Source organism: Triturus cristatus, chromosome 7 (assembly GCF_964204655.1).
Source record: "Triturus cristatus chromosome 7, aTriCri1.1, whole genome shotgun sequence".
Lineage (NCBI taxonomy): Eukaryota > Metazoa > Chordata > Amphibia > Caudata > Salamandridae > Triturus > Triturus cristatus.
Genome location: NC_140590.1, coordinates 1501386160 through 1501458248, shown reverse-complemented (window position 1 = coordinate 1501458248; position 72089 = coordinate 1501386160).

Sequence of the window (72089 nt, the reverse complement as noted above, 5' to 3'; positions counted from 1 at the left end):
GTGGGTACCGGATCTTGATTGTGAAGGCACAGTGGTGGATGAAAAACCATTTGATATCCATGATCGTTTGGCTGTTTTACAGGATCTAAATGAATCCAGGACAAAACAAAGCAATGTCCATCTAAAGCAGACCGCCACTGAAGGTAGTCATGGCAAGACCTGTCTGGATCCCAAAAGTCGGGGATCTGGTCAGAGAGAAAATAGTGAACAAAAAGGAATTTGGACCCTCTTACAGAAAACCTGTACCAGTCCTTGCAGTACACGGAACAAGAACTGTGCTGCTCCCGCCTTTTGCCGGAAAAAAGGAAAAAAGATTTTTCTCAATCGACTTAATTAAAGTCTGTGGCCTATACTAAACAGTAGGCCTAGTGGACTCCGATGTAGCAGATGTCCTCCTCTAGCTACAATCCAAGAAGTTCAAACAGAATGACTCATCACGTTTGAAGAGCCACCTGTAAGGAATGAAGGACTAAGCAACAATGCTATGGAACTTGGTCCACTTGAACCAAACATTCAAATTCAACATGAAAATCAAAATAATTCTCAAGTTCCAATTAGACCTAATACAGATGTCTATATCAACATGCCTCATCGAGAAGAGAATAACAATCAAACAATCCCGATGCAATTCCAACAATTGATCAAACTGCTTCTGGCTATTTCATTAACTTTGATACGTTTTCTCTGGATTAAAGCGAGCTGGAAACGACGCCAGCCAAAACACCATTCAGGCAAGATTTAAAGAACTTTCTTCTCTTTCTTCAAAAGACATACCTGGTATCACCTTGGATTGAACTCTGGGTAATATCTGCGATAATGTTTTTTCTTTTCTGGCTAGGTTTAGTATTTACTTTTAGTATGCTTGTAAGTGGACATTATCTTCAACAAGATTCCACAGCCCAAAAGGTCAACATCCTCCTGAAGCCACACACATCATCACATTGTTATTACCTCCAGTACATTTTCTTATGATTGGGACACTGAAACAGTTAATAACATGTTATCTGATATAGAGAAAGCTGCTGCATTTCCTAATAATTAAATGTTAGAAGGTTCATCAGAATATGACAAAATGTTCTGTTACCAACATTTTGGTCATCATTTCCTGTACAAATCCATTTCACCTAGGAATATATTTGAATACAATCAGTGGAAACATTGCCCACCACCGCCAAAAAGTAGTTCACAAACGTTTGCTCAAAAATGTACATACTTTTCAGCGTTTAACATCACAGATCCAGCCTCATTCTATTATAAGGTTGCACCAACATCAGCACTGAAAATTATGTTGACAAACACTAAACAGATTTACTCTGCTTCCTTTTTAGCCCAATTGTCTGAACAGGTTTTCGACCTATGGCAAGACGAAATTGACACAAAATCGATTTGGGGTTCAAAGGACTGGCAAGTCCAGGGTACAGAGGCACTATTTAGAGCATGCCTCATTCCACAGCAGATGATCTTTTTGAATGATACTGTGCAACAGACATCCTGTCTTGGAATAGCCAAGATGAAGGACCTGAACTCTCCAAAGTTTCCTACACCAACACATAGGTGGCAGAATTCTTCTACAAAGGAAGGGGCAAACAATTAAGGACATACTAAGGTACAGCAGAACAGACCCCAATTGGAAGGAGTGGGCAGTTTGTCCCTTAGACACAAACACGTCATAAAAGGTTCCTGCACATCACAGAGGGAATCAATATGCATAGGCTAGACCCACGTTATGTACAGAGAGAACATCCAGGGGTAGTGACATTGTATAGTGTTGGGAAGTTGTGCCTACAATGGCTAGAGACCTCAACACTACTAGAAGTGAAACAACACATCTTTACTCTCACAGGACATGGATCTTAAGGACTTTCTACTAGCACCTAGGAAACAACCGCAAAAACGTTTCATATATGCAGGCATTTATGCTGCCTATAATGAAATCTGGAAGATTTCCCAACAAGAAGCCACAGAGAGAATACGGGAAATACACCGTATAAACTTAGAGAAAGCTTTTGCTGTGGTGGATACTGGGTTAACAACTTTGACCTCCAGAGTATATTCATTGGGCAACATTGTATTTCCGCTATTGACATACTGGAACAGGATTTAGCCATATTACAGCACGGCCAATCACTGTTACATTCTATTATGGTATTGAGCTGGACGCTACAATCTTTGCGTGCGGGCCTTGTGCCTTGGCGTTTTATAAACAGTATGTCTCTGTTTTTAGAATACAATCTAACTGATACACAGATTGAAATGGCACAAAGGGGAGCTAAATATACAATGCTGCAAATTAAAAAACTGGACAGACTACCATTTACAGTAGCTGAATTACCATCAACTGAGTGGCTAATCCATGGCCAAATCACTCTCCCGGTCACTACATTTCAGTTTCATCATTACCTTGAGCAAAGGCAGGCAGGCTGATATGAAAAATTGGTAAAGAATACATTAAGAAATCCTGGATTTACCATATAAATTACGATGCCAGAGTGGGGATCGTGAAGTGTTTCTTAGTGGTACCAACTGCAAGAATGCTTTAAGCGGTTCTCTCATATGCCAAGATATCGTTTTGCGCAGAGCCTGTAATGGTTCAGTTTCAAATCTGTCTTGCCACATGAAAGGAACACCATCTGCCGTAATATCACCAGTGTTCGAGTTACTTTCGAATGGGAGTTACTTGATGCTGAACGATCAAGTTTGTTGTGGCATGCCTCCAGGCATTGCATATCTGGTCACCGTGAACACCAGGGTTCCTTGCTGTATGCAAGTATTGTATCCACCTACAAATTCAGGGAGGCGCTAGTATGTCCTTCACTGAATGTTTCGTTGATACAGTTTGATGTTTTGAGCAGTATGAAAGCCATGCTTTTATAGAAAACCGTGCCACTGACCTCCGCTCGAAAAACCTTTCAACTTTAAGTTGCAAGGACCTTGACAGAGTTACAGGCACTAATCCGCACCAACTGCCCCCTACAATTCGTAGAAATGGTGGAACGTATCTTTAATATTCAGGAATTAGTACACAAAGGATTGACCTCGGATTTTGGATCTGACGAAAATACGACATATATTTATATTACTTGATTTGAAGAATCACAATTTGCGATTTATTTGAACTGTACTTTGACCACAAACCCTATTTCAGAAAGCCTTGAGAAAGCCCAGGTCATAGTGACTGGAGGGTGAAACACGTGTCGGCTGTTTGGTTGCTATATTGTTAGAGCACCATATGTTACATCAATAATAAAGACGTTATTCACGACACATTTTGGATAATCTTTCTCTATGGATAATATTGATTTAAATAAAGATCTACCATCGCTGATAACAACTATATAATGCAAAGAGGAGCTAATGCCCAACACTCAAAAACACGTTTATGAATTTGAGGTTGGAGTGGTCCAGGGCCTTGAGCAGTAGCACCTCACAATAAAACTACAACAAATAAAGGCAATAATATCCAGTTCTAGGATCCTTGGACCTCGTCTTAAATCCTTCCAACGTATCTTTAATATGTCTGATACGAGTGGCATTATACACCTATTTAAGACCATAGGGTCCGGATTCCTTAGCACTTTCCAGACTATCCTCGGAGTTATTCCTAACTTTATACACTCCGTGTTTGGAAGCATTTTCGGGGTCTACCTCTGATACTGCTCGCTGTAGCTGGAGTCCTGATTATCGTCTACCTGCTGCGCAATGGACGGACCATCCGCCAGCGAGATTGCAAAGGTTCTCCTGGAAAGACATTACCAGGAGTGCATGGTACAGAATCTCGGTGCACCTCGCCTACGAGAGCTAAGTGCTTCTTGGTTCTTATCCTCCAGACCAGTCTTTGAGGACTGCATCGTACCTGACTTCCAATGCCTGTTCTGTGGACGCGAATGCAAGTTGGACATCTGTCTGACACCTCTGACGGAGACGCCAGCGGACTTAAATTCCAGGCTGGAACCTTTGTGGTCTCTGCCCCCAGCGTATCCCTATCTTGACGCATGCCTTCCTTGAGGAGCCGTAGGTGCCTTTCACAACTGAATTAAATTTTAGCTCCAGCATTGACACCGAGGTTTTGATTCCGGTACCGGAAGCCTACATACCAGCTACTGGCATCAAGGAGTTACATCAATGCACACTTGACGTGCTATGCAAGGTATTGCAATGTTTGTCCCCTGCTGTAGCAGGCAGTGATAATGTTATGTCTCCCAGCCAGGACTTCTAATCTGAATCTGGCTCATCGTGTGCTGGGAACGAATATGGAACTTTTCCTTCCCTTTCATTTTTTTCTTAAAAGACTCATTTTCAAATTGCCACACTCTATCTGAAAGCATGGCCTTCTAAGTACGCTTACAGGAGTTCAACTTGTGTGATCGAACTCGTTTAGAACTGTGATTTGCGGAACTTAACAACAATGTCAAACATTACCAAAGAACATTTTTCCTAGTTTTTTAAACTGTTTTTAAATAATTTTTTCACATTTTTTAGAAACATTTTAAAATGACTACTTGATAATTTTATGCTCTGACACTGTTATAAATATGTATTTTAAAAATGTGTAGAATTATTGTTCAGTATATGGTGGAGTGGGTGTTATATTTCATATCGGTACCCTAATATAGGTCCAGGGAACATCGTACACTTTCCCTACATCAGCTCCCGTTATTTCATATGAATGATCCTTATAAGGACATAACTCTAAATAAGGACAAAATGCCTTATAAGGACTGCAGCCTTTTATGGACTAAACCTTTCACCTAGTTCTATGCAGAGGGGGGGTTTTTCCCAATCGATATTTGCTAAGACGTAATCCTTAGTGCATATGAATAATTGATGAGTACACTCTCCAGGAGGTATACTTCACCTCTCCCATCGACGCACAAGGTTTAATCCCCAACGTCATCCTCATACTGAACAATGGGTAACACATGTACATAGACTGTATAAATAGAGCATCTCTTGCTATCAGAAAGCAGGAGGGAACCAAGACTTCAAGACCGACACACTGACAGAGATGCTGCAGCTCCGGCATGCCATTGCTCCAGCTGACAGTGGTCTCATGATCTCTTGCGGGGTGTCCAGCTCAAGTTCAGGACGAAATCCCACACTATTCAGGTATGGGGTTCCGACTAAAGCCTAGTGGGATTCTTGGCTCTTAGATTCTTGGCTCTAAGGCTTAGGCTCTGTAGCACCTACTCACATGCTAGGTACACTTAGGTACATCTAGTCAGGCATCTTAGGAGTACGAACTTTATTTTATAAATGCATTTCATATTTCATGTATGTGTTCATGACTATTGAAAAATGGTCGAACAATACTATTCCTTTTTTTCACTGTACTGCTGGTTCTATATCTCTCCTACTGTGTTACAGTTGTAAATGCGCATTTCTTTTACATGAGAAGAACTACGGTACAATAAATTCTTATTGTAAAAACGCTTGACTGTTTCTTCTCTGTGTCTCTCTGAGAACAAAAACAAGCATGTACAAGGGACGGGGTGAAAAGTAGTATATTGTATCCACAAGTCAGAGGTTATTGTGTTCTAAGGTTGCCAAAAACGAATCTCTCTGATAACAGGAGATTCTAGTGGCACTGCAAGCTAGCTAATACAAAGCATAGGCTAACATATGTGGCGGGGTTGTACGGAGTCAGTCTGCCACCAGACCCACAGTATATGTTATCCGTAAACAGCGTTGGTCCTGCATAACAGGCTATTAGGACTGCACCACAGCAGGTGTTAGCTCATCTCTCTGTACCTCTAGGGTGAAGGCCTGACTGGGCTCCTCTGCACAGTGTATACTGAATAAAGTAAGTTTGGATTCTCTATTGTCTGACCGACTCTTCATTTTGAGGAAGGCATAGCAGGTGGTTGTATATAACCCGCATGGCCCTTGAAGGCCCGGTCCTTCAGGGTACAGGAAGGGGGGTGCAGAAAGAGGCAAGATGGGTACAGAAAGAAGCATGTGAGGTGCAGAAAGATTCATTTTCCCAGCACTCTGCAAAATGCACTCCCTGGAGCGCTCTTGGAAGGGGATTGAAGTCCCCTTCGCTGCTGAGGATCCTTAGGGGCCAACTAGCCTACCTGTTACCTCCAGTAAGCCCCACACAGTGGGATTGCTGAGAGGTGGTTACAAGCCACGCCCCTTTGTCCACCACTCTGCAAACGCACCTCCTGGCACGTTCTTGGTTGCAGGTTCCGGGATGAAGTCCCCTTGCCTCCTGAGGGTCCCTGGCTGCCAACTAGCCCACTTGTGACATCTAGTAAGACCCATACAGCTTGATTGCCTGAGAGTGGTCAGAGGCCATGCCCCCTTTTTATACCACTCTGCAAACGCCCCTCCTGGTGCACTGCTGCTTGGGGATGAAGTTCACTTTAGTCCAGAGGTCCTCAGTCCACAAGGGGACCTCATTGCCCCACCAGCAGTGCACCAAGAGGTGCGTTTGCAGAACGGCGTAAAAAGGGGTGTGGCCTCTTACCACATCTCAGCAATCCCACTGTGTGGGGCTTACTGGAGGTACCAGGTGGGCTAGCTGGCCCCTAAGGACCCTCACCAGTGCAGGGGACTTCATCCATCCACCCAGAATGCACCAAGAAGCACGTTTGCAGAGTGGTGCAGGGAGGGGGCAAGGCCTCCAGCAAGGTGCCGGTTTCTTTTTTTTTATTTTAGGAAGGGAGGCTGTGTTGCCCTTAAACCTTTTGGTCCCCGGGGATCCAATCTCCAGGGCCTGAGCAATTTTTTTTCTTAATGAAAAGGGAGGGGGGCGCGAGGTACCCCTCCCGAGGCTGATTATGGTCCCAGGGATACCATCCCCCAGGGCTAGGCCTTTCTTTTTTTAATGTTTTTAACCCCTTCAGTGCCACGCCCTTTCCCCCTCCTGTGCCGGGCGTTACATTAGCGGGCGGGGTTCATGACGAGATAGTCTCGTCATGGGCACAGCGCAACCGTGCTCCATGACGAGACTATCTCGTCATGGGCACAGAAGAGGTTAAAGGGGAGGGGAGCTGTGCGGCCCCCCCTTCCCAGGCTGATTTTGGCCCCGGGGACCCCATCCCACAGGGATCGGCAGAAAAGTTTTTTTATGGAAGGGGAGCCGTGTGGCCCCCTTTCCTGGGCCAAATTTGGCCCCGGGGACCCCATCCCCCAGGGCTTGCCCAGCCTTCCTATTTTCAAATTTTGGAGGGGGCTGCATGGCCCCCATTTCACCTTTTTCTTGTGACTCCGTTGAACCGAGTCACAAGATGGCTGCCATAACTTCCTGGTTTGAAGTGTTGGAAACCAATCAGGGTCAAGCTCGTGATCAGGGGTGTTCGTGGATCCACCGCGGTCTCCAGATACTAATATTTTTTTGTATGTGAATTTCTCGGGAACTACTGAACTGATTTACACCATTTAAAGCAAAGAGTGCACTCTGGACCAAGAGCTTCCTTTCTGCCACATTGGGTATAATTTCGTTCAGCAGTTCGGGCTGTAGATGCAACAATGGATATTAACATGGAGAAAACACGTTTTGGGACCTCCCTTTTTTCTCAGCCCCTGCTTTTTGAATCACCACAAAACTTTCAAGACAGGAGCTGACCAGAGCGTCCCATTAGTTTTGAAAATTTCGCAAAGATTTGTCAAACTGCGCCAAAGATATTGGCAAATCCAAAAACGCCTTTTGAATAGAAACAAGGTCCGAACCATAACTACCTTCAGGCGACTGCCAGTAGGCAACATATATATTTTTTTGTTGTGTCTTTGCCATGATCGTGTGGGAGTCCCACAGGATCCCGGCAAAAATGCAGATTTTTTAAAATCTGGATCTCAACCACAGGTCCTAGGTGTATACCTACTCTGCTCCCTTATATATTACTTTTTGTTAACTTTATGACAGGGGACTAAGTCCCCATGTCCTGTAATGGCTGCCATCAACATTTTTCATTTTGCAATTGTAATTGTATATGTTACTGGCAGCCAATTGTACCGGACGCTCGGAGGGAATTGGCCCAAGGGATAAAAAGCACCTAGGGCCAATCAAAACGCTCTATTGTTTAACTGGTGCTAACGCAAGACTCTTGTGGAGTCTTTCGAGCCCAACCATCCAGATATACATATAATTTTGTACCTTAATTTTTCAAAACCTACTGAATGGATTTACACCAAATTACAGAAAGCACAATCAGCTTACCAGAATCTAGCTTTTCCGTTATCGCTGCTTAAAGAATTCTATGGAAAATGCATAGTGAAATTTGTTTTTGGGGCACCTCCTTTTTTCTCAGCCCCTACTGTCACTAGACGGATGACACCAAAACTTTCTAGGAAGGAGGTAAAAGGAAGGTTTTTTTGTGAAAGTTTTGTAAAAATTCATCAAACAGCACCAAAGTTATTAGCAAACCATAAACACCTTGGGCCATATTATCAAGACCGGCGATAACATTATCGCCGCTTTAGCGGCAGGAAACTGCCGCTAAAGCGGCGATAAGGGGCTTGACAATATGTCCTTGTGAATTCCCATAGAAGCCCAGGTTCACACCAGAACCTGGACTTCTATGGGAACTCACAAGGGCATATTATCAAGTTTCCTGCCGCTAAAGAGGCGATAATGTTATCGCAGGTCTTGATAATATGGCCCCTTGTCTAGGGAACAGCAGACCTAGCTCTAACTACCCAGTGGCGGTCCACTTGGTAATAAATGTATACATATATATTTTATTCACACCATCAGTGTAAGCAGGCAGCACAGTGGGAAAATATTTGAAAAAAACATAAATTAGTTCGAACATTTGTAGGACATTCTGTACAGCAGCTCTGTGGAGGTTGCAGTAATTGATGTAGCATGCAGATAAAAGAAGCATGTTGCATTTCGATCACGGTATATCTGGCTGTTTGTAGTCCCTGCTTGTCTTTATGCATCTCATTAGCAGCAGGCTGATGGATCTATTTCTTTCAAATGTTCAGAAGTCATTTAGTTAATCGTTCTCATCATCATTATTCCCAATAAACCTGTTTAAGATCATTGTCATTTCAAGTTTCTCCAATATCATCAATTCAAAATGCCGTGAGCTACATAAGCTGAGCAATATGATCCATACAGAAAATTAAATCATTAATCATTAATCAATATGTTTTCAACAAAATAGCAGACACTGAACAACTGGACACATAAGCCAAGGAAAGACATAAAGTTAGACCATAAATGGATTGAGCCAAATAAGATTTGCACAATATGTGCTAGAAAGAGTTATCAAAAGCAGTATTTATTTTTACGTTATGAGCACGAGTCAGTGTCTTGTGATTTTATGGGTTGACAATTTATGTTTTTGACAGCAGCTGAGAATGAACCAACACTAGTGCAATATTTTTCAAGTTCCTGAAAAATGATTCAGTCTGTGTGCAATACATCCAAGGGCAATGCCTTGAATGTGAACGCATTCCACACCAATGCGTCGCATGTGTGCCTCCATGAGCAAAGCTTGTGCCTGTGTGCAGAACATTCAAGAGCACTGCCGAGGGGGGGGGGGGAAGGGGGTGTTGTGTGGCGTAACCGCCAGAGCTGCCCACTTTGGAACCAGATTCTAGTACTGGCGTGAGCAATATCGCATGTTTCTTCCCATTCGCAACATGCATAATTTTAACCAAAATTATGCAGTGAGAAAATATGGTTGCCAGTCATCAGCACGAAACGAGGGGCATAGTATCAAGAAACGGTGTTAAAATTATGGGCTTGATAATTTGCCCTTGAGAATTCCCATAGAAGCCCATGTTCTGGTGTCAACATGGGCTTCTATTGGAATTCTCTGCGGCATATTATCAAGCCCATTATCGCCGCTTTATTGGCAGTTTTCTGCCGCTAAAGCGGCGATAATTTTAACGCCGTGCTTGATAATATGCCCCTAAGTTTTTGATTAACAAGGTCATGCACAATACCTGCTCAAAGTTTCTAAAGTCACATGGTGCATGTTCCTAGCACAGCACAGGAGAGCCCCGCTCCATCTTGGGCAAATTTACAAATCTTTCACACATCACAGGGCAGAAAGATGCTGTGCTGTATTGCGTGAAACAAAGAGAGTAGAAATGCTCCATATTTACAAACATATGGAGCATTTCTGGTCCCTCCCTGTGCTGACGCACTGTGTTTTGCTTAGCGCGAAGGCAGGCACACTTGAACATTAGGATTGTTTTGCACAATTTTGTTTTTAGGGGTATTTTCCTCTTTCTGTGTGTTGAAAAATGCATCACGCTTAGAAATAGTAAGAAATGAGGAGAAATAAAGATATTTCTCCACGATATTCCTCATTGGGGAACATAGCATTTTCACACATTTACAGGTTTTCTAGCAGTAGTAAATATGGGAACAGAAGAAAATCCATGGATGGCTACTTGGGAACGCCTATGCTCCACCCATGGAGCGCTTTCCAGTTTGAAATGTGAAGTAACACATGCAAATCACTGCATTGCAGTACATTTTTTCACAAAGCCACAGAAGTAGATGCAAATCACCCCTTGCATGTCTTTGTAAATTTTACTGCAGCCTTTGCGTTGTCCTTGCATCGCCTTGCTTGATGCAAGAACAATACAAAGGCTTGATAAATCTGGACCCCAGTATCTCAGACATTTTCTACCCAAACCAGTCCCCCATAGTCAAAAATTACATGAAAAAGTACAAGCAGAATTAAAATGAACATTACCCAAATAATGTAAAACTCATTCAGGGGTTATGCAAGATTTCACTATATAAAATAAATATCACTTGTGCCTACTTGGTGTGTGTGTATCCATGACTAATGCCACAGCATGTGTCAAATACATCCAATTGCAGTGCCTTTCCACGTGTGGATCCAAAATCAATTTCTTGGCATGTGTGCAAAGCATCCAGGCGGAATGCATGAGCATTAGTGGAAATGTGCAAAAGCAATACCTTGAGATATGTGCAAATCTTCCACAAGAAATGCCTCAGTATGTCTGCAAGCATGCAAGGCAATGGCCTGCCATTAGTGCAAATCTACCAACATCAGTGTCAGTGCAAGTGTGCATCCAACAGCGCTTTTACCCGCACAGGAGCAATTTCCCAGCATGTTTGCAATTAGTCGAGGAGCATAGATAACACACTGCACACAGCATCTAATATCATTGCTTAAAGAAGAGTGATAACTCTCCAAAGTAGTAAAATGCATGTGTGCAGCAAGGGCCAAACTAAGGCCCAGCATACTTTCATTATTTCTGAAATAACAATATTCCCATGTCTACTATAACGTGTGTGCCACGTGCAATTAATTATGCAACTGTGCAAGAATCTACATGCAGACAGAACATGCACTTCACAATATACACTGCATAAGGAAATCCCTAGTCTTCACCTGTAAGTTAGCTATAATGCCAAGAACATTGCCCTTAAAATGTCAAGAAGTCTGAAAACAGTCCTAAAATGTCCCTTGTTTAGCTTTCAGCATTCTTATCGGTTCCACCAAAGGTCTTGGAATATCCTCACAGACATAGCTTGAGGTGGTCAGAATTTCTACTTGGGCTAGAATATTGCTCTGCAGTTGTCGTTATTGGCCTTAAAGCTTAAATGACTCCCTTATTTTTTTTCATAGTGTAGGAATGCCTTGTGAGCCTGTTGCATGAATGTAGCTGATGTTGTAAAATAGGAACCAGGAAACTAAAAAAAATCAAGTTTATTCTACCTAAAAGGCATCATCTATGTACATGCAGTCAATTAAACTTTTTGGTACCAACAAGCTTACCTCCAAGTATAGAGTCATATGGCTCATCATACTGTAGCTTTGCTTGTCTTCAAACACTTACTGTTGCCATGGATAGTGTAGCCTCACTTAGTAATAGAAAAAGGGAAATGTAAAACTAATCAAGCAAGCTGAAAAATGCACAGACAGCACATATTGATTTGTATGGGGTGTGGTCTAAACACAAAGGGCCGGATTCACAGAACTAACTTAAGACAAATCCTAAACTTACTACCATGTTGGTATTCACAGAAGGCACTTACTCATTTTGGTATTCACAGAAGGAACTTACTCATTTCGGTCCTCACAGAAGTTAATAGTCCTAACTTTAGGACTCCTAAATGCCTTCTGTGAATACTGAAAGTCTTAAAGTTAGGATTTTTCTCAGTTTAGGAGTTGTAAAGTTAGGACTCCTAACTTTAGGACTCCTAAATGTCTTCTTTGAATATCTTATGTCTTAAAGTTAGGATTTTTCTCAGTTTAGGAGTAGTAAAGTTAGGACTCCTAACTTTAGGACTCCTAAATGCCTTCTGTGAATACCGAAAGTCTTAAAGTTAGGATTTTTCTCAATTTAGAGTAGTAAAGTTAGGACTCCTAACTTTACTACTCCTAAACTGAGAAAAATCCTAACTTTAAGACTTTCGGTATTCACAGAAGGAATTTAGGAGTCCTAAAGTTAGGACTACTAACTTCTGTGAATACCGAAATGAGTAAGTGCATTCTGTGAATACCAAAATGAGTAGGTGCCATCTGTGAATACCAAAATGGTAGTAAGTTTAGGATTTTGTCTTAAGTTAGTTCTGTGAATTGGGCCCAAAGTCCTTAAACTTGGACTGAGGGGAGGCATCATGCACCGTTCTGTTATTCTCTCCTCTCTGGATTTTCATTCGCCTCTTCCAGATTCCACACCTACAACCATTCTCTGAGTCAGTGTCCTTTCTGTGTTCCACTTAATTCCTTCATGCAGCATGATATGGGTTTTACAACTCTCTGTTTACAACTCTCTGGACCATCATGTGTCACATAAATACTAAGGTCTCATATGCAATTTTCAAGCCTTCCTACTTTAAGCCTTCCTTACAATCTACAAGCCTTCCTGCTGCTTTGCCCTACATCAAAAGAAAAGTGCAGGAATGTGCCGTATCTATCAGACTTGGCATGTTCCTGTCCTTTCCCCCGGGCATGTGAAACAATGACTGCCATGCACCAACGCAGGCTCCCTTACACTATGGTGCAAGGGAGCCTGCATTTCAGAGGTGATTGTTTTTGTGCAGGAAGGGACATCTCACTCTACAAAATCAATAAATGGAGGTGATTTCTTCTTTCTTTGTGTACCGCAGAATACAGCACACATAGAAAGAGGAGAACATGAGGAGAAATAATATTATTTCCCCTTTTTGCACCACTCCTGCGCCACCCCTGGGGAGGCGCAGGATTTTGACGCATTCCAAGGTTTACGAAATCTCGTAATTCTGGGAATGTGTCAAATGCCATCGGTGTTATGTAGAACACCCGCTGTAATGCCCATGGCACGCCTCTCTGTCACAGGGTGAGACAACGCAGTGACGTGCGCTGCATTGCGTCAGTCCATATCTACAAGGCCATGAAAAGTCACGCAGGGTGGCTTTACGTGGACTTGAAGATATGGCACTACAGTGTGCGCTGCCGGACCGTCACTAAAAGTGACATTCCGGCGGCACAGGGACCTTGTAAATGAGGCCCTGAGTTTAAATTCCCATCTTGGATTCCAGAAACATTCCACATCACCTCTGTCTCCATCATTACTTTATCATAATATTTTTTTTACTTTTACTTCCTATCAAGAACCCAACTTTCATTTATACTTTCTTCATCTTCAGAACTTAATTCTCCAACCAGGTCACAATATATTTTTCTCCTGACTCTTTCAACAGAACAAATCAGCTCACATTTGTATTGGAGTAGTTCATAGTTCAGTATACTCACTCATCTACCACTATTACCCATCATCAATTAACATTCACCTTTTACAGGCTCTATTTTATCTCCATTTCCAGTTTCTCCCTCAGATTGTTGGATTTTAGACTATAGGGTGTGTGCAAAGATGTAAATAAATCACTCCCTCAGGTACATATTAATCACCGTCAAACATTATCTTACACTATTGTCAGTCACAATCTCCAATTGAAATTCCTCTGTATGAAACACCTGATCAAAAAATGCAAACACCTCGCAAGTGGTCACCAGCTACCAAACACTTTACATCTGGTCACAGAGAAAGCCTCTTGGTCAATACGAAAACATACCATATTCTCTCCCCGAATATTTGAAAACACTCTGTGATATACAGAGCCAGTTTATCTCTTTGTTGCTATGGTAGGTGTTGAACTTCATCCTTTTTGCAGGGTTATCTCCAAATATTTAGCTTCTTCCTCCTATTTTTTCCTGACCTGTCTTTGTTTGCTATAGGACTCTGGGCACTTTACCACTGCTGATCAGTGCTAAAGTGCATATGCTCTCTGAGTAAATTGTGCTTACCGATTAGTGTTTGCCTGATTGGCATATTTGATTTACTGGTAAGTCTCTAGTAAAGTGCACTAAGTGTGCCAGGGCCTGTAAATCAAATGCTACTATTGGGGCTGCAGCACTTATTATGCCACCCACATGAGTAGCCCTGAAAAAGTATCCCAGACCTGCCACTGCAGCACTTGTACACAGTTTTTAACTGCAATGTCGACCTGACAAGTGCACCCACTTGCCTGGCCTAAACCCCCATTTTCTTACATATAAGGCATCCCTATGGTAGGTCCAAGGTACCCCCATGGTCAGGGTGCAGTGTAAGTGAAAGGTAGGACATTTGTGTGTGACATGTCATGATAGCGAAATACTGTCAATTTTGTTTTTCACTATTGAGAGGCTATCTGTCCCATAGGAGAGAATGGGAAATACTTTGTAACATCTTACAAGTAACATCCCATTGGGACAAGATAGAGAAATACATTTTAGGCTCTCTGAACTCAGAATTTAATAACACATCTTGTAGTAAAGATGGTTCTTAAATTGTGTGTAGGAAAATGCCACTTTTAAGAAACTAGGCATTTACTTGTTTAACCATTCTGTGTGCCTCTGCCTGTTTGTGGATTGGCTGTCTGGTTTTGGAGTGACAGGGTCCGGGGATGTGCATTCACTGTAGACAGCCACTTTGGGGGTGAGGTATACCTGGCCCATCCTGGATGACTTAGAGCTTAGCTGAATGGGGCTTGGCTGCATTTAGAGTAGTGAGAGGAGATTGCCTTACACCTGAATAGGGCATGTCTCCCTTGCACATTACTGTCTCCACCCCCTGTAGTCATACAGCACAAGTGAAGGCAGAACTGGTTTGGACTGGGCTCGGAGACCCTTGCACAAAGAGAACAAGGACAAAATGGGGTATAAGTAGTAGACCCTAAACCCCAGAACTTTAAATCGCTTCTGGACTCAAGAGGAAACTTTGCCAAGGAGAAGAGCTATGAAGAGGAGTACTGCCCCTTTGCTGTGTGCTGTGTGGGGTTGGCCTGCAGTTGCTATTTCTGCAAAGGAAAAGACAAAGAGGGAGAGGAGAGGAGTTGGCCTAACGGCTAGGGCGCTCGACCTCAGACCGGGGGAACTGGGTTCGAGTCTCGGTAATGACGCTGAACATCCTGTGATTCTGGGCAAATCACTTAATCTCCCCGTGCCTAACAATAAAAAAATGAATGTGTGTCCTCATGCAACGTAACTGGTGCTATGTAAAGCACTCTGATACCTGATTGGATTCGGGTCAAGTTTGCGCTATATAAAACTCTGCAAAAAAAAAAAAGAAAAAACACTGGAACTTTACTGTGAACCTGCTTGAAGAAGAATCTCCAAGGACATGTGTGTGCTGGCCTCCTGTTCTGAAGGCTCAGGGGCACAAAGACTTTGGCCCCAGTTCTCCTGAACTCTTCTGCTGAGAGTGCTGATCGCCCAGGGAGTGCTTGTTCCAGTCCTGGTCCTCTGGAGGTTGTTTCTGCTGTTGGGAGCTGGAAGAAGCCTGAAGAACTGAGAATATCAATGCATCACTTTTGTTACAGCTGTTTTTCCAGATGCAGCACCGCAGTGTGTCAACAATCTCCACTCATTAACGCACTGCTGCCGAGATGACGCAGCGCCTGTCACGGCTGCAAGAACTGACACATCGAGGGATCGTTGCTGGAGAAACCGACGCAGTGCCGCCTGTCGCCACCGCATCAATCGCCAACGCATCCCAGATTTCCACGCATCGCACCTGTGCGTCAAGTTTTCCTGATGCATCACCGGCAGACCAGAAACCCTACAGTCCAGATTCGATGCATCACTTCTCTTGCAGTGAGCAGAACTGTCGTATCACCTACTCAAGGAATCAGGAAGTGACACATCTCTTTGTTTCTCGACGCTTTCCATCTCTGCGGCTGTTGGACCTTGTGAATTTTGATGCATCTACAGGTACTTTGTGTGGAATCATACATCCAGATTTTCTATTCAACCACTTATTTTAAACCTTTGAAAGGTCTTATTCTTATTACATGTATGTTAGAATTTGTTGTTTTGGTCTTGTTTAGTTTGGATAAAGATACTTAATTTTTCTAAACAGGTGCGGTGTCAATTTGTGTTGTTTTCACTGTATTACTGTGTGTTTGGAGTACAAATACCTTACACATCGCCTTTGGAATAAGCCTGTCTGCTTGTGCCAAGCTACCCAGAACGTGAGCATGGGTTAACTAAAATATGTATCCTCCTTACCCTGACTAGAAGCAAGGGTCCCTATTTGGACAAAGGTACCTACCTCTGCCAACAAGAGACCACCATTTCCAAAAGTAAGCAACTGGTGCTATCAGTGAGGTGTATGCCCAGTGAGTTGTGTTACCATATCCATATGGTTATGTGACTTACCTACTGTCTCTACACCTGAGACAGTCTTCAGGGATCAATAAATATTGGTCTCTTATTGTAAAACCCATTAAGGGCATTATCGATTAACCTTGCTCAAAACAGTGATACTAACTTGTTAGCCATATTCCTCCCCCAGGGTGCCCACTCTAGTCCTCCTTCTCCAACTAAAGTTATGCCAAAGTTACTATTTTCCTGATCATTCCACTAGCTGACATTTTATGATCATTAACTCCTAATACTTTTCCCTACATCAGTTCCTAGTTTTATATCATTAAAACATATCATCTTCATTGCTGTGTCCACTGACTTCTCCTTATTGCCCATCAGCCTTCACCACCACTCCTAATAACCAACTCACTTTATAGGTCAAAATCATACAGAGAAGTTTTATTTTGTCAAATTTGACAGCTGTCTAGGAGTGGAGAACCCATATTCAATTGCAATTAACAATATATTAAATATCTGTGGCCTGTCCTCACAGTATATGTCCAGCCCTAAATATATATTAAATAATGCCTCGTTTAAAGCCCTAGAGGAAAATTCTATCACTGATCTTCTATTGGTGCTTCCGATACTGGAGTCTTACAGTGGTAAGAAGTTAAAAAAGAGTTCCATACACAATCATTATATAAGGCAGAATTTATAAATGGCATAAGGATTTGTGAGGTTCATATTTACTATTTGTTGTAGCTGCGGGACACGACCAAGGGAGGGGACCATCAAAGCAATGTTAATAAGCCAGTCCATTGAGCCTTAAGTATTTGGTCATATATGTTAATTTTCAGTTACGTCCCATTTCATCAGTGAAGTTATGGTCTATTCCCTCAGTACAAATTTGTGCTACAGTATTATCTGTTCGCTAGTCCTCCAAGTGGATGGAAGTTTCATTCTATTTGTGACTGGTCAATTTGTTGGCCTCCAAATGTCTTGTTTCAACAGGTTTTCAAAAAATAGATAACCCTTGTGATGTTGAAGTTTTAGTCAGATAGCAAAAAGAGCATTTTATTCCCCCTCACAATGCTGACATTTTTCATGCTATGGAGCATTTTAGGTTTCCAGATTCATTGTGAAACCACCATTCCAGAAATGATGTGTACAATTGATTCACTGAGCACCAAGTGACAGGTACCTTTGTCATTTATAACGATGGCACAGTGCTTTTGTTGACAGAAATCTGTAGGAAGTTAGTTTGTGACCGCTCGCGCTGAGAAACTGCCCGCTCGCGTTGAGAAAGCTGTCGCTCGAGTAAAAATCTCCTCAAGCGGCAGAAAGGAAAGCAGCGCCCGCTTGCGCTGTGCATGGTGCCAATCGCGATGATTGTCCAGTGCGGACAAGCCTCTGGCACTGAAAATCACAGCAAACGGGCATTTTTCTATCGCACCACGCCGCTTGCGGAGCTCCGTGTAGCGCAGCAGAAGTTTTTCCACTTCACGGAGCTTCGCATATCGCAACTCTGCGAACTCCTCCCAGGGTTAATTTTTTGCTGGCGCATCCATCAACGTAAAAGAAAATCTCTCTTCAGTAAACACCTTTAGGGTTTTACATTGCTTCTTGTTTGGACACAAGTTGATAATACTGCCCAGCTGGGTGCCACATGGTTTTGTGGTTGGAAGATTTCTACAATCTGAAAATTTCAGCTGCCTGATGAGGACTAAACCACCAATTTCTCATTCCAACATTGGATATCGAGGTTTATATTCAGACTTGGCACTCTACTGGTGGCCCAAAATAAAGACGCTATGCATACCCTGTGTTCAATATATGTTTAAGCATGTCAACCAATAAGGTGGCTGATAATGGGATCTGGCAGGCTCAAATGATTTGATTTCAGATCTGACGTTGCTTTTCTATATTCAGTCTCTCAACATCCCAGAAGACTCTACACATATGATTATTCTTCCCACTATATGCTCATGTCCGAGTCTATATTGGTTGCTAAGTTGTAGCAAAGGTGGTTGGAAAACCTCTGAATGCCTCTTTTAGCATTCTCAACTCATATGATTGCATCATCTAGATGTCCAATCTATGAGCATTTGCTAGTTACCTGCAGGCAAGACTAAGCATAGGGTTTGTGAAAGTGAAAATTTTGGGGTTTTTTATTGTCCAGACAAAAATCACCATTACTTCTTTATCCTTCTGGACTAGGTCAGCATAACACAACTTCCAATATATAAAAAGTAGGAAGCTATGGTATGCCTTAATGTTGTTGTAATAATTTTTTTAATGTCTTTATTTATACCAATATGAATTCGTTCTGCAGCAGCCTTATTATGTACATCATTTTATCATCAAAATTGGAGATAGAATTTTAGTAATTGTTTACTTACCCTAAATAGGACAGTACCTGATCCTTATTTCCAGGTGATAGGCCTTTGGAATTGTTTCTACAAATGTTTTCATTTGGTCAAATCAATAATGTTCTTATACAGGATCACAAAGAATCCACATTCTTCACCTCCAGAGCCATTTAGCAGAGCAGTCATGGACCTGTCAAAGAATCAGAAGGACTGTTCTGCTGCCAGATGAATGCCCTGTTGCATTACGATGGCCTTGCTCTCTGAGAAGGAAGAAGTGTCCTGCTTGTCTTTATCCCTGGTTAGCCAGAGTGACTCCAGGGGTCAGTTGGCTGGACCCCTGTGTGAGCTACAGGGAGAAAACAAGCATTAGATGTCTCCCTACAACTGCCTAGCTTTCCTGCTGCAACTGGACCTGCTGGACTTGCCTGAGCCCTGCTGCTTGCATGTGCTGGAGTTCCCTAGAAGTGTCTCCAAGGCTGTGGACTCTTGACTGGCATCAGTGAGAGCTCCTTTAGAGCAGTATAGGTGAAAATCCTGGCGTTTGGACTCCCTGCGACCGGGAGCAGGCCTGTTCATGCCAAGACTCTGCCACCGACATAGACCACCAATGTGAAACTCCAGTGAACCCTGCTCTTCATGCAGTCAGCGACCACCAACGACAACCCGCAATGTCAGAGCTGCATTTTGTGCTACAGGAATGACAGCAATAACGCCAAGTTACAGCAACAGCCGTCAATGACACCCCACTGGCTTTTTCTGCTACAGCGACTACCTTCTGCGATGATCAACCAGCTCTCCGTGCCACAGCAACAACCATCTTCAATGCTCAAACTGCCTCCTCACAACCTCCTTCGGTGTGAACCACATTTTTTGCTCTGGATTTAGAAGCTAATCTTTGAGCTGGACTAACCTGGTCCCTTTAGCCCACCAGCTCTCTCTCACAGTTGGCCTGAACAGATTAGGAGTGGGCATAACCTGCATAATTTTGTGTAGCACAATCAAGCAAAATTACACCTAAATTCCGCCAGATTACATTGAATTAAGCTCAAAAAGTAATTCCACATTTAGTAATATTTTCTTAGTGCAAAGATACCCCCGCACCTCCAATATCGACAGGAGGATGCATTTTGTGCTAAGAAATAGCAATAAATGCACCAAAACAAGAATAACAAGAGCAACAGCTAAATGTGCACTTTGGATAGGATTTCAGCTGAATTTACTACCGGCATTTAGCACTAGTTTCTTTGTGCAAAATGCACTCCTGCGTCCAAAACGGACATGAGGTTGCATATGTGCTACGAAATAGTGTGTGTCAAGTCTGTACACTTGGTCCAGAATCCAAAGGTGGGCAACTAGACATTTTACCTGATTTTGCTTATTTTGTATCTTCTTCAACAGGGTGGGTGACAGCTTTTATGAGAATGTCAAAATTCTGAATTCCCCTGTACCTTCAGGCAAGACTGTTCTCGGTATTCCAGGTTTAAGTAAGAACAATTAGCTAAGTGAAGCAATGTGTGCTCTAAATGTAAAATTTTGGTATACAAGTTTTAGTGAAGGTTACAAATTTAGCACTTCATAAGAGTTGCAAAGTGTTGAAAACGTACCGAAACTTCGCTAACTGAAAGTTTTTTTGTGAAAAATATTTTTGCAAAGGAATTCGGTTACTCAAAGTGTGTTTTGCTGAGATTTTTTTCAGCATAAGCTATTCTGTTTTGCAATATTTTTTTAGCATTTTTGCAATATTCTTAATAGCAGTGACACAATTTGTTTTTCAGAAAATGTTTTGTAGTTTGTGTAAAGAAACTTTGCAACTGCATTTCAAAGTTTCATTAAGTTTCATAAATGACACATACATTTTTGATCCCATTAGCCGAAGATGGTAAAATTGCCTACATTTCCACTTAGTCTTTGAGCTATTCGTTCCATTTCATAGTTTAATGCTCTGGTCTGTAGAACCTAAAACTTTCAAGCATGAAGTTTCAGATCACTACCATTAAGAACTTTAATGCGAATAAGCCAACACGGTGTTCAATGTTTTTCTCCCACTGGATGTTTTATCCACTTACAGCTGTATTTTGCACGTACAGATGTCAATCAATCTCGGTACTATTATTAAGTCTGCCAATGGCAGCTTTAGAAGACCCTGGAACAGCGGCAGCTCCTCCGCTAAGGTGGAGGAGCGCTGCCCCACTGCTTTAAGAGCAATGCAGAGTAAAAATAAAATGATAACGGAACGTTATTATAATTTTACATTTCTGTTCCCAGGTGCAGGGAGGGGTGGGGCTGGTCAGAGCAGGAGCCTGAGGGAGGAGTGGCGAGCATATTCAAAGTGCCCATGAATGTTTGGCCGGCCTCCTTGAACCCGCCAAACAGTCATGCACACTTTGCATGTTCCCCAACAGGCTGCATTACACAGCCTGGTGGAGAAAATGCACAGGCTGTCTGTCCCCGTCTGAGCGCCGAACATAGTGCTCAGACCAATCATAAAGCTGCATTGCAGCATTGTCATTGGCTTGGGGAGCCTGGGAGCCCGAGTGCTTCCTGCGACGGAGGAGAGGCAGCAGAGAGGTGGCAGAGAGCCGATGGCTGGTGATGCAACCAGCATGTACATTTTCTTTTTGTTATTTTCTTCCACCCCCCACCCCCTACCACCGTTCCCTACCAGCCGCCATGCTCTGGAACTGCCTGTAGATTGTTAATGGAATGCTAGTCACAGAGGCAACACAATAAATCATAGGAATTGGAGAATAAACAGGTAGGAAGCAAGGTTCCAAATTAGGGATATCCAAGAAAAGCTTCAGATAAGGAATGAGTAAAAGGTGCATGAACGAAAAGAGAATACAAGTTTTTCTTCATTTATAGGGTCATTTTTCTTCACAGCCCACTCTCCTACATTGTTTTACTGTAATGGCAGTTGCTCTTACTGATAACACTTTAAAGAGCTTTTGGGATCTCAATACATGTAGGCTGTAAGCTTATGAGTGACTGTGGCCTATGTTGTATTTTAGACATCTCGATTCCGCCATAGCTGCCCTGTTTATGCTAGGCCTGGGCTAAAAATCCGTTGCGGAAATTGCAATAATTTGACATTCTTGCGTTCCGCGGAGAGCGCGAAAATGTCAAAATTTCCGCAATCTGCATTTTACCGGAATTTTTTTGCTTGCTCGCGCTGTAAAATAATACATTCTCGCGTGCGCGCGATCGCCTTACCTGAATCCCCGCGTTCGCCGACAAGTTTTCCCGATCCCGTCGCGTTCTCCACGAGATGTTGGATTGTTGGTAGCCATTTGCGCTGTCTCGCGACTGTTCGCGCCCGCAGTAACGTCATTCGTCGCGCAATCACGTCTTTCTTCTCGCGATCATGCACCGTGAGACAAGTGAGACAAGTGAAAACAAGATGGCCGTGCCCGCGAGCAACCGCATGGGTAAGTTGGCGAGCCGCGACCACGCAGAAAATACCGCGAACGGGCGGGTAAGAAACTTCTGCATCTTCGCAATATTTCCGCGTGTTAGCGGAGATTTTTAACATTTTTGCGATAATTTGCGAAAGTGAATTTTGCAAATTCCGCCCACCCCTAGTTTATGCACAGCAATTTCAATTTCAATAGAGTAATATGCACCTACATATGAGTGAAAGAAAAAATAAATAAGCTTAGTGACAGTTTAGATGATATGGAAATGTAGTGTCTTTATTGTTATATTCACCCCACATTTCACACATTTTAGTTGCGTTTATTATTTTTAATTGTACTTTACTTTTTCCTAATGATAAATGTTGGTAAATGGTACATAATGTTTTATATACAGATCAAGATAAATTAGATTTTCAAATGAATGGAAAGGGTTTGTTTTGTTCTGCTAGAAGCAGATATATATAACCGACACAGTTTTCTGAAAACAACGTTATTCAGAGTTTAACACAGCGGTCCTTCCTAACACAGAGGCCACTTTTAGAAAAGACCTTACATTTTCACACAAGATAGATGGGGAGAGAAAGGGAAAGCAACATACTGCAACTCCTGAGAACTTGTGGATTCATTCCAAAAGCCTGCCAGGAAGTAAAGCAGAAAAGTCCATCAACACAGTGCATGCATCTTTTAGGAAATGTTTACTTTGCTTCCTCTGTACTGTGTAAGTTGTCATATTACAGGGATACGTATGATATACTTTCATTGGGAATGTAAGGTTTCACAGATTTCTTCCTTGTATATAAATGTGGTAGCTTGGCAAACACAACCTGAATACCTATGGGCATCCGAACCATGCCAGTAAACTATATGCTGGAGAAGACTTGTGTGGTCCAAGGAAGACCTTCAATGCATCCTCCTTGATGTCCTAACTTGTTGAATGTACATTTATGACATACCTGTAAGGTCATCAGAAAGTTGAGTCCACTAATATTGTCAAATGAAATTACTGAGGGGCAGATTTACAAGCCTCTTGCGCTACTTTTGCGTCACATTTCCCATGTTAAAAGTGACGCAAAAGTGGCGCAAGGGGCTTGTAAATAAGCCCCCTAGTACTTAACCCCTTCGCTGCTAGGCCTTCCCCCCCCCCCCCGTGCTAAATCTTTTTTTGGCTATATGGGATAGTGCGCGCTTAGGCCAAATTTGCGTCCTTTTCTTCCAACATCATGGGGATTGTAAAGGTACCCAGGGTTTGTGGTTAATGGTAGAAATGGGTGTGAAAGCAATAATGGATCCTGGAAAGCTATACATTTTAGAAAAGAAGATACAATTTTGAATTCAGCAAGGGGTCATTTGTGTAGATCCATCAAGGTTTCTTTATAGAAACTAACAGTTAAATATAGGAAAAATTGAAAATTAGTTGGAAAAAACAGCCTTTTGTGTCAACGTTTTCACCTGTAACTTCTTCTAATTATGACAGCTCTTTGAAAACAATATACCGTTACATCCGCTGGACCTTCCTGTTTGTGGGATATATAGGACTTGTACGTTCACCAAGAACCCGACGAACCCAGAGTCAAAAACTGAGCAGCAATTTGCAATGGTTTTTTATTATGTTCGGGGATATAGCAATTATTGTGGGAAAATGTTTACATTGAAAAATCAGTATGATAGACACCTATGTATTTCTGAAATGGGAACAAATTATAGAGTTTAGAAAAAGTACATAATTGTACATTTTCGAAATTGGGAATACTCATACTAGCATAAGAAATATCGGACATTTTTCAAAATGACTTCTTTTTTACACAATGTCTTTCATTTGGAAGGCAGAAATGCATCAAAAATCAATAGGTAATAACAGGAGCTTTACAAATCTGAATTACCCTAAGTCTCCCGATAAAAATGGTACCTCACTTGTGTAGGTAGGCATAGTGCCCACGACAGGAAATGGCTCAAAACCCAACGTGAACACACCACATTTTCACAATGAAAATGTACCCTTTTTTTTCAAAGTATCTAGCTGTAGTTTTTTAACCCTAGCTCTGCCGGCACCTAGGGAAACCTACTAAACCTATACCTTTTTGAAAACTAGACACCCAGGGGAATCCAGGATGTGGTGACTTGACTGCCTCCCACCAGGTTCTGTTACGCAGAATCCATTGCAAAGCTAAAAACTGACAAAAAAAAACACATTTTCCCCACATTTTTGTGGTGGAAAGTTCTGGAATCTGCATGGATCCACAAATTTCCACCCACCCCACGTTCCTCAATGTCTTCTGAGAAAAATGGTACCTCACTTGTGTTGGTCGGCCTAGTGCCCGCGACAGGAAACAGTGCAAAACGAAACGTGGTCACACCTCAATTTTGCAGGGAAACATGACCCATTTTTGGCAAAGTGCCTAGCTGTAGTTTGTGAACACTAGCTCTGCCGGCACCTAGGGAAACCTACCAAATCCACACATTTCTGAAAACTAGACACCCGGGGGCTTCCAGGGAGGTATGGCCCCAACGTTTCCTTAACCAGAATCCCCTGCAAAACTTTTTTCACACACTTTTGTGTGGGAAAGTTGTGGCATCACCGGGCTCACACAAATTTCCCACCACCCAGCGTTCCCCCAGGTCTCCCGATAAAAATGGTTCCTCGCTTGTGTGGGAGGCCCAAGTACCCGCGACAGGCAAGGGCCCAAAACATAGTGAGGCGACATCAAAATTGCCTATCTCAAAACCACCTGGTATTGCAAGGGGGGTCACCTGGATTTTTGGCTCCGTGCTCTGCGGCCATCTAGGGAATCCTTCCAAACCCACACATTTCTGAAAACTAGACACCCGGGGGCTTCCAGGGAGGTATGGCTTGCGTGGATCCCCCAACGTTTCCTTACCCAGAATCCCCTGCATACCTCAATTTTAGCTGAAAAAATCACTTTGTTCACCACCCAGCGTTCCCCCAGGTCTCCCGGTAAAAATGGTGCCTCACTTGTGTGGGAGGCCCAAGTACCCACGACAGGCAAGGGCCCAAAACATTTTTTGATAAGAAATGTTGATGTCGCCTCACTACGCTAATGCCCCCATCTGCCCCCGGGGGGACAGAAAGCCTACTAGACACCTGGGATTTTTTAGAGCAAATTTTAATTAATAAAAATTTGCCCCAAAAAATCCCTGGCGTCGAGTGAGCTTTTTGCCCCCCCAGGGGGGCAGATTGGGGGCTACTGCCCCATCTGTTCCCCGGGGTGCAGGAAGGCTGTAATTTTTGCGGGGGAGGGGGTGGGGGCATGGGCATGCCTGTTTTGGGCAGCCCCCACCCTAATTAAAATTTGCCTAAAAAAATTTCCTGATGACTAATGGCCTTTTTGCCCCCCCGGGGGTGCAGATTGGGGGTTAATGCCCCCATCTGCCCCCCAGGGGGAGCAGAAAGCCTACTAGACACCAGGGATTTTTTTGGGCAAATTTTAATTAGGGTGGGTGTTGCCAAAAACTGGCATGCCAATGCCCCCACTCTAATAAAAATTTGCCCCCAAAAATCCCTGGTGTCTAGTGGGCTTTTTGCCCCTCGGGGGGCAGATTGGGGGCTACTGCCCCATCTGCCCCCAAGGGGGAAGGAAGGCTGTCATTTTTGTGGGGGAGGGGGTGGGGCATGGGCATGCCCATTTTGGGCAGCCCCCACCCTAATTCAAATTTGCCCCAAACTAACCCTGGCGTCTAGTGGGAATTTTTACCCCCCCAGGGGGGGCAGATTCTGGGCAACTGCCCCCATCTGCCCCCCAGGGGGGGCAGAAAGGCAGTAATGATGGTGGGGGTGGGGGCATTGGCATGCCCGTTTCGGGCAGCCCCACCCTAAATTGCGCGGAAAAAAATCCCTGGCGTCAAGTGGGCTTTCTGCCCCCCCGGGGGGCAGATTGGGGGCCACTGCCCCATCTGCCCCCCAGGGGGCAGAAAAGCTGTACTTTTTGCGGGGGAGGGGGCATGGGCATGCCCATTTTGGGCTGCCCCCACCCTAATTTAAATTTGCCCCAAACTAACCCTGGCGTCTAGAGGGCTTTTTACCCCCCCGGGGGCAGATTGGGGCTACTGCCCCATCTGCCCCCCAGGGGGGCAGGAAGGCTGTAATTTATGTGGAGGAGAAGGTGGGGGCATGGGCATGCCCATTTTGGGCAGCCCCCACTCTAATTCAAAATTGCTCCAAACTAACCCTGGCGTTTAGTGGGCTTTTTCCCCCCCCTCCGGGTAACAGATTGGGGGCTACTGCCCCCATCTGCTCCCCAGTGGGGGCAGAAAGGCTGTAATGGTGGTGGGGGTGGGGACATTGGCAAGCCCATTTCAGGCAGCCCCACCCTAAAAAAAATGGTGCAAAATCAAAATCCCTGGCGTTTAGTGGGCTTTCTGACCCCCCGGGTGGGGCAGATTGGGGGCTTCTGCCCCATCTACCCCCGGGAGGGGCAGAAAGGCTGTAATGGTGGTGGGGGTGGGGGCATTAGCGTGCCTTTTTCGGGCAGCCCCCATCCCCCCAAAAAATGGGGCAAAAACAAAATCCCTGGCGTTTAGTGGGCTTTCTGCCCCCCGGGGGCAAATTTGGGGCTACTGCCCAATCTGTCCCCTGGGGGGCAGAAAGACTGATTTTGTGCTGGGGGTGGGGGCATCGGCATGCCCGTTTTGGGCAGCCCCCATCCCTAAGGAATAACTTAATACAAAATCCCTGGTGTCTAGTGGGCTTTCTACCCCCCCAGGGCCAGCAGATTTGGGGCTACTGCCCCCATCTACCCCCCAGGTGCCAAAAGAAATATGGAGGGAGCAAAGGCCCTTGCCCAAGGGGCTGCTCCCCCTCCCTGGTGCCTAGTGGGTGGATCCCTGCTTGGGGATCGCCCTCCAGGGATCCACTAGTGAGGGGTACCATTGGAAAGGGGAGATACACCCCTTTCCAACGATACCTCTCCTGAGTTTCTACGTGCTCAGGGGGCTGAGATAGCCCCCTGAGCACATAGAAACTGAAACTGAAATGAGCCTCTTGGCTCATTTCAGTTTCGGTTTCACTGAAATGACGTCAGCTCGACGTGCGTGCCGATCGTCATTTCAGTGAAACCAGGGTGGGGGCCTCGTGGGTTGGGGAAGCTCTTCCCCAGCTCCCGAGGCTATTTTAGTTTAAAGGAAATCCCTCTGGTGCCCGCACCAGAGGGATTTCCAGCACGATGTTTCATGACGAGCTGGCCTCGTCATGAGCACACAACCACTGTGTGCCATGACGAGTCCAGCTCGTCATGAGCATCATAGGGGTTAAAGAGAATCCTTTTGACAAGGTTAAGAATACTGCCCCATCCCTCTGCACTGAGCATATTTAGCAGATCTTTTGCCAGTTGTTAAAAGCACTAATGACTTGAAGCAATGGGCCGAAAATACAGAGAAATATGTTAGTGTGGAACATGCTGTTGAGCGGAGGAGAACTCTAAGGTCCTCTTTACGTGTTTATCAGAATATGAAAAAGTCTGTACTGCACATGGTAAATACCATTGCCCAGGGTGAGGTATTTACCATGGGTGGTTAATAGCACTGATTTTGAGTTTTGAGCAGCAAGCAAATCATGGGGCTATCGTACCTCAATGCTTTCATGACTCTCTCAAAATCTCTTCAGTTCATGTCATTCAATCACTCAAAACCCACTTCAATCTTAATGAGCAAAGGATGTCAATCACAGAACTAAACTTTTCCCTGACATAGACAGAATTGTCACTGTTCACTATCTAATGTAAATCCAGGTGGTGTAATCTTATTGCTCACAACCAACGCAAAGTCACCCCAAATGTGGACCTCACATTTGAGTAACACATCACCAAGAAAACCAACAGATCATGGTATCACCTCTCCCTCCTGAATGAAGCGAAACCGATCTTACCAAATCCAAATTTAGTACAAGGGCTTTTGTCATCGCCCATCTGGACAGTGGCAAAACAGCTTCCCCAACACCACATTTGTAACCTTCAAGTACATCCTGCATTCTGCATCACACCTTATCAAGGACTTGAAGAAGTTTAGTGACCTCACCAAATACAGAACGAATTGTAATGTTTCTCAAACAGGTCCCCATCAGCTTGGAGATCTGCTGCATCACCTAAGACCACCTCAAACAACACCCTTGCATGCCTAACCCCAAAACAATTCACCTCAAGAAGACAGCAATAGATTAGGAGCCAAGAAATCCAAGACTGGAGAGAAAGAAATATAACAAGGAAAAAGTGCAGAAGAAAATCTTCCTCCATCTACACACCCAAGATCTAGAGCAACATCTTCAGCTTCAGAACTCACAGACACACCCCTCACAGAACAATACCCAATATAAGATTAAAGCTACAAATAAGTTGCCTTACTATAAATAATCTTGGATTTGCATCTCTGGGCTTTGCCTGCTGTTATCTACATAGGCTTACTTTATTGCAATCTCTCTACATACATGCGTTTGTACATTGATTGAAACCTCTGAAACAATCAAGACATTGCCTCTTCTTCAAGGGCTCACTGTACTATATCGTGCTCTGAGGATTTTCAATGCTGCCAACTATTGTGACAAGGGATACTTGCCAATAACTGGCAAGGGAATGGCATCTCTTTAAACATCATTAGCGCCAGTCCTCCCCTTGAGACAAAGGGGCATATTAGCAAGGGCCAGATCGCCGCTTTATCGGCACTTTTTGCCGATAAAGTGGCGATTTTTTTATCGCCCAATTACCAAGCTGTCTCTAACAGCAGTTAGCAGCTTCCAGGTGATAGGTGATAGCGACCGGTTTGGGGCCCGCTTTGCATATCAGCGATTTTTATCGCTAATGACATGCAAAGTGGGCGTACCCAAACTGGTAGCGACTGAAAGCAGTCGCTAACACAGCTATCGCCTATTATCGCCTAGCGCCTATTAGCAATACCCGCGGCGCGAAAAGAAAACGCGCGCTAACCACGATTAGCGCCAGGATTTTACACCTGGTAAAAACCTGACTTAGCCATAATAGTCAATGGGAGGTGGATTCTACGGCTAAGTCCCCACCTGCCTATTTTTATCGCTGGAAATCTCACGTTGTAGATGGGATTCGCCGCTATCGCTGGATTCTTATCGCCGTGGAGATAAATATTGGTAATACTGCGTTATCTCCGCGATAGAATCCAGCGACAGGAGGTGATAAAAGAAATCACGCTAAGCGCGCTTTGCGATAATTATTGCAAGTTGTTGCTAATATCCCCCATAATGCTTTCATCAAGAGCTAATTTGGTCATTTAGACTTCTGCAATAGTCCTTTGGGATCGTGCATCCCACTATGTGCCTGGCGAAGAACCCCACCCTCCTTTTTACCTCTATTTACAGCAATCTGAATGTTCACAGAGAACATTGGAGGAATGTTCTCCAACTTACATGGCTGGTGCACTTTTGGGGGAAATTCATTGCGAAGAAGGCCACCACATCATCGTGGTCTGATGGGTAATGCATATCTTTAAACCTCCAAAGCAGGGTTCTCTTACTGTAAACCAATCACTGTTCTAGGTCAACAGTGTGTTTTTTCCCCTGGGTTTTGGAGGCATAGCTACTTTTGTGCCAGGGGCCATCAATAATCGCAAGGCTGTCCCCTGTGAGAAGAATGCATCTCAGAATGACCACCTTAAATAGGGTGGACCTTCCCACCTTCTAAACCGGAAGTTCTGTTTTATAAGGACTGCTGAATTTTAGGTTTTCAATCCAAGACCCTAGTAATGTTCCTCGTACGTTGGGAATCATTGTGCTTGTAGCACCGTTAAATAAGGTGAGGAAACAACAAGTTAAGTTATGTTGAGTGCCCACATTTTTACATTCGGAATCTCATTCTACTGAAACCCTGTAAGACGCAAGGTAGCTTTGCTCAACTTTCTCAGCCTCTCCCATTAACTGTATATGCACCTCCAAGACTGGCTCTGGGGCAGGACCTTGACATTCACATCATTTGTGCTGTGCATGAATATAGCTTTTTAGGAAGCTAGAGACCTTGATAGAAAATGTGACGTAATACATTAACCCTATTTTTTCATTGCACGAATTTCTCTTCATCCCAGTTGATGTATCATTGCTTTCTGAGGAGCTTAGTCAAAGTTTATTTTTCTTTTGGCATTTCGATTTTATTGATCTGGTACTTATGTTTGCAATTCTGTTAGACCGTGCCTTATACCCCCCATGAACTCCTGTATATTGCTCCTTAAGTTATGACAAGCAAGCGACCAGCTAGCTAATGGTATCATATGAAGACTTGGTCACACTCATCTGTTAACACTGGAGTACCTCTATTATGGGCACTCAACTTTAGTCAATCACACCTTTACTCGCTCTCGCCTTTCTATCTCGACGAACCCAGACATTTCCTCGAATACATAACTCATGGATTGGGTAATGAAACCGCTATCCTTTTTATTTCAAATTTTTTGGGGCCCTGCACAGACCAGCTTGAGAATAATAGCAAGAATAATAGATTATATGATACAGAAAAACAGAGGTAAATCAGTGGTTATGAGCATAACTGAGAATAGACAACAATATCATGATTAATGACTGAGGTGCTATTAGCATTTCATTTATGCAAGCTTTACTTGGTGCAATTTCCATATGACACTCTCGACTGAATACAAGGTACCACAGCTCAATTTTCTTTTTCTGTATTCTGAACATAATTTACTTTTCTTGTTCCAAGGGCGAATGACTGTAACTGACTTTCATGCAAACCTTTTTTTATTTATTTTTTATTTGAAATAAAAAAATCCATATATTTAAACAAAAAAATGAAGAGACGAGAGAGGAAAAAGAGACAGGCAAAAGAGGCTGACATCAAATCATGTTTACAAAGATGGTTATGCTGACGCTGATAATCCTGCCCACATTACAGGAATGTCTTTGTATCTGCCAGCTATTTTATCTCTCCAGCATCGCCTGGCTCTTAGGATTCCTGTTGCCCATTGTTAGACATTGATGTACTTCAGAAAAGCATAAAGAATGACATTCTCTCCACATTGCAGACAACAGTGCTCGCTGATGACACTCTGCACAAAAAGCTTTCGGCATAGTCTCCAGGCAAACAAACGGAAAAATGAAGTTTGACTTATTAAAGAGTCCGCATTTTTAGAGAAGCGAAGACAACTGCAATTTGCTTTAAAACCTCGCTTTATTGTACAGTTTGTGGACACTGAGAACTCTCTGAATTCTGAACAAATTTACAGACTCCTCCAGAAATATATTTCTCAGTGCATCTTCTTCCAAGCGAAGGCGTAGGGGAGTTAAATGGCTTAATTTCAAATGGTCTCAGGTAATCTGACAGTCACTTTGTATGAGTGAACGCTTGTCGAGGTATAACTCGCCTCGGTGATTAACTCTCGAAGGTACACGTTATCCCAGTCATTGCTCAGAAATTTAGCCAATATAAAGGACTGTGAACTTTTCGTTTGCTGTTTATTTTTTATTTTTACTTATTTGCAGGGCGCGGTAAAAAATATAGTAGACAGGATCCAAGTGAGGTCCGGAAAGAAAAATGTCAACCAACAATGGGGCATATCATCAACGGCCAGCGATAATTATCGCTGGCCGTGTTTAGCGTGCAGGAAATTAACATCGCCTATCGCCGGATTCTATCACCCGGTGAGCACACTATCAGCAACGCGCATCACCGAGGTGATAGAAATCCAGCCAATATCGGCGAAGAGTGGCAATATCGCAGGATTACCTGCGATAAAAAAGAGAGTTGCACAAAAACATTGCTGATAGGGATATGTGGACTCAGAATATTAATTCACCTCCCATCATGAACATAGCCAAGTCGGAAAATAGCAGGCGTAAGGAACCTGCGATAATGCCTGATAGCGCTAGTTTAAATACCGCTAGGCTGGCTAGCGATTTCCTTGCTGATAGGGAGAACCTCTGTCAGCAAATATTTTTGCTGTATTTCGTGTGTCTTTCACACGGAAACGCCTACCTCGCATCTCATTAGCGATGTGAGGCGAGGCGAAAGGATAATGGGCCCACCAGCATGGAATCACGCGTTAGCGTGCCCATGCTGATAGGGCGTTAAAATTATCGCCGCTTTTCGCCCGAAAACGGACGCAAAAGCGGCGATAATTTTAACTCCAGCCGTTGATGATATGCCCCTATGTGCATAGTTGTAGGTTTGTCAGGAAAGTTGGCATCTCAGCATGCCACATTGCTTAACCCTGTAATCCATGAAGAGTAGGCTTGTGGCATACTTTACTAATGAAAAAGAATAAGAAAACACAGGTACAATAAATGCTGGAACTAGATTAGCATGAACATGGGACTGATAGGCTTGTAATGAACATATAGATGTCAAATATGTTTCTAATCGTATTGCTTAATAACCTACGCTGCTAAAAAGTCATACAGAACATATTCGTCTATATATTGTGCCTACTTTCTATCACAAAGCACTACCAATATTTACACTCTTTTCTATGAATATGTACATGCCCTTGAGGTAAACCTTGGCCTACCAGTCTGAGGGTTCTTTTCCTATGAGGATCAGAGTCAAGACTAATTTGCATATGGCTAGGTCTGAACTGGGGTGGCGAAGTGAGCTAAAGAACGATGGTGGATTCAACCCAGATCTGTGACTGGGGGTGAGTGTCTGAAAAGTTTCAGCGCTCCGTCCATCATCTCCTTGTGTTGACCAGTCTGAGGGTAGCATTTTAGAAAGATATTTTGAAATTTTAGGAACATAGCATAGCACATTCTCATGAATATGAATTGTGACTGAAATACGAAAAATATATAACTGCTCCTAAGTTGAGAGACGATAGAGCAACAATTTCTTCAAATGAGGCTTTTGACTTTAAAAACTGTGGTCCGTGGCAATAAAGAAAACTTAGAGGGCCATGCATAACACCTTTTCAGAATTGAAAATTGGCTTATTCCAGGAGTAGCGAAGAGGCTGACGTAAAGAAATAGTGCTATCCCTTTACCAAATGTTAAACAAAACAATTAGTTCTGTCGGGATTTTCAATTGCTTTAAATGTTCAAGAAGCACAAAGTGTAATTGTAACACATATAAATGATTTAAGAAAATGAACATAACACACACCAAGGTGAGAATTCAATAATGTATTTAGGGAAGTATCAAATATTCAAGGATGTCGCAATATACAAATTCAATTTCAAGAAAGGTTTATGTGACTGTGGTGAAAAAGTGACATGTGGTGATTAGTGATATAGACAGTACACTATATACAAAACAAAAATGACCGTGCAATCAAAAAAGGAAAGGGGAATTTCTGTTTGTCCTTATGATTTTTGCACAAATGCTTCAGGACCCATTGAAAAGTTAAACTGTGATCATGAGCGTTGTGCAGACATATGTGGTGTGTCGACATTTCGACCCCGTAAGTTGCACAATTTGTAAGAAGCATCAAGGTGGGTCTTCTTCAGGACAGGAAGAGGGATAAGCAGCTAAAGTGCAGATTCTCTTATATCTGCGAATGTGAAGGGCATCTGAATCAAATAGTTGTCTGTGTATTCCACCAGCTAGTGGTAGCTTCAAAGTATTTCTTTATAGATTTCTTTGTTTAATGACTTCCACCCGTCGGTTGGAGTCTGTGATTGTGGCCAGTCAGACGATTTACGTGACCTGGCAGAATGCGTCCATCCGGCTCTCGCTAATTTGGAAGGGGGATACATTTACCAAAGGCCCACTTTCAGATGAGCTCCTGTGTTCTGGGCAACTTGCAAGCAACACTACTCAGAGGTACATCCCCCACTGTATAGGGTATTAGAATTATATGCATTGAGTACATTTTGGCATTTATCTCCGATTTTCTGTCGTCAATGAATGACAATGGAAGAAGCTGCTCAGATGTTCAAGTTGCAAAAAAATCTAGATTAAAAAAAGTATCTGAAGCTTAAGGAACCATATCTACACACTTGAAGGATAGGTCAGTAACTGATGAAACTGTGTGAGGGAAAGTTTCGATATCTGCTCTCCAGAAGTCTTTGACACAAATGTATGGATCAATTGTTTGTCTGACTCCAATTGCCAGATCGTTCATTTTGTAAGCCCTGAGTTTCCAGCACTCCATGGTTTCCAAAAGAAATGCCTACATTGGTTCCTTTAGAGTTCTATCCATTTAAATAAATGAGTATCTGAGTGTAATGATCATAGTTGTAAATTTAGGGGACAAAATATTGTGGGACAGCACAGATTACTGAGCGACTGGAAAAGAGGATTTCAGAACGAGAGTAAAAGGTTTTATTAAAATGGGCTGTTTCTTATCTATTAATGGGACATGAGGTATGCACGTCAACTCAGCTGGAAGATACTCAATACCCATAGAAGACCTAAAGTCTGCCCAAAACATTTCCATGTAAATGAAGCCCTTGGTAATCTTTTGATATATTTTCTACACTTTTGGGTATTTCAGGGAACTTAGAAGTTCAGTGAAGGACCATCAGTGACCCTTTTATTAAATCAAAAATTTGGACTGAGCTTCAAATTCTTGCAAGGCCAGGAAAAGTAGTACAGTTGTTAAATGTGCAACATTATTTAGCATCTTAGGGCTATAGGAGTGTCGGCACAATTATTTTAAATACATTGGGAATTTATATAAGCTCTATGGACATAGGGGAGAAAATCCATGATGAGATCACTGATGTTAAAAAAGGAAATCTAGAAAACGATAATTGCTATTATTCAACAAGGTGATTTACCTCATTCATTTGTAAGAAAATAAGTGGCAGGATACTTGTCAGGAGGCAACGGCAGCTTGCACCACACATTGTCACTGTTAGCGCTGCCAATAGCAGTACCTACACAACTCCTAACACTCACACTGCTACAAGTGTGAGAATTCATACTGTTCGAGGCCCCGAAAGCTATAAGAAAGGCTTGGTAGCTAATTAGGAGTTGTTCATAATGTATATTGAATTAGTAAACAGCTGTTTTTGTATTAATTTTTAAATTACACAATCAGCGCCACCATGTGGCAGCTGTCATAAGTGCCGGTGTTGGAAATTAAGTGCCAGTGCCGAGTTCAGGACACAACCGGCTCAAATTAAGCAGCAATGCATGTGTTTTTTCCATATCTGTATTTCCGACTGGTGCTCTTGAACCCACTCTACGAGTGTTGTGTATGAATCTCCGCTATTCCCGCCACGCCCCATAGATATAGGGTTAGTAGAAATGTTCCAGACCATTGGTGTTTTCGCTGAACTCATAATTCCCCGGTCTATAGAAATTAAAGGGCCTGTTGTAATCAGAACCATAGTGCCGGTGTTTGTGTTTGTGTGCGATGAATGGAACAATCTCCATATCATAGGCTCTCTCAGTGAGAAAGGACACTACAGCCTTGAAACAGTGTTGTTCCTATCGCTCTCCTCACACCACGCATCAGTCCTATCAATGTAATCATAAATGTTGATGCATACTTTCGTCTGAGACCAGTGTAATCAATTGGTCCAGCCTGCAGTTTCTACTCCTGCCTTAAGGTGGTGCTCTGCACAGGTCTCACTGTGTTTTATTACTTACTTTTTAATGATTACTAAAGATATACTTTCAACTTCTTCTGTGGGCCTGTGGTAAATCATACGGCAAAGAGTCAAGGAGTGTCTTTATTTTAATTTTCCACATTTTTTATGAAGCCCAGATCTAACAGAAACAGCACCACATGTGCTTGAGTAATTGTACCACTGCTGCTTACTGCCAGCAAGACTGCACCGCTCTTTGTATCCGTTAAGGCTGCCACCTGATGCACATGGCAGACCCCTACAGACTAACACTGGCGACCTAAAGGTTTCTGTTTCTGAATAAAACAAAGGAAAGCCGGGCTGGCTGCATGCTAACTCAATTTTGTAATCCACATAATTCACTCAAGTACAAAGGCGCAACTCTACTGGAAAAATAAGCTATTTTCCAAGCGTTTTTTTGTGAATATCTCCTCTTCTCGTCAAATGACTGTATTTGACGGAGCGTGTGCAACACTGAAGAGTGTTATTATTTTTTTTATCCGACGTGCGGGATGATCTGGGTAGCGTTCCATGTGTGGAGGCCAATATTAATGAAATATCACTGCTGAGCATCTGAGCTCCACATCAAAAACCCGTCATTAAGCCAACACTCTCAGACAATTTCTATTTGGCTGCTGGCAAACGTATCCGCCATTTTGCAACATTTAAATATGTTAACAAAACAAATGACTTTTTCTGGCAGATGAATGTTTTTTCTCCTCCCCTAAGTGGATGTTCCCTTGTTCTCCTGCAGACGTTTTTATCCATTTTATTTCATTTATGTTTAGTATAGTCATTCAGAAGCACAGAGCAGAGGCGGACAGCGCAAATTTTGATATGTGCAAATGATGGTGCAGAGACGCTGTGGAATGCAAGAGCCAAAGAAGAATTGGTGTTGTTGGTGTGCCAGGTTCTGTGGACATACATCTGTAACACGTACAGTATTATCAGCGGTAATGTATCATTATCTAGCAAGAGTTGTTATCCGACGTTTCAGCCGAGTGTCTTTGAAAATGATGGCACATCCAGGCAGCTAAAGCGAGCTACATTACTGTAACAGCTGCTTTCTCTTGTTAATATGGTCCATAAATCGTGTTACCAGTTTGCCCAATGCTTTCGGCATTTATCGAAAGAGTACAATTAAATCATGCTTTTGTCAAACATTTCATGTGTTTTATAGGGTACTGGTACATTTATTTGGCAACCTAGGAAACGGTTCTTTTCTTCGTCCTTAGGGCTGTTTTTTGTCGAAGCAATGCCATTTATTCAAGGCCATGCTGAAAGCCCATCTGAGTGATTGGCACCTTGAAAGTGTACTAAAAGTATTTCGTCTTTAATGTGCTAGGAGTTTTCTCTGCTTATTAGCCAGCAAATGGTTTTATAATTGTGCTAGAGCTTTTTCATGCTAAAAGAAAACAACAATCAGAGCTTGGGCTTGTAAGGGTTCCTTGTGCCCTTAGTTGAACCACCACATTTCCTTCACTAACTGAACTTTGTTTAGAAACTCAACTGCAGCTTGATGCCAGCATTTATGTATTGGCCCCGTTTTTGTCTGCAACTGGACGCAAACTTTGAACCGTGTACGTTCCAAACTACTACGGGTTGTGTGACCGAATACTCACATGTTAAATGATCTGCCTACAGGGATGTTGATTTAAAAAGCTTTGTCAAAGCCACCACGTCCGTTTATAATTGAAAGTGCCCTTTAATTGTTGACTGCTTAGTGTGTGGGTGTGTTGTATTCTTGTGGTGAGCATGAATTAATGCAAGAATAAGAAATAGGTGTATACATAGATTATTTCCGGTCATGCATTCAATCCCTTCTCATCTGTGCGCTGTCACTCATTCTTGATTGCATGTCTCCTTTCACCCACCCATTGATTCATTCTTACATTCTCCAAATCACCCACTCAATGTATAACACACAAACTCATCAACATGTTTAGAGACAACCGGCGATAATTATCACTTAGCGCTAGGATAATTATCGTCGGCTAACTTGGATTTTTATCGCTGAGATAGCGTGCTATTAGCAACGCTTATCTCAAAAGCGATAAAAATCCTAGTGCTAACTGCCAAACATGAGATTATTGCTGGAAACCCAGCGATAAACTCAGGAAATTTGGCGTTAGCTTGATGATAGGGCCTCACATACTTAGCCATGATATCCACCTTACATAGGATATCATGGCTATGTCAGTCCTGAAGCAGGCGTAAGGAAAGTAGCGATAACAGGGGTTATCGCTACTTTTCTTGCCGCTATGCTTCATAGCGTGGGGCTTGATGATAGGAGAAATGTCGCTTAGCGACATTTCTCCAGTCATGTCAGGTCAGGAACGCCCACTTTACATCTCATTAGAGATGCAAAGCTGGGCGTTAAGAATCTGGGCGCTAATGCAAGGTTTCACACGATAGCGTGACCTTGCTAATTAGGCGATAAAATTATCGCCGCTTTTCGCCCGAAAACGGCCGCAAAAGCGGCGATAATTTTATATCGCCTCGTTGCTGATATGCCCCATTATCACTTACAAGCCAGACCACTGGTTATGCCAATGGTTGTTTATAATTAATATTGTCTCTATTGTAGACAATAATAGCTATGGATTAAAATTCTTGGAAAATGAGAATATGACAGATATGCTTAACTGACATGAATGTACTGTTGTGCTTCACTATCCATTTTCAATCATCTTCATGGATCTGGTCACAGGGTCAAGAAGTTTGGTTGCTTGACAGAGGGACTCAAGAAAACTATTACCATACCTAGGGGGTACCTGTGCCAATGCATTAGAAACTTGGGTTTCTGATTAGCAGAGGTATTCAACCTGCCCAAGAAGCAACCACAACTAAAATCAGGGTAGAACAAAATGCACAACCTAAAGTATACTGTATTCACACTCTGGTAGCCTGGCATAGAGCAGTCAGGCTTAACTTAGGAGGCAATGTGTAAAGTATTTGTGAACCCTTTCATACAACAACACAGTGAAAACACCACAAAAGACTCCAGAATGGGCTAGAAAAATGATTTTATACATAAAACAAGACCAAAACGGCAACAATCCATTCAGTAGATGTCGAGATAGGCAATTTCTAAAGACTAAATGCAAAATACAGCACCACCAGTGCCGTGTCCCCACACAAAGGGCTAATTACCCCCTACTGATAGTCTGGAGCCAGGGCTGGGAAGAAAGGACCTCTGTGCACTTCACAAACCCTCCTTTGAAGTCATTCCACTTCAAAGGCACAACTGGGTAGAAGTACTGGGACTCTGACCCCACCAAACCAGACACTGCCTGTAAAGAACTCTGACAGGAGAAAGGTATGCTGTGATGCTACAAGGACTGCCCCTCTGCTGGACTGCTGCTATGGAAGAACTTTTCTGCTCAGCTTTGCTCTCCTGCCTGCTCTCCTCTGCCCTGGTGAGGAAAGGACTGGATCTAGCTCACTTGAACTCATAGGGACTGCACCGGCATGTTGGCATGCCCCCTGTTCTGAAGTCTCAGGGACATCATAGACCTCCTACAACCCTGCAACAGCAGCTGGATTCAGCCATCTGTGAGTCCTGCCCTGCCATGTGGTGCCAATCCAGTCTTGGGCCCTTGATAATGAGGTTTTCTGTGCTGCAACTCTCGAAACTGGCGCAGTTCACCTAACCAGAAAAAGAAAAAATTCCCTTGCTCTTATGGTTGTATCCTCTATACGTTCTGACTAATGATGAAACACACAATGATATACTAAATTCAGTAAGAAAAGTTTTACTTTTATTTAGACAAATATTTCTCTATGGTTATCTTGTCAATCAAATTACATCTCAAACCCCAATCATTAAAACACAATGAATTAAAACAATATACGATAAACATCAATCAAATCTATTTACAATTCAACATAACATCATAAGATCACAATTATGACCAGCATAATGGAGACAAACAATATGTAAGACACAATCTTATTCTTTACAGGTGCACATCAAAATAGACTCGAAATCACAGCTTATTGTACATTCATTGGATTTGTTACTGATTTATCTGTGTCGGTCATAGGATTGTGCTTTCAGAAAAGGCGTCGACGCGTTTCGATGGTTTTACATTAATCGTACCATCTTTATCAAGACACAATTTTACTGTCTCCCATTGTCCTCAATTTTATTTCCTTGTTCCTTTGCTTTTGGTGGACTCTGTGCGTACTTTTATCACTCGTATTATGTTGCACAGGGGGATTATAACACCCGAAATTCACCCTTCTTCTGTTTTTCTTTTTCTTATTGCCCCCACCTTAAAAAAAGCACTCAGCAGTTCCATATTCTCTATACTTGCCCCCCTCCCCCTGTATCTTGAACGTCCGTCTACCTGAAATCAGGTCAACCCCTTGTTACTCCAGGTCCAGGAAAGTTCTACAGACATGGCTCTTCAGGCTCAATCATGAGTAGCGATCAGTTGTGCCCTATGTTTCAGTTTATGTGCACTTTAGAAGTTTATGTAGCATAACATAACATAACATAACATAACACCTTTGTAATTATGTCATAAAGCATTATTTAATTTTCTTTCTATAATTTCTTTTATATGCATTTAAAACATGTTTTCTTGCAAGTATGCCATTATCAATTGCATTTACTACATCCAGTGTATGTATAGTCAGAAAAAAATTGTGCAGTCCATTTAATGTGAATCAGTCATAGGAGGTAATATAACCTGCATACAATAAATTTGAAGTTCAGATTTAGAATCACTTTAGGGGTGATTCTCAAAGGTAAACCTACACTTTATAGTAAGTCCTCTAATTTTAATATAGTTTACAGTTAACCATACTTTCTGCACTTCAATTTTTTTTAGTCTCCATCACTTAATTATGTTTTTTAAACAAGTAAGTAGCATATAATCCAAAAAATAGGGATCATGGTTCATTTGAAAGATTATCACCACAGACAGTTCTTTATATTGTAGCACAGTAAATTAACTGCAGCACATTAGTAGCTCCAAAGCACATAATATTAAATAATGGATTCATGCTTTTAGGAATACATTTAGTCTCAGCATTGGAATAAAAACAATCAATACAGGCTTGTGATTCAGAATTTGATTCTTCTGGTAATTGAGATGCCCTAAATGGTTCCCCAACATATTTCTGACGAGCTTTAAGTTGCGCCATATAGATGGCCCGTTTGTTTACTACAATAAGCCAAGTCGGTCTTCTTCGGTTGTTTGATACTCATCCAATCCATTGCTGACTGTCCTTTTGCCATGAGGAGTACCATGGAGACAGATATGCAAGGAACATCCTCGGCGGAAACCAAAAGGGCCAGTAAAAGTGAGGGGAAGTAGTTTCCCGAACCATTGCCTTTAGAGGGTGAAACACTATGTTCCAGAATTCCAACATCAGGGGCCAGACTCATGCCACATAGAAAAAGCCTACACAGTCTCTTTAAATATTTTACATTCTACCATGCCTCAGGCAGAGAACTCAGCCATACACTTAAGGAAGCAGTACAAATGATGAATTCATTTGAATTGAACCAACTCATGTCTAAAGTTAAAAGAAACATCTTTAAACTGACCTCAGCAGTACTTTTAACATACATCACATAGTCGTTTACCTAACTCGGTCTCCTAGGCTAACCTTGCTGCATACTCAGGTGTTTTTATAATGTCCATTAGTTCAATGTACCATTTCAGAGATGTGTTACCCATCTTTCTTCCCTGAACTATCTTTGTGGATATTTAAAGGCCTCTAGAGCATCTAGGGAAATCCAGAGAAAAGATTTTACAGCTAATCATATTCTATTGTACAACGTCACATATGGCCATAGACCGTCAGACTTTCCTGCAAGCCCATGAATACACTTTCAAGAAGACGTCACCAATTACTTCAATTCCCACACCCCTCATTGTAGCTTTTTGAGAGTAGTTGGGAGAAGAGGATCACATGAAACACTCATTAAAGTTGAGTGGGGTACATTGTCCCTAGTCCTTTTTGCTAGCTTTCACCAAGACGAACTAATCACCCCACATCGTATCTGCACTTCATTGCCTGTTTGCAAAACACCAACAGGAATGAGTAGGGCTCAGCCAAAGTTTGCTCAATTCTCACATCAGTCAATCAGGTCTGACTCCTAAGCTTGTATCCAACATAATGTTCTTGTACAACTAAATAATAGTGAAACAGATCAAGCACTGCGATGCGCCTCTTCACCAACATCAAATCAAAACCTCAAACTCACTATAATTTTGCAAAAATGAAGGATCAAATTATGCAGCATTAAGTGCCACTTTCTCGGGAATTGATGTATGAACCATTTCAGCTTAACACAACATTTTAGTTGAAATTTGCAAATTTTGTAGCAATTTATGTAGCAAATATGGTAATTCTTAATTAGGCAGTAATTATCACAGTGACAGAATTGCATAGTTCAACCGGCTCTGACCATCATGCGTTTTTTCAAAAAAAATGATGCCATGAAGAGTAAACACAACTTAAACATTCTGCTTTCAATCTATGCCCATTGGTAACTACATTGAGTAGACCCATACAACAAAATCTCAGACTGTGTTATCAATGCAACGGGTCGTTTAAAGAGACAATTCTACATTAGTAACACCTACTTAGTTGCTGTAGTCTTTTTTACTGCAGATTAGAAGCCAATAAATACCTTTATTTCTTTACATGTTTTAAAAAACAATCCCCCTTTTTGAAAAAAGAAACACAATTTCTACACTATTTCCCCTACAATAAACATGTAACACAAAATATACAAGGGTAGCAAGTGTGATATACTTCCATAATGCCATCTTGGAGTTCTGGTGATGTTTAAAATCTTTCTTTAATGACTTCTGAAGATCCCCTTCCCTTCTATTTGTCACTCCTTTCATGAACAATTTTTCACACGATCAGCTGTGGGATTGGATGAATTATACTGGAACATCATAACACAGTCAATTAGTCTGATCAATATAGTTGTTTCAAGCTACAGAAAATATCTCACGGTTAATTGGACCATGAATGTAAGTTAATTGGACCATAACCGTAAATTAAGAAGACCACTGACACATGCAGTTTTTTTTTCTTTTGTAGTTCATGCTTTGTGTGAGTGACAATCAGTACATCATGTACATCTGACATGAAATGGTCATGCAGAGCGTACATTTATGTAATAAAGATTCATACTTATTCAGTTAGTTGCCAACAAATTTATTGGAGTTGAATTATTGTATGTCTTTGCTCATGAAAGGTATATTGATTTCTCATCATGTAATTGTTCCTGTTATTGGCTGTCTGAGCTATTCTTTTTGTCTGCTGTGAATGATCCTGCTGGTGAGATATGCTTGTAGCCTCTTGTGTCTTGCGCAGTGGGTGATAGGACGATGACAATTGAGTTGAGCTGAATGTTTTTGGGTGTTTGCGCTTGTACTATCTAGAATTGAATGTTTCACATCCAACCAGAGTGGTATTAGAGTGAGATAGATTTGTCCTTTCCAATAGATTTCTGGTACAAAAGGCTCTTAACTATCCACCTGTATACCAGGTGGCAACTGATTCCCTATATCTTGTTGGAAGTTGCTTGCGTGGACTAAGAAGGAGGTGCTATCAATGATGTTTGTCGTGTAAGGTCATAAGATTACTTGTGCTAAGTCTAAACTGTCCATTTTCTATGTGCTGAGCGCTGCAGGTAGAAGCCATGTCACAGCTCTGTGGTTGCAGTAGAGTAGGAATACAGGTTAAGCACATATAGGAAGTTATGCTGCAACTCATTGCGCACATGCAGGTCTAGGGAAGTGGTATCACTGACAGCTGGACGGCAAGGAAAGCTTACAAGGCACACACAGAGAGGGTCACTGCACATGGAACTTGGTAGTATACCCACTGACATAGAGTCTGGGATACATGGGGGAGCTTCCACTATACATTAGGGGTTAGGCTCCCAAAGGCATCATGATGATTCTATAGGTGAGTTGCTGTGTATTTGATTTCTTAGAGTGGCTCTAGCGCTGTAGGGAGGTGAGGTACTGCTTTATTATAGTCGACCAACACAAAGGTAGAAAGTTGTGAAAGGCATTGGCTGAACTAACCCCTGAAGAAACCCAGCAATCCAACAGTCCAATGAGCCTACCGAAGCAAGCCAATTGTCAAGGCCCTGGTCGATAAGCTGTATGTTGTTCTCACTTTAAGAGTTGTGTCAAACTTGATTGTAGCCACACCTAAACAATGGCAATGTGCTCCTCTCCACCTGCATTCCATGTACTCCGTAACATTAAATTTGTAGTAATTTTCAGTGACTTATTGAACAAAATGCATTCCCCATGATTTTAAATAGTTGCTTAAAACTTCCTTTTGCTTAACTCTGCTGCTTCAGTAGAAACATATTGTGTAGGATTTTACGATTCAAAACAACTGTTAGACGAATGACTTTCCAGTCTCTCCTTAGAGTTTATGTGAAGTTGGCTGCCTTTAGTTCGGACGCCATTGGAGTATCAGATGGTAATGGTACAATATGTTTGCCCTTTTGCAATTCCCAAGAATGTAATTAAATTACTATTGATAACAGCAAACACATGGCTGTAGATTTATAACCCTTCTCCCTGCAGCTGTCGAATGTGAAAAAACGACTCTTCTCCAGCGGGAAGAAATGAATACCTAGCAATTTCCAACTTGCACTCTGCATGTTCAGACTTACAGGTTATCTTTAAGTATTTTAAACTGATTTTAAATATTTAATAAGACTTTGATATCTATATTCGGCGAAGGGCAGGACTGTACAAGGAAAAGATCAAACAGTTATAAATTAAATGACACACTGCATATGTGCTTCATTTAAAGCACTCCCATACATAGCTGGTAAAATGTGCTGCTAGAGAATAACTTAATGTATGTGTTTACAGGTGAAATACTTTGAAAAATTGTATTCCAAGCAGCATAATGCAGCTCTTCAACGGAAGAACTCATTAGCACATTTTAAAATTAATATGGTTTTATAGCGAGACATGGCGATAGTGGGGCCATACGGTAGTGCTAGAGCCTTTAAATGGAGTTAATTCTCTAAGAAATCACTACACTTATTAGCATTTTTGTAACACACACTGGAGGTAAAAAGCTTACGATTTAGATGAAAACGACACAGCCTAATTAGAGCACATTACGGAATTAAAGCACCTAAACTTCTAAAACCATATCTACTGTACAATTAGGATAACCAACAAAAATGATTTTACTCGCGAAACGCTCTTTAAATTATCTTGTATCTATTATTGAATTAAAAAATGTGCCACAGACTCCCTGAGCGATGCAAATCTGCACCGCACAACTCTCTCTCACTGGACACACGACCTCCAAGGAAAGTTCCCTTGAACATGGTTAGGAAGCATAAATCGACCAACGTGGGCAAACATAGACGAGTCGCTAGAAGGATATATTCTATGGGTCTATTCACAAACAACATTTCATTGTACTTTTTATAGTCAGCTGCGGCCCGTGCAGGTAAGATCAGTGGGGCCAAGTTGGGGAACGATTCGACAGACAACCACGAGGGAAAATTAAATAAATATTTAATTGTCCCTGGTCGTCATCTGTCGAAATTCCCCCCTACTCAGGCCCAAAGCCCCATCACTATTACCTGCACTGGCCGTGGCTGTTTGCAGTACTACAATAGTACTGCAAATAGACTACAAAATGCTATTCAAAAACATAAATGCAGTGTTTCACCTCCACCTCTATCTTTTTGTGTGGAATCACCAAAGTAAAACATTTTACTTGTAAATGTGAGAGAGACAGTGGAGTGGCTAAAAAATGGGAAATACTACTGAAGGGGGGGGGTAAGGGATGCAGTGCACGCAACGAAATTCGTTTTATTAAGTTATATGTTTACTTACCTGTAAACCTCCGTAATCCATAGTTTACAACCCCCACCCTGCCCCTCCCCCTCCCCACGTCACCGCCCTGCAGGAACTCCTACTACCGACCGCGGCTGGTGTGTACCCACCCACAAAAAAGAGAAGACTAAGCCCATTACTATTCAAAAACTGACTTCCAAAGTTACAAGCCAAAACGGAATCCCAAAGAGTAGTACATTGCTCCTACCCTGAACTGAAATAAATCAAGAATCACACATGACAAATCACTGGTAATGAAGCTTCCTCTCATTGAAAATAATGGTAGTAGGGATTTGAAATAGAACCCCCTGGAAAATAATACTGAATTAATTTAAAGATTTTAAATAGTTAAAAATGTAAGGCTGTTTAATGTTATGCTAACAAAGATATAACAAACTCATTCTATTTATTATGTTAAAATTAGATGTTAACAACCTACTTTGTAATTATAAATGAAATGAATGTAAGTGAAACTTTAAATAAAAAATTAAGAAAACTATTTGAATTCATTCTATGCATCACTTCTAATAATTATTAAAGCATTTTAATTTTCCTTTATATGGTGTGGTAATTTGTTTTTATATCAATCTTCTGAACAAGTATTGACATGCAATTTCAGATATTCAAAATAATTAAATTACATTTTATTTTAAGTTAATCATGCTATAGCATTTGTCTTCTTTTGAAGACAAACACAAATATTTATATTACTATATTATTTAACATTAAAATTTTGTTAGTATTTGTGTTTTAATAAAACTACATTCGGTTTACTTTTCCCTATACTCTAAGGGTGGGCGTAGTTCGCGAAGTAGCACTTCGCGAAGCTACGCAAAGTGAAATTCGCACTACGTGAGCTACGCGTAGCACTTCGCGAACTGCGTAGTAACATGTTCGCACTGTGCAAGATGTTGTTTTCAATGATTGCACAGTGTGGACAAGCAACCGGCACTGTGCAATCATTGAAAATGGCATCTTGCACAGTGCGAGCTGTAGTTTTCTGCTGCTCGAGTAGATTTTTACTCGAGCGGCAGCTTTCTCAACGCGAACTGGTAGTTTCTCATCGCGAGCGGTCGCGAGCATACACGACCCCTCGCAATGAGAAACCTGACCTCCTCGCGTTGGGAATCTCGCCGGGAGGTTTATTTTCCATGCTCGCGACCGCCAACTTGATGTTGCTGATCGCGAACAAGGAAAAAGTCTCGCCGGGATGTCATTTTGCTTGCTCGCGGTCGCCAACTTGACGTTGAGGACCGCGAGCAAGCAAAAAATGACCGCAGCACTATGCAACACTACGCTACGCGTGTTCGCACTGTGCTACGTGCAGTTCGCGTAGTGCGAAGTAGCGCAAACTTCGCAAACTACGCGAGCGTAGCGTAGTGCTTCGCCCAGGCTTACTATACTCTAACATATGGAAATTCTGCAGTTTAAAATACAGTAATTTATATTTCTTTGCTTATCTAGGGGCCGATTCCAATCCTGGAAAAAGGCTGTACAAATCGTTGTATGGAGCGTTTTTCCCGTACAACTCGTACCCGGAAAACTTTTCTTACAACCTAGGAAGTACGATTCGTACACAAAGCCTCTTTCCATACAAATTGTACAAAAGACCATACAGCTAAAAAATACCAACGATTCTGATCCGGAACAGCTTGCACGCGACGTCTGTATGTATTTAAGCTGTGGTTTCCAGCCCAGCAAATACGATTCGTCCCTACGGCACTCCGTACGGCTCTTTTCTTACAGGAGCCAAAAACTGCTGTAAAAGCAGAGTCCCCAGGGGTACGAGTCGTACAGGCATACACCCCCGTGCGTTGTGTATGTACGGTGCGTACCCCAACATCGCGTGTGTACTGTGCTTAACCCCAACATCGCGTACCCCAACATCGCGTACCCCAACATCGCATACATACTGTGCGTACCCCCAACATCGCGTATGTACGCACCGTACATACGCGATGGGGTACGCACAGTACGTATGTGATGTTGGGGTATGCGATGTTGGGGGTACGCACCGTACATACACAACGCACGGGGGTGAATGCCTGTACGACTCGTACCCCTGTACGACTCGCACCCCGGGAACAACTTTTCCCGGGATACAAGTCGTTCAAAGTTTGCTTCGTAGTGGGTAATGGCATTCCCCGTGTACGGGACGTTTTCCATACAAATCGTAAATCGGAAAGCCGGTACGGATCGTACTAGTACGGTCGGACTGCATTTTTACAATTTGTATGGAAAAGTGTCCGGGTCCTTCTCATACAACTTTTCTCAATCCGATTTGTACAAATTGGATCGAGAAAAGTTGTATTTTTCCCGTACGAATCGTACTTCGCGGGTCGGACGGGAGTTGTACGATGTGTATGGAAAAAGTTACCGATACGAGACGGGTGGGAAAAAAAAATACAGGATCGGAATCGGCCCCTTAATAGTAAATGCGTTTACTCTTTCAATTCAAAATAAATAGTAAGTGAAATTAATTAAACTAATATTCTTACTAAAATGTTGAGCATTTACTAAATAATAATCAGCAGTTAGGGTGGGATGTTTAAGTAATTATAAATTACATTAATATATTTTATGTATTTATTTATTAATTAAATGTTTAAGTTCCATTAACATATTTCAATTAATTTCTTAAAAAATTATTAAACTTTATAATTTTTTCCCATACTTTACCTATGGCAGAGAATGTGTGAAAAGTCACTAGTAGTAAATTTACCACAAGAAACTCCACCCCAGTTATGAGAGAATGGTTATATGCAAGTCTGCACCTAGTTGTACATTTAATGCTCACAAATTAATAAGAGATAAAAAGATATTAAAGGGTGCAGTAGTAAGCTTACACATGAGTAAATCTACACATGGAAATTCACCCTAGAGAATAGGATCAATAGCCTTCAGTCAGGAGCTAGTAGAGCTGTCACCCAGGAAGGCATTCCTTTGGTGACTGCAGATGTTTACAACATTTGATTTTTATTTTCATATATCATAGAACCAAAGGGCAGTAGAACACTGAATATAGCTACCGGATATGTAGCTAACATGTGAGTATACAAAGAGATGCAGGCCTATTTACAATGGGAAAATGCATTTACGACAGCTTAACAACAAATGCCTTTCCTATGAAGGCGTTACAACAAATATTTTTAACCACAAATGTTTTACAACAATATTTTTTAACCACAGGTATGCCTTTACTATGGATGCCTTTACAACAAATTTCATGTCAAAAGCATGAATGGTAAAGGCATATTTGTAGTAAAAAATCTACAAGTGAATGTAAGTATTATGATAGGAATAAAAGTAAGTATCTAGCATTTAGTATTTAGGGCCCGATTCCGATGTCGTTCAGAAGGCCTCTGAATCAGATTTGGCTTTCCCAGATCCGATTCGTAGCCCTTGTTTACGACCGAATTGTATACAGGTCCAAACGACCAAGTACGATGCAAAGATCGCGTACGCGCTGACTGCATCTTTTCCGGGAACCAAACCTGTCCGTTCATCTCGTTCCGTAGCCGAATAGAGCCGTGCTATGGAGCCGCATTCCAACTGAGTGAGTACGATGCACGATTCAGACAGCTGCTTCGCCTCGGTCTCAGCGTGACAAAATGGCTGTCAGAAGTGTACTTTGGGGGGCAGTAGCAGCCCCCCCTTCACCCGGGACCCTCTGATTTTGTCACGGAGGTGTGCCCATGGGTCTCCCCAATCCAGGCATGCAAAGTGCGCCGGGCACAATGGGGTGCCAACTGCAGGGTGTATGCTGTTCCCCACCCACCCACCCCTTTTCTGCTATGCGAACCTGTGTACGCATCTGTACAAGGGCTCCCATAGAGTTCAATGGGAGTCTGAGCGAGCCGAGTCCCTAAGCATACAGCAGCATCATACTCCTTCGTTCGGACTCCTGGAGCCCGTCTCGCTCAGAAAAGCCCTCCAGATCCGAGTCGTACAGAGGGCTTTACGAGCGAGATCGGAATCGGCCCCATAGTGTTATATATATATATATATATATATATAAATTCACTGAAAAAACCATAGGTTTCAAGGGTGTGATAGTTAGCTGGACATTTCCCTCGTACAAAACCCTAGAAATTCCCCTGTTATAGTTAGTTCAGCTAAATATAACTCGTGCCCCCGCAATGCACTGCTGATGACGTCACATATTACATCACTCATGACATGGTCAGTGACATCACTGATGACATCACTGATGACATCTCAAATGACATCACTGATGACATCACTGATGGCGTCATCCATGTGATAAATTAGTGCATCTTCACACACCCTAATATAACCTTTGATACACCGACTCAAAATTTCAGACAGCTATTTTGACAACCATAGATACTCCAATACCAATAACTACTCACCCACTCATTGACCTTTAGGTCTACATACATCTCCACTCACTCACCTGTACAGTCACTCATACTTACAGTCACTCTGTGCATTTATACACCTATATAGACACTCACACACCACCAATCATCCATTGAGGTACTGACACATCTAGTCGGTCATGCAAATAATTAATCACAGTAAAATTTACTCACCTATACAGTTAAAACCCTCAAGTTCACTTACTCATAAAAATACTAACAAATTCTGTGTCTTCCTGCAGAAAAACAAACAGCACATGACACAGATATCCTTGCACTATGGCGCATACAGCCACTCCCAAAATCACACACTCTCACATATAGATAGTTATATACTCTTACACACATATACACTGCGTTTCACATATGTAGTTACTGACACATGTACAACTGAGATATACATTCAATCACTAACACACCCATACATACACTCACCCAACCATACAGTCCATCACAGATGCACTCTTAAAAACATGCACCTACTGAATCACCCACTCACACATCTAGTCACAGAGTCACACACACCCTACCCACACAAACACTCAGGCACCCATAGAGATACTCAGACAACCAATCAATAACCTATATAGCCACTCATATAGCTATCCACAAAACCATGCAGCCACTTATACACCAACACACAGACACATACAGACATTGTCACAGTTTAGTCACTAGTCTGCAGTAAGATACATTTAATGACTCACTTATAGACTCAGTTATGCACCTAGAAAATCATCCATTCACACACTTGTACACCCACTTATTTTTTCAACAGGCCTTTCCCTATATATATTAAACATAATAAAACTGTTCAGAAACACATACTCAATGGATGATATCATCAGTGATGTCATCAGTGATGTCATTTGAGATGTCATCAGTGATGTCATCAGTGATGTCACTGACCATGTCATGAGTGATGTAATATGTGACGTCATCAGCAGTGCATTGCGGGGGCGCGAGTTATAGTTAGCTGAACTAACTATAACAGGGGAATTTCTAGGGTTTTTTATGAGGGAAATGTCCAGCTAACTATAACACCCCTGAAACCTATGGTTTTTTCAGTGAATTTCTAAGGTTTTTTAAATGGCAATTCCTAACTATAACGCCCCTGAAACCTTTGGTTTTTTCTGTGAATTTCAAAGGTTTTTTAAATGCCAATTCCTAACTATAACGTGCATGAAACCTATGGTTTTTTCAGTGAATTTCAAAGGTTTTTTAAATGCTAATTCCTATCTATAACTTATCTCTGAAGATATCATGAAAAGCATTCTTTTTTAAAAGTAGGGTGCACATTAGTTTTGTGAAAAAGCATCTTTGTGATTGGTTAAGAAAAAGCAGTTTCAACGTGGAGTACATATCATAGGATAAAATTTGCTCAGCTCAACCACACCTGCTACTTGCATTTGGATGGCACTGTTCGAACTTAAAACAATCGTCAACTTTTAACCTGCACGTGTCGTTAAATGTTCAAGAAAATGTTACAAAAAAATATCGTAAAGTTTAAAAAAATTGATGAACTTTAACCTGCACGTATTGTAGAATGTTCGAGAAAGTGTGTTGATAGAATACGTTGCACTTCTGACTTCTATGTGTTGTTGAAAATTAAAAAAAAAAAGGTTCATATGGAAAATTAAAAAGAAACCAATAGAGAAGCTTTGAAACCTAAAAGAATCAAGGAACTATTCTAATTTATTCTTTACATGTATTTATGTGTGCAGCAACAAGATTATAGACACAACAGCACTAGTAAGAGGAAGAAGTAGGGAGTGGGGGGAGGGAGGGAGATGGGCAGAATGGCACACATGTATAATTAAGTACAACACACATATAGACTAACAATGGCCAAAATGAAACACACCAACAAGCAGCACAAGTCACACAACCCGCCAACATCACACCAATGACAGGCATAGAAGTGAAAACCACGCTGCATTCATACAGGATGTGTACAAAGGCCAGTCGTTGGTGTTGTGGGATGTCTGCGACCGTGGTCATCATGGATGAGATGCCCAGCATGTGGCACATGGTCGAGTTCACTGCGTGTTATGTTGCTAAACGGCTGCTCCTCCCTCCCACGAGCCCCCACACTTTTGTACGGTGAGCTGTTGTATCTCGTGCACTCGTACGGCACGCCATTGTAATGCCTATTTGCGCATGTCCTGCTACATTCCAACTACAACATCACAGTGCCGTTTGGAGGTGGTGCATGCCACTTTACAACATCGACTGCTGCGGCTCTTGTAACAGGCCACACCAGAACACAGAGAGACACTTACCGCACTTCCTGTACACAGACATGTCCGAGACACCCCGTTCCCCTTGCCGGATAGGCACACCCCTGCACTGACCTGTGAACGACAGACCAGCACACGCCAGTTGTGCATGCAGGAGGATGCGTACGTAGCTACACATCCAGGCTCAATGCCAACGCTGAGGTGACAGCACACTGTGATGTTGCAGGGCTCGTGCCAATCATGCTAAGACAATGACCACAGGGACACACTTACTAAGATGTGGGTTTGGGGGGCATTGGCGGTCCTGGAGTTGTTGAGATGAGTCTTCTCGCCCTCATGGGTATCCCTGTATCATGCTCATTGACTCTATGGCACCTGTGGGTGTTCTGGTGTGGCTCTTGGCTGTGTTCCCTTTCATGGTGCAGGTAGTTGTCCTGCTTAACACCAGCAGAAAGCAGGTGTAAAATGTCTGGTGCTAACGTGTCTTATTGCCGGAATTTGTTTCGCATTGCAATTGGTGTGAAAGTTGTGATGTGTTTTATTTCGTGTGCACAACAATATACGAACTGAGCAGTGTATCTCGTCAAGATCCAGCACCTGACGCACTCTTCCCAATCAATATAAATACAATGAGATTTCTTAATAGATTTTGTGGGTACACTGTAAGTGAAGCCAATACCTCAGTGCAATACAATACAGGATTTTAGTAATTAGAATAAATCGCAAAGGTGCACCGCTTGTCTTTTTGCACTGGAACGGCTACTCTCCATTTCATTATCAGCACTTTAACGGAAGTAAAGTTGAGATAAATCTAACACACTATTCAGAAGTTGGTGCAAACTGCAGATATCACCAGTATTCCAGCGTTAAGTGCCCCAAAATTAACACCATGGTGGACTCCATCAAATAACAGTAATAAGAACAAGAAAGAGTCACACAGCAGTTAAGAGAACAACCAAAAACATTATTAATTTTTTTTTCAAACTTTATTTTTTATAATAATAAATATATAAATGATAGACTATTTTCAAACTTTATTTTTGTATTAACATAAATATAAACAATAAGCTAATAAACAAAATGTAACAACAATAATACAAAACAACAAGGCGGAACACTCCTGTGGGAACCACAGATGTCGACGACAGACCTGGAAAATCAGAAAGATTGTTAAAAAAAAAACAACATGGTATTCTCAACAAAATACCACAAGAAACAAATCACAGATATATAAAATGCATACAGCTAACAAAATTTTATAAGTTCAACTTACAAAAACTGTAAATGTTGCCGCTTTAAAATATTTACTGAATCTGAGGAATTTTTTTTGCAGAAGGCACCACACCCACAACGTTTTTCTTCAGTGGTGAAGACATTTTTAACTTTTTCCAAGGGGCAAACAAAGACCAATGCCACCTTCTTCATTCGCAAGATTTGCCTAAGAGTTCTGTTACGAGGGGATCCTAACAAAAAATACTCGTGCGGCACAGCAAGTATGATGAAACACCTAAGGACCCTTCATCCAAACAATCTTGCACGAGAAGAGTGCAAACAGATGAGAAACACTCCTGTTCTGTATCTGTAAAAAAGAATCACAAATAAATGTATATTAATAACTTTCAAATTTATACTATTCCATTACTGTACAAACACATTTTATATAAAAACTGACTAAGAAACTATAGCCCTGAACCACAAGTGTGACGATCGTTAAAACACTACATGCATAGTGCATACTACTTTGAAGCAGTTCATGCCCTAAAGCCTACCTCACTAAAAGACTACATGCTAACTGACTAAATGATTACAGTACTATAAGGAGACACACTGGGTGAGTGACAGGGTGTTTGCTAGAAGAGTATGAATACTAACTAGGGAATTGAAGGTGTGAAACACAACTGTGTAGGTGATTAGAGGACTGCATCCATACTGCATAGGCATTTAAAGCAGTCCATGTGCTAAGGCATGGCTCACTGCATGACTACTTGGATACTGACTGAATGATTAGAGTATAGCAAGGAGAGTGCCTAGGTGAATTTATAAGTGCAAGGCTTTTCGCACAGGGAATGGATTAGTACTTGGTACTGAATGGGTCACTAGAGGAGTGCAAAGGCAGTCACAAGTGCTGGACTGTATGGATACTGACTAGGAAATTGAAAGTGTGAAAGACAAGTGTCTAGGTGGTTAGAAGACTGCATGCATAGTGGATAAGGGTTTGAAGCAGTCCATATACTAAGGCCTGGGTCACTGGATGAGTACTTGGGTACTGACTGAATGATTAGAGTACTGCAAGGAGAGTGCCTGGGTGAATTTATTAAGGTTTGGCACAGTGAATGGATTATTACATGATGCTGAATGGGTCACTAGAGGAGTGCAAATGGAGTGACAGGGTGTTTCCTGGAAGTGAACGGATACTGACTGGGGAATTGAAGGTGTGAAAGGCAAGTGTGTAGGTGCTTAGAGGACTGCATGCATAGTGGATAGGGGTTTGAAGAAGTCCATGTGCTAAGACCTGGCTCAGTGCATGAATACTTAGGCAGTGACTGAATCATTAGAGTACTGTAAAGAGAGTGCCTTGGTGAATTTATAAGTGTTTGGGTTTTGGCACAGAGAATGGATTAGTACATGCTGTTGAATGGGTCTCTAGAGGACTGCAAAGGAAGTGACAGGATGTTTCCTGGAAGTGTATGGATACTGACTAGGGAATTGAAGGTGTAAAATACAAGTGTATAGTATGTTAGAACACTACATGCATACAGCATAGACATTTGAAGAAGTCTATTTGGTACTTAGAAACTGACTAAATAATCAGACTACTTCTAGGACAGTGCTTAGGTAAAAATTTTAAATTTTCAGTTCTGCCACAGTGAACAGAATAGTACATGGTACTGCACCTTAGTGTCAAACCCTGACTCTTTTTATCAATGCATAAACAAAGACTAGCTTCTAATGCTACTAAAACTTGACAACATGAGAGGTTTTAAATTAGTTATCTGTCAGCAAATACACGATGTTACCAAATGCTTCTCTCACAGTGGTTCTCAAATTCACACAGACTCACAGTGTGATTCTAGACCACAACCACTATACCTAGGAGTTTACCGAAAATCATTCACTACTGTGGAAGTAGTAAGCAAACTGCACACAATCTTCATATTTCAGGACTGCACTTTTATGTCAAAGCCTGACTCATATAATCAAAGCATGAGCAAAGACTGGCTTCTAATGCTACTAAAACTTGACAACCTGACTGGTTTTAAAACAGTTATCTGTCAGCAAATACACGATGTTACCAAATGCTTCTCTCACAATCCTTACCCAAATGCACACAGACTCACAGGGTGATTTTAGACAATCAACACTATCCTAGGAGTTTACCAAAACTCATTCACTAGTCTGGAAGAGTTAATGGTACTGAACACAATCTACATATTTAAGTACAGCACATCAGTGTCAAAGCATGACTCATTTAATCAACGCATAAGCAAAGACTGGATTCTAATGCTGCTAAAACTTCACAACATGACAGGTTTTAAAAGAGTTATCTGTAAGCAAATACATGATATCACCAAATGCTTCTCTCACACTGATCCCAAATACACACTAACTCACACTGTGATTCTAGACATGCACCACTGTCCCTAGGAGTTTACCAAAACTCATTCACTACAGTGCAACTGGTAAGGGAACTGCACACAATCTACATATTTCAGGACTGCACTTTTCTGTCAAAGCCTGACTCATTTAATCAAATCATAAGCCATAACTGTCTTCTAATGCTACTAAAACTTCACAACATGACAAGTTAAAACAGTTATCTGTCAGCAAATACACGATGTTACCAAATGCTTCTCTCACAGTGGTTCCCAAATGCACACAGACTCACTGTGTGATTCTAGACAAACAACACTATCCCTTGCACTATACCAAAACACATTTCTTTATCTAGAAGTAGTACTACATTTTAGTATAGAAACATAACATAACTAATTTCACAAATTCATAAACAATGACTGGTTTCTAATTCTACAATAATATAAAAACAGCACAGTTATCTGTCTACAAACACATGAAAACACAAATGCTTATTACAGAATGGTTTCTACATGCACACACATTGTAGAGAAAAAAAGTACTCCCTACACTTTAGCAGGAAAAATACATTAGTCTGATTAAAATCAAAATAGTCTACATGCATCCCCTCACAATTAAATAACTCATCTTTCAAGTTCTTTTGTAGATTAAGAAGTATATCAATCACTCACCATATTTTCTTTTACAGAATCTCTGCACTGTGCACCTCTCAGCAAAAGCAAAGAATGAAAACGTTTCCCTTTCATTTTCCACACATATACATGTAAACATCAAATTACAATCCTTCGCACATAAACTCAAAAGCAAACGCACATTTCTATTGGTTAAACATTTCAACCCTTTCCAACTGAAATACATTTCAACCCTTCCCCCAATCTGCCTTCTGCCTGTTACCATAGAAACAGGTCATGGAACGCTGCACTGAGCTCACAGGTCACAAGTTCAGCACACAATGTTCCTACACAAGAGAGGAAGTGTGCTTGACTTTTCAACATATCAGCTTATCATATATAATGTTCTTTACAATCTGTTTTTGTTAACCAATAACAATCATACCTTTAAAAAACAGAAATATACACCCTACCTTTCAGTGTAGAAAGTTGTCATACAACCAATGATTTCTTGTCGTTTTTCAAAAAACATTGCTGTGGATCCGCGCACCCACCGCAAGAGAATCCGTGCATCCAACACGATAGGATGCGCGCACCATGCGCGCATTTCCCCGTGTTTTTTTTTTTTTAAAAGGGGGCCCCAGGGGGTCCTTCTGGGAACCTCTAAGCACCTCTAGAGGGTCAGAGTATTTCCACTCTGCCCCCTTTATATGTTTTACACACTTATTCCCCTTGCATCTTCAGCCTCGCTTCTACCGAGGCAGAAAATGGCCGCCAACAGTTCCTGGTTTCGAATATAGAGAGACACTCGACAGCCAATTAGCATTCAGCGCGCTATCGGGAGGGTGCGCGCTCGGTTCGCGGAGGGTGCGCTTACGGTGCGGGTACGGTCCGCGGATCCTCCGCGGCCATAGATATCCCTAACTTTTTTACCCTAATTTTCTCAGGAACTACTGAACAGAATCACAAAAGGCACGAGTCCGAACTGAGGACTACCTCTTTGCCAAATTTGGTGTCATTCCGTTCAGCGGTTCGGGCTGTAGCTGCGACAACAGATCCTATGGGAAATTGCATGGGGAAAACGTGTTTTGGGACCTTTTTTCTCGGCCCCCGCTTGATCAGGGTAGGAGCGGAGCGGAGCTGGCCAAAAGTTTGGAAAATTTCGCGAGGATTCGTCAACCGGCCCGGCACCAACGTTATTCCAAATAGAATGTTGCGGATTTCCTAAGGAAAATAGGTCCTAACTATAACTATCTACTGGCAACCGCCAGTAGATAATATGTGTATATATATATATATATATATATATATATATATATTCAATGAAAAAACCAAAGGTTTCACACATGTTATAGTTAGCTGGACATTTCACTCGTAAAAAACCAATGAAATTCCCCCGTTATAGTTAGTTCAGCTAACTATAACTCGCGCGCCCGCAATGCACTGCTGATGACGTCACATATTACATCACTCATGACATGGTCAGTGACATCACTCATGACATCACTGATGACATCTCAAATGACATCACTGATGACATCACTGATGACATCATCCAGTGAATGTGTGTTTTTCTGAAAATTAAATATGTTTTATATATGTATATCTCAAGGTCGATGGAAGAATAAATGGGTATATAAGTGTCTAAATGGATGATTTGTTTTTGAAAAATTGATTGTGTAACTGACTGATTAAGTGTATCATAGTGAATACATGGCTTAGTGAGTAATGTTTAAATATGTAAATATCTGTATCAGTCTCTCGCTTTGTGTATAAGTGGCTGCATGGGTTGGTGAGTAGCTACATGGGTGTCTATATAGGTTATTAGTTGGTTTTTTGAGTATCAGTCTGAGTGTCTGCATGGTTCGGTGGGGGGTATTACGTAGTGCATAGGTGCATGAATGAGTGACTCACTGTTTGTAAGTGTTTAAGACAGCATGTGTGCAGGACTGTATGGGTGGATGAGTGTGTGTATGGGTGTGTTAGTGAGTGAATGACTGTCTCAATAGTGTCTTTATGAGTAACTACATATGTTTTAAACTAGTATATGTGACTATTGGTGTATATAAGTGAGTATATGTGAGAGTGAGAGATTGAAAGAGTTCCTGTATGAATAAGTATGTGTTTCTATAAGTGATTGTTTAAAAGACTAAGTATGTGTAAGTTTCCGTAGAAGTAAGTGTGGTGGTGTGTGTATAACTGTATATGCAAGTAAATGTATGTTTGATTCTTTATTAGCATGAGTGACTATGTGTGTGAGTAACTCTAGGGATGAGTGGCATTGTGTAACAGGATGTATAGGTGTGTGAGTACATATGATGAGTGAGTACATGTATGAGTGACTTTATAGGACTGTTGGTGAATGAGTGGATGTGTATGTGGATCTTAGAATTACTGAAGAGGTTGTTGTAACTGGTATTGGTATGTCCATTGTTTTGAACATTTTAGTCTCTATTTTTGAATGTGTGTATCAAAGGATATATTAGGGTGAGAGGAGGTCTGCCGCTCTATCACAAGGATGATGTCATCAGTGATGTCATCAGTGATGTCATTTGAGATGTCATCAGTGATGTCATGAGTGATGTCACTGACCATGTCATGAGTGATGTAATATGTGACGTCATCAGCAGTGCATTGCGGGCGCGCGAGTTATAGTTAGCTGAACTAACTATAACGGGGGAATTTCATTGGTTTTTTACGAGTGAAATGTCCAGCTAACTATAACATGTGTGAAACCTTTGGTTTTTTCATTGAATTTCTAAGGTTTTTTAAATGCTAATTCCTAACTATAACATGTGTGAAACCCATGGTTTTTTCAGTGAATTTGCAAGGTTTTTTAAATGCTAATTCTTATATTTACCTTTTTTTTTTTTTGCAATGTTTTTTACATATTTTTTAAAAAAATGTATATCCTCTTTAAAGACTATGGTTAAATTTTAAAAATTCTACAATATATTTTTTATTTTTACCTTTTTTTTAAACTAAACAGGTAAGATTTAGTAGTATAACATAGTGAATCTTTTTTTCCCTTTTTTTTTTTATTAGTATTTTTTTAACGTGCGCGTACAGTAAGCGTACGTCTTGCTTTTAGTACGTTAGATTTCTACGCTGTTTGCGTTCAGTTACGCAATTTGCGTAGACGTGCGTCACGCGCACGCGGCGCGTAACGCGTACGCTGCACGCGCATGTTACGCGGAAGTGAAGGGGCGTGCCTGTTTTGCGCATGCGCGCATGCACGTGTCTTTTTTACGCGCATGCGTACTTTTACCGTAAGCGCTCCGTAAGCGCACCGTAAGCATAACGTACGCGCACGTTGGGTCATGTGATCAAGAAACAACACTTTTGATTGGTTTTTACTACTTTCAGTTCTAGAACTCTCCTACACCACACCCATTCCCCTCATTTCTGCTTGTGATCCCTTTGGAGAAGGAGCTGAGTTGTCTTTGTGATACGATGGCAGAACAGCAGACCTCTTCAGAGAGTGAGGCTAGCAGCACTACCTTGAGGCAGAGAAGGAGGAAACAAAAGAGCTCTTTCATATGGGAGTATTTTTCTTTTCCAGAGGGCAAGAAAAAGGTAAATGCACCTTTAGTGACTTGTAAGCTGTGTGACCGTGTACTTTCAAGAGGGAATCCTAACAAGAAGTATTCCTTTGGGAATCACACTATGTTGAGACACCTTCATGATGTACACGGTAGGACATATGCTCGACATACTGGAGGAAACCCTTCAGTAAGTCAACCAAGCACATCCACAGCAGCTCAGCCTGGTCCATCATCTGCAAGGCCGAGTCCATCTTCGGCAGGTCAGCTGAGCCCTTCATCTGTGGGGGGAGCATCTCCTTTTTCTGGTCCTCTGGAAACTAACCCTCGGTTTGCGAGGGTTACAATGCGGTGTGCCCATTGTCATGGTCTAATTTGTCATAGGGAGACCAGTGTTGCCCTAGTTAACAATAAAATAGACCAGCACATTTGTCCTACCGACTAATATTCCCATTCTTTCTTTCCTCTGTCCCTGTACGAACACAACGGCTCTTTTAACCCCTTTGACGCTTATGACGGAACGGTTCCGTCATGCACGTCGGTTGGGCTGTGCTTATGACGGAACCGTTCCGTCATGGCCCCGCCCGCGCTCAGAACCTTCAGCACCACGCGGGAATCCGCGCAGCGCTGAAGGGGTTAAGAGCCAACCTTACCTTTCAACTTTTTTTTATATATTTTTTAAAACTTTTTTTTTATTTTTTTTTACCGTACGCGTACGGTACGCGTAATTTTTTTTTTTTTTTTTTAAAACACTAAAAATCAATTATCACATTACAAGGTCCTTGAGAGATTACAATGAAAAACTGAAAATGTGATTGTGGAGAAGTGGAAAAAAGGGACCATAAAATTTCTGACTTACCATACCCACTCAAAAAATTATTTATTAATTAAAATGTAATTATAATTGCTATAAAAATGGTTCAAGTTTTCGTAAATTTTCTTTCTCAATCTGAAAAAAAAGAAAAAAGTATTAATATTTAATATAACATTTTATAATACAGTACACATATTTACATATTTTCCAAAAACAATTTTTTGCCTTTTTTTTTGCTGTTTTCAGAATATATTGCATTTCACTATAAATCGTGAAAGCAATTGCATTCATCACTTAACAGCGGGCAAAAAAAAAATAACAATCTCAAAGATTGTTTAAAAAAAGCCCAGAATCAATTCTCAGTTAAACATAACATTATAGAAATGCAAAATATTATTCATTTAAAATATCATCTAATAACAAAAACTATTTCTAAAAAATACCGTCTGACAATTTTCTTTCAGAAGCATAATCTCAAAAAAAATATATCTCAAATAAATCCACAATACATCTAGTTTCCTTTCCTTTAGGCCAAATGTTAATTTTTGAAATTATTTTTTGATTAAATTTCCAACGATAATCCAATAAAATTCCAAAATTTAAATTATACAGATGTTACCGATTCTCTCTAAAATTTTGGTTTCCGAAAGATTAATTAGGATTTAATTAAGTCCACAATACAATTGGATACCTTTCCTTTAGGCCAAATGGTAATTTTAATAATCTTTTTTGATTAAATTTCCAACGGTAATCCAATAAAATACAAAAATTTAAATTGTACAGATGTTACCGATTCTCTCTAAAATGTTGATTTCCGAAACATTAATTAAGAATTATATAAGTCCACAATACAATTGGTTACCTTTCCTTTAGGCCAAATGGTAATTTAAAAAATCTTTTAATTTGTAAATTCCAATGGTAATCCAATAAAATGGTAAAAATGTTTTGTACAGATGTTGCCAATTCTCTCTAAAATTTAGGTTTCAGGAAGATTAGATAGGAATTTGCTAAATCAAACGGCAAACGTTGCTTAAAAACCAATTGACAATCATTACACATTGTCCAGCCTTTTTTACATTTTAGATAAACTGTGTAATGACCAGAAGTTACAGTAGGTCCATCATGGAAAATTATTGCAACTGTTACAAAAGTTTTTCCTGAAATTGATAATTGCTGTCCTGTAAACTTCTTTATTAAAGTATCCAATTTTGAACCATCAGCTCTACATCGTTGCATCATTAAAATTACATACTGTCCGTATTCCTTTAAAATTAACGTTGAAAACATGTCAGATTTACACTCACCGCATTGCATGCTATGATTAGCATCTTTAACTAATTTAGCAAAAGTGACTGTTTTACTCTCTGGCAATGTTAAATAAATAAACCTTTCAGAATCAACATTAGAGCCACATGTATTGTAACAGTTTACACAACTATGTTCCCATTTATAAGAGAGACCAAACAAATTTTCAATGTGTACACCTTCTTCTTCCAGTACCTGAAGAAAATACAACAAAAATTCCTGTGCGTCTTGCTGTACATTTTGAGAAAACTGTGTACATCCTGAACATACATCTAAAAGTTTTCTAATTTCAGTAGCACTTTCTATTTGAGTTTTATCATTACTCAGCTTTTGAAAAAGGAGACTCAACTCAGAACAGAATCTTTTTCTCTGATTTACTATTATCTGCTCTTGCAAACTTTCCAGATAAAATGCAACATTCAGCACTACATTAGCGTAGCAGTTGACACCAGAGCTATTTTCAAAATGACATCCTACAACCTCTTCTTCATTTTCCTTTTTCTTTTTGCTTGCAATTACATCACTCCTCTTTTTTTTCCAACTCTCTACATCCTCATTACAGATATTCTCATTTCTCCTTTTACGAGAAACTACACGTTTCTCTAACACAGGATACTGACCTAAATGAGGAGCATAGGTTCTTCTTAATCTATTGTACTCCTTTACACAATTTGCATCAGCACTAACTTTTGAATCATCAAAGTCTATCATGAATAAACCAGATAATGTTTTCACTCGTGACAAAGCTACATAAGCCATACCTTCTTTGAACACAGTTGAACCAATGTTTACAAATGCACAATCTACAGAGACTTGTGAATAGTTACAGCATATGCTAGAGAAAACGGAAACTGTTTCCTTTGTACATATAAGTCTTTCACAAGCATAACACGAACTGTACAACGACAAATGTCTATAACTTCTTCTATCTGATCAAATTTTATTTTTAAACATTCAATTCCATCTTTTTTCTGATAATTAATATAACCCACAACTCTTCCCATAGCTCCATTAACTAAACCTTTTTCAACATCCAAATTTCTCCTTAAAAATACTCTACAGTTCATGCAAACATATAGATTTTTTTCTAATCCAGCAGTTTTGGAAATGTTCTTCTCTAGTGAATCCAATTTATTTTTCAGTTTGCCTGTTAATGTGATAGTAATTCTTCCATCCTGAATTTTGTCCACTGCTTCCAATTTCCTGATATCTTCCTTTTCCAATTTCAAAAGCTCCTCATTGCATATTGAGCATTCACATAGAGTTGGCATTAAGCAGATGACACTTTTCTTTTCTGCAATGTTCTTGTATATCTTCTCTGCAACTATTTCTTCCTTTGGAAATAAATTATGTAGCAACCGACTCTGTAATGCTTTTGTGCCAGCTTCAGTGAGTAGTCCAACTCTGATATCTTTCAGAATACTTCCATATTCTTCATCGTTTGCTTGTCTCATATTAGTAGTAAGTTCCTTGTACTCAAAGAAGGACCAAATATTTGCATTACCGATGCTTCCCAATGACTTCTTTGTATCTTCATGTGTCACAGTATTAAACACTGGTTGTCCTTTAACTGGAGTAAGCTGTAGAAGATCCCCAAAAACTATGACATGTTTTCCACCAAATAACACGTCATAGTCTGTCCTTAGAGTTTGCTGCATTCTTAAATGCACAAAGGCAAGCATTAAGTTTGATACCATGCTCACCTCATCAATAATGAGAACTTGCATCTTCTTCAATACTCTTGAAACTTCCAAGCATGCTTCTCCAGTTAGCTTGTGGTATTGTATTTTGTTCTCATGCTCCACTGGTCACATTAGCAAACGATGTAAGGTGATTCCTTTTATGTTATATGCTGCTAACCCAGTTGGAGCAGTAACCACACAAGACAAAGTAGAATCCGTTTTTTGCTGTAGGTAGCTTCTGATGACTTTTATTAGGAAACTTTTTCCAGTTCCAGCTTGTCCGCTTACATACATCCTGATTGGATGAAATGATGTGCATGAGCACTCTTTTTTTTCATGTAGAAATCCGTGATCAATTTTGTTTCTGATCTCTTCATACATTTGTTGCTGCTCTTCATTCAGTTGTCTTTCCAAATTTTGTAAGTCTATAAATTCTTCTTGAGCTTGATTCATAGCCGTTTCCACTTCATTCATGGCTATTGATGCTTCATTTTCAACGATTGGTTGTCCTAGGGGATCTTGACTGAGTGTTCCTGAACTTTGGCTGTCTTGAGAACTGTCTCTAGCTACTTCAGCTGCAATTGTAGTTTCCTGTTCAATTTCTTCATTTAACATTTGCACATAAGTTGAGAATGTACTGCATTGTATGCTGTCTTTGCAAGCATTAAAAGAATCTTCATAGCTTTGAAATTCTCCCAGTAGTTCATCCTCTGTACGCCATGGTTTAAACAGCTGTAAAAGAGCCAAGTAGTAAAATTCCTTTTTGTCAGTAGTGTCGCAACTCAGCTTCCTGTGATTTATCAAACTTCCTTTTGTTTGCTTCACCAAACATCCTTCCTCACCAATGACTTTATATTTTCCATTGTTGATGTCTTCTGCGGCTTTCCGTGAATAAATGTAGTTCTGCAGCACTTCATAGAGACACATGTTCTCCAGATGATGACTTCTCTTGGGATAATATGTGTCCAACATGTTTGATTTCAAAATATCTGTACTTTCTGGGTCATTCTCGGCCAAATATTCAATTTCTCCAACAGATTTCAGTACCCGATTTCTCATTGCTGCAAGGCCTAAACTTGCCCAAATTATTCTTCTTGATTTCGAGCAGAGACTTGCAGAAGATAACCTATCTGAACATTCGTAGGATCCAATTTCTCGATGCGATAACATCTTTAAACTGAAACTGTACAGCTTCTTACTGACAGTCTTCTCGTGAGAAATCTCTTCCCACATTTCTTTCAATTCAGTTTTTTCAGATTTAGTAATGTAAGACGTTCCATATCGAGCAACAGCAATGGAATTGTCAGCTACATACTGTATATCCATGTTAGCATTCCACATGGATAAAATGACTGGGTTGTAGTCATTTATATTTTTTGATTCTTCTTTTCTTTTTAGGTTGTAGGTATTCTTAGGTGATTTTCTTGTGATAGTATGTCTCACAGATGACATAAAACTGTTTACTCTTCCATTTGAAATAACAGGTCTAGGAAATCCAAATCGACATTTAGTGTAGTATTTATCTTTGCTCTTGTATTTCCGTCAACAGTATTTTCCACACCGATGACTTTGGAAACGTAAAACTTGCTCCTTTAACTTTTTCTCTTCTGTGCTTTTTGGTATAGCACATGTTGCATATTCTTCAATGTAAGATAACACTGCTTCATCAGTATCTGTTCCAAACTTTGGGGCATCCTTGATCCACAACAGCATATGAATATGAGGAGCACCTCTTGCCTGGTACTCTTTTCTCCAAAAGAAATCCACTACTTCTCCAAGAGGTGGATTTTTTTTATTGCAGATGAAGGACATCATAGCCTCAAATCTATGATTGAAATATCTGCAAACATTAACCGGATCCAATGAGCACAGTTCTCCTGCTGTCTTGTATTCGATGTTTTTAATGTTTGAATTTGCCTCTCGTAGAAAATCCAGTAAATCATCCCAAGCGTACTCAGCACAGCTTAGGGTAAGGAACCATGTTGGTGTTCCTAAATTTCGTAACATGCATTTTAATTCACCATGGCGTCGGTACCAATATTCATTTGTCCCACGCTGACAAGCCATCAGATTGATCAGTTGTGTTTCCAAATGATCATCTCGGTGCTGCACTTTCTCCATAAAATCCTTAGCAGACACATTTTGTAAATGTACTCCACTTTTTAAAATGTGATTTACAGCATATGATAATGCAGACAAGTCGCTTTCAAATAAAAGATGGAACAAATAAGGAATACTTTGTCGAAATCTTGGATCTTCTGCATATAGTCTTGTAGTCCGATACTCAGAAGCTGGAATCTGTTCTGGACGTTCATCGTATCGTCCTCCTTTTCCTTTAGGAAACAGCTGGGGAAAACATCGAGCTTCCAAGCTCTCCTCCCATACACTCACGGGAGTTCCTTTTGCTTTCTTCATCTGAAAGAGATCAATATTGTCTCCCATAACTTCTTTTGAATGAAGAGGATGTGTGCTAAAATGTTCATAAATTTCTTCTTCCTTCGACTTGTCCACTTTTTCAATTTGTCCAGTTGGTGTTTCTGTGTCTTCTTGTAAATCTTCTTCTTCTTCTTCTATATAAATTGATTCATACCATTTGTTATTCCTTTTCAAATACAAATTTGCTCTTTGTACTTTCCGTACATCCACCAGCTCCTGCCAAATCTTCTTATTCTTTGTAGGTACACCATTAACCAGAATAACTAATGGTTCAGTTTCCAAAGTATCTGCATCAATAGTTTCCATATTTTTTTTCAAATCCAAGGGCAAATACACCACTCTACCTTTTAAACCTCTCAGTAAATCTGAAGGAGGTAATTTACCAGTTTTGGGCTCCATACGTACTATGGTCTGGAACGGATGAACACATTGAATAAGTATAGACTCATATGTATTTAATTCAGAAAGTTCGGCAGGAATAACATCCAATTCTAAATTATTATGTACAGCTCTGGTCGGCATTCTATTTTCCTCTAACTTGTTGTAACAGTATTTACAAATACGCTGATCTTCACCCAATTCAAAACAATTTTCAAGAAATATATAAGTGGCAAAATCCTTCCACTTATAATTATCTTCATTATCACTTTTTCTGTAGAGATCAACATTCCTAGTTTGTTTTCTATAATGAGTTCTGCGGCAACAAATACAAGTTATATTTGGTCTTTCGTTAGAGATTATTGCAAATTTTGTTATGTGATCATTAAATGTCTTACTTACAGAGGGTTCTACATTCTCTTCCACTTCTTCCTCATTTACTGTGTCCTTTTCTGCACTGTCTTGTTCAGGACCAAAGTAACAAAACTGAATTTCATCAATAACCTTCTCTACATCTGATACCGATCCACGGAACAGAGCCCTATTCAATTCATCTAACTTTATTGCTGGACTTTTAGCAAAATACAACCATCTCACAAACTTTCTCATTTCAGTATGATGAACAGCCAGCATCCTAAAATGATGAAAAACACTTTTACACACTTTTCTAGATAGACAAGCCAGAGAATGTCCCTGCAAACCAGTATTCTCTCTCACTCTGCATGGATCTAGACTTTGAAGCACCTTAATCTTTTGTTTAACACTTTTTTTACTATATTCTCTTAGAAACTCACGAAATTTATCAATAGATTCCTGACGCACAGTGCAAATACTACTACAATTCCAAGTGTACACTGGGGCATTAGGACGTCTCCCCATAGCCTCATCCGCCATCACTTGTACCTCATCTCTTGGAACCATTATCTCCTTCTCCATTATGCAACCATTTTTCACTTCGTAAGCACGACCTCTGGTGTCAACTGCATGCAGCAAACTATTAATTTGAAAATAACTCTCTTCATTAAAAAAAGGTTCACTACTTGAACTATGCATCCATTCTCCTAAAAACACTTTACAAAAGTTTGTTCTTTTCACTACTCTTTTCCTTTTGCATTGTGATTTCAGTACATTAACCATTTTATCTAATGTACGCATCCTATTCAAAATTAAATTCTAATGCCTTTGCTGCAATAGCTTCAATTTCTTTTTTTCTCTTATAATATTTTGCCTTTTGCTTATATTTCTTCACATCCTTTATCAAATTGGACATAACTCTTCTCTGAAACATTTTTCTACGTATCTCTTTAAACGCTGTTTTTCTGTTTAAGTTAATCTTTATTGTTGCAGAAGGTATATTTGCATTAACTAAATTCTCAATTTTTTCCTGTTCTTTTCTATTGAAAACATTCTTTCCAGTACAGACATTTTGTACATTTTTCCTTTTTTTGAAGATGTTCTTTAAAAAATCTTTTGTCTGCTTACCAGAAGACTTTTTCTTTTTCCCAACATGAGCATCTCCAACTAACTTAGGTCCTCCTGTTGTCTTCAAATATAGTTTTTTTTGTGGTTTTTCCTTAGTCTGGATTTTGTAGGCATCTTAAATTGTGTTCACTGCTCTTCAGCAATGCCTGAAAAAAACTAAAAAAAAATTCCTTTTTTTTATTTAAATATATTACTACATTTTTTATGATCTTTTCAAATCTTAAAATAATATGTACCCCTTTCCTAGAAGTGAAAATCACAATAACACCTTCACAAATTAAATATCTAAAAACAATTCCTGTGTGCACACAGAGTCATGCTTTGAAATTAGGCAGAAAACGAAATTTCTTTGCCAATTGGAAAGCACACTTTCTACTACTTTTTAGGCAAGTGATAAGTACTTTTACAGTCTGACACATTTTGAATCCACTTTTCAGATTTTGATAAAAGCACATGTCCAAACTGCTTTTTGAGACCAGCACCATGTGTAACCTGGGTGACTGACTACACTCCAGCAAGGGCAACCAGCCTTAGTGATGCTGAATGTATTTGCATTACTGACTGCAACCTCAAACCCCACTCGGTTGTGAATACTGTGCATGATTCCACAGGATAAGCAGCTGGGTGTGTGCTAAGAGTCTGCTTCTGCACAAAAAAATAGCTCCCCCTTTCCATCTAATGCAAATGTAAAATCACCAGAGCAATAACAAACAGCTTTCTGAGACCAGCAACATGTGTAACCTGGGTGACTGACTACACTCCAGCAAGGGCAACCAGCCTTAGTGATGCTCAATGTATTTGCATTACTGACTGCAACCTCAAACCCTAAAAGTATTCCTCATTTATACCACTACACCTTAATTTATGGTGAAAACATAGTCCATATTATTTTACATGTTTGTATTTGCATTACTAAGTGCAACCTCAAACCCCACTCGGTTGTGAATACTGTGCATAATTCCACAGGATAAGCAGCTAGGTGTGTGCTAAGAGTCTGCTTCTGCAGAAAAAAATAGCTCCCCCTTTCCTACTAATGCAAATGTAAAATCACCAGAGCAATACCAAACAGCTTTCTGAGACCAGCAACATGTGTAACCTGGGTGACTGACTACACTCCAGCAAGGGCAACCAGCCTTAGTGATGCTCAATGTATTTGCATTACTGACTGCAACCTCAAACCCTAAAAGTATTCCTCATTTATACCACTACACCTTAATTTATGGTGAAAACATAGTCCATATTATTTTACATGTTTGTATTTGCATTACTAAGTGCAACCTCAAACCCCACTCGGTTGTGAATACTGTGCATAATTCCACAGGATAAGCAGCTGGGTGTGTGCTAAGAGTCTGCTTCTGCAGAAAAAAATAGCTCCCCCTTTCCATCTAATGCAAATGTAAAATTACCACAGCAATACGCAATAAATCTCTGCCTGTAATTCCTCTTTGCACACAGAGTCATGTTTTCATATTAGTCTGAAAACTAAATTTCTTTGCCAATGTGAAACCACACTTACTACTCTTTTTTTTGGCAAGTGATAAACACTTTTACAGTCTGACACATTTTGAATCCACTTTCCAGATTCTTAAAAAAGCACATGTCCAAACTGCTTTTTCAGACCAGCAACATGTGTAACCTGGGTGACTGAGTACACTCCAGCAAGGGCAACCAGCCTTAGTGATGCTGAATGTATTTGCATAACTGACTGCAACCTCAAACCCCACTCGGTTGTGAATACTGTGCATGATTCCACAGGATAAGCAGCTGGCTGTGTGCTAAGAGTCTGCTTCTACACAAAAAAATAGCTCCCCCTTTTCATCTAATGCAAATGTAAAATCACCAGAGCAATACCAAACAGCTTTCTGAGACCAACAACATGTGTAACCTGGGTGACTGACTACACTCCAGCAAGGGCAACCAGCCTTAGTGATGCTGAATGTATTTGCATTACTAAGTGCAACCTCAAACCCCACTCGGTTGTGAATACTGTGCATGATTCCACAGGATAAGCAGCTGGGTGTGTGCTAAGAGTCTGCTTCTGCATAAAAAAATAGTTCCCCCTTTCCATCTAATGCAAATGTAAAATCACCAGAGCAATACCAAACAGCTTTCTGAGACCAGCAACATGTGTAACCTGGGTGACTGACTACACTCCAGCAAGGGCAACCAGCCTTAGTGATGCTGAATGTATTTGCATTACTGACTGCAACCTCAAACCCTAAAACAATTCCTCATTTATATCACTACACCTTAATTTATGGTGACAACATAGTCCATATTATTTTACATGTTTGTATTTGCATTACTAAGTACAACCTCAAACCCCACTCGGTTGTGAATACTGTGCATATTTCCACAGGATTAGCAGCTGGGTGTGTGCTAAAAGTCTGCTTCTGCAGAAAAAAATAGCTCCCCCTTTCCTACTAATGCAACTGTAAAATTACTAGAGTAGTACGCAATAAATCTCTGCCTGTAATTCCTCTTTGCACACAAAGTCATGTTTTCATATTAGTCTGAAAACGAAATTTCTTTGCCAATTTGAAACCACACTTACTACTCTTATTTTTGGCAAGTGATAAATACTTTTACAGTCTGACACATTTTAAATCCACTTTTCAGATTCTTAAAAAAGCACATGTCCAAACAGCTTTCTGAGACCAGCAACATGTGTAACCTGGGTGACTGACTACACTCCAGCAAGGGCAACCAGCCTTAGTGATGCTGAATGTATTTGCATTACTGACTGCAACCCCAAACCCCACTCGGTTGTGAATACTGTGCATGATTCCACAGGGTAAGCAGCTGGGTGTGTGCTAAGAGTCTGCTTCTGCATAAAAAAATAGCTCCCCCTTTCCATCTAATGCAAATGTAAAATCACCAGAGCAATACGCAATAAATCTCTGCCTGTAATTCCTATTTGCACACAGAGTCATGTTTTCATATTAGTCTGAAAACGAAATTTCTTTGCCAATTTGAAACCACACTTACTACTCTTATTTTTGGCAAGTGATAAATACTTTTACAGTCTGACACATTTTAAATCCACTTTTCAGATTCTTAAAAAAGTACATGTCCAAACAGCTTTCTGAGACCAGCAACATGTGTAACCTGGGTGACTGACTACACTCCAGCAAGGGCAACCAGCCTTAGTGATGCTGAATGTATTTGCATTACTGACTGCAACCTCAAACCCCACTCGGTTGTGAATACTGTGCATGATTCCACAGGGTAAGCAGCTGGGTGTGTGCTAAGAGTCTGCTTCTGCATAAAAAAATAGCTCCCCCTTTCCATCTAATGCAAATGTAAAATCACCAGAGCAATACGCAATAAATCTCTGCCTGTAATTCCTATTTGCACACAGAGTCATGTTTTCATATTAGTCTGAAAACGAAATTTCTTTGCCAATTTGAAAGCACACTTACTACTCTTTTTTTTGGCAAGTGATAAGTACTTTTACAGACTGACACATTATGAATCCACTTTCCAGATTCTTAAAAAAGCACATGTCCAAACAACATTTTCAGACCAGCAACATGTGTAACCTGGGTGACTGACTACACTCCAGCAAGGGCAACCAGCCTTAGTGATGCTGAATGTATTTGCATTACTGACTGAAACCTCAAACCCCACTCGGTTGTGAATACTGTGCATGATTCCACAGGGTAAGCAGCTGGCTGTGTGCTAAGAGTCTGCTTCTGCATAAAAAAATACCTCCCCCTTTCCATCTAATGCAAATGTAAAATCACCAGAGCAATACCAAACAGCTTTCTGAGACCAGCAACATGTGTAACCTGGGTGACTGACTACACTCCAGCAAGGGCAACCAGCCTTAGTGATGCTGAATGTATTTGCATTACTGAGTGCAACCTCAAACCCTAAAAGTATTCCTTATTTATACCAGTACAGCTTAATTTATCGTGAAAACATAGTCCATATTAT